General features: G+C 33.3%; 6 protein-coding genes across 24 annotated transcripts; 3 read left to right on the forward strand and 3 right to left on the reverse strand.

The window, feature by feature from the left end:
- The first annotated feature begins 23,010 nt into the window (after window positions 1-23,010).
- LOC103503720 (uncharacterized) lies at window positions 23,011-26,530 on the forward strand. 14 transcript variants are annotated; one of them, XM_017048179.2, is made up of 6 exons: window positions 23,013-23,304; window positions 23,405-23,455; window positions 23,528-23,588; window positions 23,696-23,863; window positions 25,825-25,989; window positions 26,058-26,246. In XM_017048179.2, the coding sequence occupies exons 1-6, from the start codon at window positions 23,240-23,242 to the stop codon at window positions 26,100-26,102; spliced, it is 555 nt and encodes a 184-aa protein (XP_016903668.1). In that variant the 5' UTR covers window positions 23,013-23,239; the 3' UTR covers window positions 26,103-26,246. The 14 variants fall into 14 exon arrangements, with proteins under 14 accessions (XP_050946300.1, XP_016903668.1, XP_008466271.1 ...); XM_008468049.2 differs by having other exon boundaries at window positions 23,024-23,304; window positions 23,702-23,863; window positions 26,083-26,530; XM_051090340.1 differs by having other exon boundaries at window positions 23,025-23,304; window positions 23,696-23,812; window positions 26,058-26,530.
- Window positions 26,531-28,173: 1,643 nt separating this feature from the next.
- On the reverse strand, window positions 28,174-35,857 carry LOC103503756 (proline--tRNA ligase, cytoplasmic). Of its 6 annotated transcripts, none has more exons than XM_008468128.3 (13): window positions 35,696-35,857; window positions 34,993-35,056; window positions 34,804-34,889; window positions 33,926-34,018; window positions 33,735-33,851; window positions 32,948-33,135; window positions 32,724-32,790; window positions 30,213-30,335; window positions 29,958-30,110; window positions 29,578-29,862; window positions 29,221-29,439; window positions 28,605-28,698; window positions 28,174-28,471 (listed from the first exon to the last, which is right to left on the reverse strand). In XM_008468128.3, exons 2-13 carry the CDS (start codon window positions 35,036-35,038, stop codon window positions 28,407-28,409), a joined length of 1,536 nt encoding a protein of 511 aa, XP_008466350.1. In that variant the 5' UTR covers window positions 35,039-35,056; window positions 35,696-35,857; the 3' UTR covers window positions 28,174-28,406. The 6 variants fall into 6 exon arrangements, 4 of the variants coding, with proteins under 4 accessions (XP_008466350.1, XP_008466310.1, XP_008466343.1 ...); XM_008468088.3 differs by lacking the exon at window positions 35,696-35,857 and adding an exon at window positions 35,584-35,663; XR_540881.3 differs by having other exon boundaries at window positions 28,416-28,471; window positions 28,605-28,723.
- LOC103503749 (ATP synthase small subunit 6, mitochondrial-like) lies at window positions 31,328-31,504 on the forward strand. The gene has a single exon (XM_051089696.1). It carries the CDS (start codon window positions 31,328-31,330, stop codon window positions 31,502-31,504), a length of 177 nt encoding a protein of 58 aa, XP_050945653.1.
- A 1,653-nt stretch (window positions 35,858-37,510) lies between the features above and the next one.
- Window positions 37,511-43,831, forward strand: LOC103503791 (uncharacterized). Its single transcript, XM_008468140.3, has 7 exons — window positions 37,511-37,802; window positions 37,896-37,970; window positions 39,710-39,767; window positions 40,716-40,771; window positions 40,862-40,924; window positions 42,798-42,869; window positions 43,364-43,831. Exons 1-7 carry the CDS (start codon window positions 37,746-37,748, stop codon window positions 43,622-43,624), a joined length of 642 nt encoding a protein of 213 aa, XP_008466362.1. The 5' UTR covers window positions 37,511-37,745; the 3' UTR covers window positions 43,625-43,831.
- Window positions 43,832-48,203: 4,372 nt separating this feature from the next.
- On the reverse strand, window positions 48,204-50,297 carry LOC103503817 (pectinesterase-like). Its single transcript, XM_008468181.2, has 3 exons — window positions 49,662-50,297; window positions 49,010-49,382; window positions 48,204-48,898 (listed from the first exon to the last, which is right to left on the reverse strand). Exons 1-3 carry the CDS (start codon window positions 50,295-50,297, stop codon window positions 48,204-48,206), a joined length of 1,704 nt encoding a protein of 567 aa, XP_008466403.1.
- A 7,892-nt stretch (window positions 50,298-58,189) lies between these two features.
- On the reverse strand, window positions 58,190-60,453 carry LOC107990290 (pectinesterase-like). Its single transcript, XM_008468152.3, has 3 exons — window positions 59,629-60,453; window positions 59,180-59,552; window positions 58,190-59,079 (listed from the first exon to the last, which is right to left on the reverse strand). Exons 1-3 carry the CDS (start codon window positions 60,262-60,264, stop codon window positions 58,385-58,387), a joined length of 1,704 nt encoding a protein of 567 aa, XP_008466374.2. The 5' UTR covers window positions 60,265-60,453; the 3' UTR covers window positions 58,190-58,384.
- Window positions 60,454-64,139: the final 3,686 nt, after the last annotated feature.

Consider the following 64,139-nt stretch of genomic DNA (forward strand, 5'->3'; position numbering starts at 1 on the left):
ATAATAGATTTGGTATAAAGTTTGTAATAGTTTAATTTAATATATATATATATAAGTGGGGGATTGGATAATGGCACTATAAATATATATAATAATAAACAATAATATATATACACATCAATCTAGAAAATCCAAAGTAAACAGAGACAAACCCAATTACCACTTTTTACATACATAATCTGGAGAGCTGCAGGCCTCCAAAGAAAGGACACACACTAACTTTCAAAACAGAACAAAGGAAAATGATAGGAAACAAAAACATTTTCGATTTGAATTGACTTTTTAGGTATCTATAAATATATTTTATAAATTTTTAAATTCTTATTTAAATATTTAGAAAATCAATTAAAATGTATCGTTAGTCTTTCAATCTTAATTTATAAGGATTGAAGCGTTGTATGTTGACATTTTTTTTAGTATAATAAATAAGAGAATAAAAATTTAAATTAGGCATCAACCCATTTGTAAGAGTGAGGTTAATAATTACCCTAAATTTGAATAATAAGAGAAGTAAATGAGTCAATGGTTACTATTGTGGCGGTGGATGATAGTGGTGGAATTAGGTAAAGTCAACCGTCCAATTCAAATTATACTGAAATATAATTTGGAGTTTATCTTTTAAAGTTTTATAATGTACACTTTAATCTTGAGATTTGAAATTTTATTTTAAATGGTTATCGAATTAAATTGAATTATTTTTGAATATCTACTAACGATCGATTTAATTTATGAACCGTTTAGAACCATTTTTCATATCTCATAGACTAAAGTGTATTTTTCGAAACTAAGTAAATAGACATTAACCCTAAATCTCATAAATCAAAAAGTATATATGAAATTAGGAGTCACGACCCTAGTTCAATTAATATATAAATGTCTTTATATTCACCAGAGTTCGTTAACTCAAATTATCGGTAGGGCAAAAAAAAATTGATTAACGGGCTTCTATTTCACTTTGTCTATTTTCAACTACACGTTGCATTCATATGCTTTAATGCTATGGTATAGTGTTTAAAAAAAATGTTGACTCCAATTAAATACAAATTTAAACATTCATTTAGGAAATATGAGTCCAATTTTAAATTTTTGGAAGTTTATTATTTGATGGAGAGCTTAATCACCCCATCTCTGGTCTCCATTTTTCATTAATAGGTAAGTTATAATTATAAATTAAAAGAAAATAAAGTAAAAAATGATTATGTTAAACCTCATATCTCATTAATTTATTTGGTCCGTACCATAAGTTTTGTCACAGTTTAACTCGAGCTCGATTAATTCAAATTTAAAGTTCGATCGATTCAATTCCATCAAACTCATATAAATGTTGGATTGCCTTCTAAACATGTGTTAACTTGTTTAAGTCATAAAAAGAACCTTGTTTGAGTTTTAAATTAAATGAGGCATGGACCAAAACATGTTTATATAGAGAGAGTATTTGCAACAATTGGCCAAAATAAATATTTTCTAAAATAGCAAATGTTATAAAAATGTTATCAAACTTATTTTCAAAAAAATTTAATTAAACTTATTCATAAACTATGATTGGTAATTATTTTTTAGTTAAGCCTATAGGCACTACTTTCACCTCCAATCTTTTTCTTTTGTTATCTACTTGTTCACACGAGATTTCAAAAGAAATGTTATTCATAGAATTGAACTTTGTATTGATTTATGCATTATGGATATAATCTCTGATATTTACTCTTTTGATGCTTTCTCTTGAATACAATTTAAACTTAAAATTTCGTGGTCTTCGATCTTCAGGAAGCTGTAGTTGCAAGTCGATTCGAACTTCAATCTTCTGGAATTCTGGAAAAGTTTTAATCTTCCAAGTCTTCTATCTTTCAAAAGGATAATCTCGAGGTTGATAATAACTTGCACGTCTTGAGAGCATTTAGAAGTTTGAGTCTTCAATTCTTCAGAGCTTCCGTTCTTCCTTCAATCTAAAGATCCCAAAATGAATGGCAAAGGTCTCTATTTATAGAGAAATTTCGTGGCTTTTAGGTAAGCTTTGGCCCATTTGCTTGTTGGGCTTGGACCCATATGTCGATTGGGTTTGGACTTGGGCCTTTTGCCTGTTGTGCTTGGGCTTAGGCCTATTTCCTGACAACTTGGCTTGAGCATATTTACCTGGTGGGATCAGGCCCACTTGTTTGACGGGCTCGGGCCCATTATTTATTTGGTCCAATTTTTATACTTAGGACCTAATTGGATTGGGTATGAGAAATCTTAATTTTCCAAACCCAATCGAATTATAATTATCGCAATGTTTACTGTGATGACATGGCAGAATTTAATTAGCCGAATTTTTTTGCTCAACAATGGCCCCTTTTCGAGATTCATACACGTGCATGAGTGGATGAATCTCGAAAACGATAATCTGAGACCAAAATACAAGTAATTTGTTTTTTTATTTTGGCTCCCATTAAAAATGCCAAATTAATCACCATGCATTTGAACACAGTGATTAAAATGCTATATGAAGTTTGGTTTTTTTTTATTTCCAATATTTTTTTAAAAAATGTAATTGGGAGATTGAGGCTTAAATTTGATGAAATTGGAATATTACCGATTCATGAATGTAAGTTATTATTATTTTGTTTGAAGCTATATGTTTAAAAAAAATATGCTCTTATTATTAAAAAAAATAAAATAAAATAATTATAATGATTAGTTATTATTTTTATTATATATTTTAATAATCCCTCTCAACAATTGAAACAAAGAAAAACTTACGCTCGTTGACGATTCTGAATCTACCCATCACCAATTTGGGCACCACCACTTGGAAACCTTCCTATTCTTTGATTGAGATGATTTGTGGGAACCAAATTGGATTGAGGGAATTTCTTTTTTTAGTTAAAGAGAAAAAAATTGAGAGAATACAATGATTCTCTTTTTTCTGCAAAAAATCACACAACGCCTTGATTCTTTTTTTTCTGCAAAAAATCACACAACGCCTTCTGTATTTTTGTTACGCAAAGAATTCCCTCTTTTAGAAAGTTAGAGAGAATAAATGGGAACCTATAGTTTCAATTAAATATGATTTAAATGAATATCTCTCGCATAACCTATAGTTTTAATTTAATTAATTTAATTAAATCAAATTTAATTAAATGAAATTAAACTAAACTATAAATTAATTCTCCAATTAATTAATTTCTAAATTAAATATCTTATATTTAATTTAATCCAAAATTTGAATCATATTCAAGTATAAATTTCTCTCATAACCTATAGTTTTAATATGTATCACATACACATTAAATTTTAACTTATAGTTTTAATATGAATCTAATTCACATTAAACTAATATTTGAACTCATTCAAATATTTTATTCTATCGTAATTTAATTTTGAATCATATCCAAAATTAAATTTATATAATAAAGTCTAATTAAAATATAAACTTTATATTATAATGTATCAATATACATTAAATTAATTCTCAAAGTAAATTTGAACATTTCAAATTACAACCAATATAAATAAATCTCATTACTCTTTATGAGCTAGAAAGGGGACCCAATGGACCTACAAATCAGAAGCTACAACGATGTGAGATTAATTAGCTAAACTCATTAACCACATTAATCAATATTCGTTAACTATGTGTACACTCCACTAAAGACTCACAGCTGAACTCTTCTCACAGTAGATGTATTTCTGTGTCCAAGGATATAGACCAATACCAGTAAGTTAGTCATTCACAAGTGTTCGTAACACCAGCTGGGTCAAATTACCATTTTACCCCTGGGTTACTTCTAGTCCTTAAATACTAGTGCTCCTCTAATGAACAACCTGTTTATGGTCCAACCACTAAACAGAAACCCCTCTCGTGCCATAGAGAGGGTAGGGCCCTTTGTTCAAGTCCCGGAGACACCATTTAAGAGAACACTTATCTACTTACCCTAAAGGTGAAAATGAGTGAATTTCATCTTGTGTGATTATGTTTCCAGCTCCCCGCTCGGTCTTGTCCCCAAAATGATAAGCATATTGAGTCGACAATTTGACCACTCTCACCCATACAAATCAAAGGACAACCCCTCGCAAACAGGAGTTCATAATACATTCAGGATTAAAACTAAGTCACCTAGGTCATCCTAATGAAATAGAAATTCAACTAGTTAACGGAGTTACATCTAGTTATTACTATTTTGTGGTACAGTCTTATGCAAACTCATTGCATAGGATACCCTCACTCACATGTCGCATACATGGACGCATTTGATCAATGTGTTTGTATCAAATACAAAGTGAGTCATATCCATAATGTTAATAGGATAAGGTACCCAACTTTAACCCTATACTATAGACTCTTTAAGCTGATCTTCAACATTAATCCCCGTATGTCTCTACATACTGTTCAAGACTCATCAAACAGCTTAGGATGTTAGCTTATTGGATTTAGGTTATCAAGACAAAAATATTGAAGACTGATTCAAATTAAGTGATTATTTAAATTAATGTTTTTTAATTTATTCTCTATTAACAGGTTAAGTTAGTGGGTAAAGGTTAAGTTAGTGAGTAAGTGTTAAAGTTAGTGGGTAAGTGGTGTAAGAACGTGTTTTTTATTTTTAGTAAGTGTCAATTTTTGTAAGCCTTTAATAAGGCATTTTAATTGATTATTCAGATATGAAAAAAAGGAGTTTTTCTGGCCAGGCCTGTTGAATTTTTTGCTTCTGTATCCATAAGGTGTCTAAAATTTCTCCAACAATTTTGGTATCAGATCCAAGTTTGAGAAAGTGAGTTGAGTGTAAAACACAGTGAGAACAGATGGGCAGCAATGGCAATGCTATGGGTATAACACAACTACTCATTCCAATCTTCAAAGCAGAAGGCTACGAGTTTTGGAGTATTCGTATGAAGACACTTCTCAGATCTCAAGACTTATTGGACTTAGTAGAACAAGGCTATGCAGATCCTGACAACGAAGGCAAATTGCGGGAGAACGGGAAGAAAGACTCAAAGGCGTTGGTGATTATTCAACAAGCAGTCCATGACAGTGTTTTTTCGCAGATTGCTGCAGCAACAACGTCAAAACAAGCGTGGCTGATTTTGCAAAAGGCATTTCAAGGAGATTCAAGAGTACTTGTGGTTAAATTGCAATCACTTAGACGAGACTTTGAGACCTTGATGATGAAAATGGAGAATCAATTGCTGATTTTTTGTCACGGGCAACGATAATTATTAGTCAGGTGCAAATATACGGCCAGAGATTACGGATCAGACTATAGTGGAGAAAGTATTAAGAAGCTTGACTCCAAAGTTTGATCATGTTGTGGCTGCAATAAAAGAATCAAAGGATCTGTTCACTTTGACATTTATTGAATTAATGGGATCTCTTCAAGCACATGAGTCGAGAATCAATATATCGATGTAAAAAAACGAAGAAAAAGCGTTTCAGGTAAATGATGTAGTTCCAAAGTATAATGACAGTGATCGTGTGATGACTCGAGGCCGAGGAAGAGGAGGATATCGTGGTCGAGGTTGTGGTACCGGAAAAGAATGTAACCAAAATGAAGAACAAAGGCAGTTCGGAGTGCAATCAAGCAACAAAGCTAATATTCAATGTTACCATTGCAAGAAGTTTGGTCATGTAAAGGTAGACTGTTGGTACAAAAATAAGAGAGCCAATTTCGCAGCACAAAATGAAGCATCTGAGAATAATGGAAAGGGTAAAAATAAGATTTTTATGACAAACATACCCAGTGATTAAAAGACAGCGGAGGTGTGGTTCATTGATAGCGGTTGTCCGAATCACATGATAGATTTGAAGCTTGTATTCAAGGAGCTTAACGAAGGAGAAAAGTTGGAGGTGGAGCTTGGAAACGACAAGGAGCTACAAGTAGAAGGCAAAGGAACAGTGGGAATTGAAACTCACCATGGAAATAGAATTCTCACAAATGTTTATGTGCCTGATATTGGATATAATTTGCTGAATGTTGGATAACTAATGAAGAGTGGGCATTCTACCTTGTTTGATGATAGTGCGTGCTTGATAAAAAATAAGCAAACATGACGAGTTTTGGCGAAAGTAAAGATGACCCAAAGCAAAATGTTTCCACTGGAAATTTCAAATGTGAAAAATTTTGCTCTTACTGCTAGAGCAACTAAAACAACAAAGAACAACTCGGAGTTATGACATTTAAGGTATGGACATCTTAATATTAAAAGGCATTTTTTGCTAAATCAAAGAGATATGGTTATTGGGTTACTGAAAATCAGTGCTATTAATATTTGTGAAGGATGTGTGTATGGAAAACAAACTCGAAAATCTTTTCCTATTGGGAAAGCTTGGAGAGCCTCGAAGTGTCTCGAGCTGATTCATGGTGATCTGTGCGGGCCAATGCAAACAAAGTCTCTTGGTGGGAGCCTTTATTTTTTTTATTTTTATAGATGATTATAGCCGTATGAGTTGGATATATTTTCTAGAAAGAAAATCAGAAACATTTGAGAAGTTGAAGCATTTCAAGGCAAAGGTAGAAAAGCAGAGTGGCATGTTCATCAAATCTATTCGCAGTGATAGAGGTGGAGAATCTTTGTCCAACAATTTCAACCATTTCTGCTAGGAACATGACATCCATAGGGAGTTGACAACACCTTATACTCCAGAGCAAAATGGGGCAGCCGAGAGAAAGAATCGAACTGTGGTGGAGATGGCAAGAAGCATGTTGCAAATGAAAGACCTTTAGAATGATTTTTGGGCTGAAGCAGTATTGACTTCCATCTACCTACTGAACATCTCACCAACAAAGGCTGTCATGAATAAAACTCCATTTGAAGCTTGGTATGGCAAAAAACCCAAAGTAAGTCATTTAAGAGTTTTTGGTTGTATTTCTTATGCTTTGGTACCTTCTCAAGTTCGTCAAAAACTTGATAAAAAAAATCTGAAAAATGCATTTTTGTTGGTTATTGTACTCAATTCAAAGCATATAGATTGCATAACCCTCTTAATGGCAAAATTCTCATAAGAAGAGATATAGTGTTTGATGAGAGTGCTAGTTGGGATTGGAAAAATAATGAAGAATATGTTTCTCTGGTGGATGGTGAATTGACAAATGATGGAGAACAAACTGTGGTTGAATCCTCAATGGAAACACTTACCTCAACACCTCCGTCGAGTACTCCATCAACACCACAAAGTTACCATTCTTCATCAAGTAATGATGAAACATCAGATGAACTACCCTCTCAGAGGTTTCGGTCCATGGAAGATATCTATAATTCTTCTCAATTTTCTCTTATGGTTTCTGACCCAGTGTGTTATGATGAAGTAGCAAGCAAAGAAGAATGGCAGCAAGCAATGAAGGAAGAAATGACAGCTATTGAGAAAAATGGAACATGAAAAATGGTAAATTTACTGGAAGGAAAAAATGCAATTGACTTGAAGTGGGTGTATAAGACGAAATTTGCTACAGATGGGAGCTTAGAGAAGCACAAAGCTCGTCTTGTGGCAAAAGAATATGCACAGCAACATGGTATTGATTTCAAGAAAATTTTGTCTTCTATAGCTCGTTTCGAAACTGTGAGGATTGTTCTAGCATTGGCAGCACAACAACAATGACCAGTCTATCAATTTGATGTCAAATCGGCCTTTCTTAATGGAGAACTGCAAGAAGAAGTCTATGTTGAACAATCCTAAGGTTTTGTTAAAAAGGACAGCGAAGAAAATGTGTATAAGTTAACAAAGGCATTGTATGGGTTGAAACAAGCTCCTCGGGTGTGGTATAGTAAAATCGAAGGATATTTTCAGCAAAATGGATTCAAAAGGATTGCAAATGAGCCTACCTTGTATGTGAAAAAGGGAGGAAAAAATGATTTCATCATTGTTTGTCTTTATGCTGATGATATCATTTATACTAGTTCATCTAAATCTCTTGTTGCTGAGTTCAAATCACATATGAAGAATAAATTTGAGATGACAGATTTAGGTTTGCTGCATTTCTTTCTTGGTTTAAAAGTTTGTCAAACTGATGGTGGGATATTTATCTCACAAAAGAAGTACGCCAAGGATCTTCTAAAAAAATTTGGTATGATCAATTGCAAGCCAACAACTACACCAATGAATGTGAATGAGAAGCTGCAACAAAATGATGTTGCAGAGATGGCCGATGCGCAGCAGTTTAGAAGCCTTGTTGGAGGCTGATTTATCTAACTCATACCCGTCCCAATATTTTATATTCTATTTGTGTGATTTTTAGGTTTATGCAATGTCCTTCAAGGGATCATTTCAGAGCAGCAAAGCAGGTTATGCGATACATTGTTAGAACTATAGAATATGGAATTTAGTATTCTAAAGTTTATGATTTAAAATTATGCGGGTTCACAGACAGTGATTGGGCGAGCTCCTTGGATGATAGACGAAGTGTTTCAGCAATGTTTTCACTTTAGGGTCAGGAGTTATTACTTGGAGCTCGAAGAAACAAGCAATTGTTGCTTTATCATCTTCGGAAGTAGAATATGTTGCAGCAACTTCAGCAACATGCCAAGCAATTTGGTTGTGAAGAATGCTAACAGAACTCCAACATGAGCAAGAGGGAGCAACTGTGATATTCTGCGACAACAAAGCAACGATCTCAATGACGAAAAATCCGACATTTCATAGCCGGACAAAGCACATTGATATTCGCTTCCATTTTATTCGTGATTTGGTTGCAAAGGAAGAAGTTTCTCTGTCATATTGCAGCACAGAAAAGCTTTATCGAAGGAGAAGTTCTGTTACTTTAGAGCTATGATGGGTATTAGCAAATTTGAATCAAGAGGGACTATTGAAGATTGATTCAAATTACGTGATTATTTAAATTAATATTTTTTAATTTATTCTCTGTTAACATGTTAAGTTAGTGGGTAAGTGGTGTAAGAACGTGTTTTTTATTTTTAGTAAGTGTCAGTTTTTGTAAGCCGGTAATAAGGCATTTTAATTGATTATTCATATATGAAAAAAAGAAAGGAGTTTTCTGGCCAGGCCTGCTGAATTTTTTGCTTCTGTATCCATAAGGTGTCTAAAATTTCTCCAACAAAAACTAATAATATAATCAATAACACTTATTGAAATTATAATAATAAAACATTTTATTAATGACGGTCAATTGATTATATTTACTATCTACGAGTTTTAGAACATAAAACCCAATAATGACGTCCTGGTGCTTCTTTGGCTTCTGGGCTTTGTTCAACTTTATCATGACACCCTACTACTTTGTCGATGTCTGGGGTTTGTTCATGATAGACGATACAACTCTATCACAATGTCCTACTTCTGCTTCTGGAGGTTTGTTCATGATAGACGATGCAACTCTATCATGATGCCCTACTGCTTCGTTGATGCCTAGGGTTTGTTCATGATAGACGATGAAACTCTATATGATGCCCTACTACTTATTTGACTTCTGGAATTTGTTGATGATAGATGATGTAACTCTATATGATGCCCTACTGCTTCTTCGGCTTCTGGAGTTTGTTCATGATAGACGATGCAACTATATCATGACGCTCTACTGCTTTGTTGACGTATGGATTTATTTATGATACACGATGCTATCATGACGCCCTACTTCGTCTACTTTGCTTTCACATATTTTTTGTTCCAAGAGCATGTCATCAACACTAACTTCCTTTCTGGTGATCTTCTTTTATAGAACGATGGTTTACTTCACAGAACGATTCTTGTCCAGAGTCCGACACCTCGTAGTACTTTCTAATAGAAATCAACCAAGAGAACATGGACTTAGTCTCCTTGTGGAGAAGCCATGGGCTGGCTATTTTGTAGATCATTGGCCACGCTTAGACAACAACTCGATTCTTCCCAGATTATCTATGGAGATTAAGGGTGTAAACGGGTTGAGTTGGATTGGGTTAGGAGACATTCTCAACCCAACTCATATTCTCCTTTATCCGGACCAGAAAGTCAAACTATAATCAAACTATGTTCATTTCTTTGATAGGCTTTCTTCTTTCATTGCGTTTTCCCGTCTTTTTTCTTGCATTTTCTTAGTTTTTCTCATCTTTCTATTTAACGAAAATAGATAAAAAAAAAATCAGGCATTTGACTTGAAAAGTTGCTTCTTCCCATACCCAAAACCTAGCAAATTCTGAATTTTAGCTAAGAAAAAGAAGAAATTGAATATGTCAAAATCAGTCCCATAAAATCAGTGGAATCAAAAATGGTTGGGTTGCCAACCCAATTAAGTTTCCAACCCAACCCGTAAAATATGGGTTAGGTTGAGTTGGGTTGTCAGGTTGTATTTTTTTTTTCTAAATTTTAATGTTTGTAAATGGAAATCATCAACCGTAAATTGAATATGTTTTGCATTAAGTTAAGAAAAAAAAACTCTCGAAACTCAAGATTGTTTAACTTTTTTAAATAAATAAATAATAATAAAATATAATATATACATATATATATATATATATTAATATTTATATTTATTATGTTAATTCGGGTTGGGTTGGGTTGACCCGAATTTTTCAACCCTCTAATCCACAACCCAACCCAACCCACATTTTAAACTAACCCAACCCAATCCATATAATATGGGTTGAATAGTCCGAGTTGTCGGGTTGCTCAGATTATTCTTACACCCCTAGTGGAGATACCTTTGTCTGAGGGAAAAAACGCATGGGTCTTAAAGTCTTCTATCCTTAACGAAGCTCCTAATTCTGACAGAGCTCTCACTCTCGAACAACATTTAATTGAAGGTCAAACATGTTGAGGCGCTGTGACCAAGGTCTCTGGAGAGTTCTGCTTTACTGACTGCTATTGGAAGTGGCTAGAGCTTGTAGTTGGTTGAAATGCGCAACTTTTTTACAGTGCTCGTTTATATGGCGCTAACAGCTTCTTTGTATACTTATGATCGTAATAGTGATGTTGTTCGAGCATTTTGTGAAGGTTGGTGTCCTTCGACTAATACTCTTCATACTATGGCGGGCGAGTTATCCATTTCTTTGTGGGACCTATGGTCCTTTGGGGGTTTTTCCATTAGGGGAGATTTCTACGAGGAAAGGATCCCTTGCTTTAAAGAATTAACCTCCTCACGAGATAAGACGAAGTGCCTTCCAACGACCTGTCAATATCTTTTCCAAGCGTAATTCAATAGTTTGTATGCAAGGAATGATCGTGCGATGTCTTTCAAGAATGACTCCCAAGTGACTATTAGCTCTTGGATTTCGTTCTGGTACTTTGGGTCTAGAAGCTATGATAAGACAACCACACGGAAGCAAAAGAAGGTATCGCGCTCCAAATCTACTCAAAACTCTGATGGTTCGAAATCTACTCAAAATGTACTCAACCACACGAACGATAGGTCTTCTTACTGCAAGCACTAAATCACCAACTTGAAATGATCGGGGTTTTACATGTTTGTCAAAAGCCTTAGACATTCGTGCTTGATAACATTCTAGTGTTTGTTGAGCTTTTAGTCTCTTTTCGTCATGTGCTTCTAACTCTTGAAGGCGTAATTTAACATTGTCTTCAGTAATTAGCTTTTCTTGGATTGTCATTCTTAAGGATGGAATTTCTCTTTCTAGTGGGAGTACTGCTTTAATGTCGTAAACCAAAGAATAAGGTGTAACACCTATAGGAGTACGATGGGTAGTTCTGTAGGCCCACAATGCTTCCCCAATCTTTTCTTGCCAATCTCTTTTTGTCTTGGAGACCATCTGTTTTAGAAGATTGCACAAAGTTTTGTTGAATGCTTCTGACAATCCATTTGTTGCGACGTTGTACATAGAAGACTTATACTGTTTGAAGTTAAACTTCTCACATAGCTTGTCCATCAAGGTGTTAGCAAATTGTCTTCCATTATCAGTCACGATATGATGAGGAATACCATATCTATAAATGACGTGTGTCCAAACAAAATTTACAATGTTTTCCTTCTTTGCTTCTCTCAATGGTACGGCTTCGGCCCATTTAGAAAAATAATCAGTTCCTGCAAGGATGTAAGAATGACCAGTCGATGACTTAGGCGTGATAGGTCCAACTAGGTTGAGTCCCCAAGCTTCAAAAAGCCATCAAGCTATTGTTGGATGAAGTGGCTCTTGTGGTTGATGTATAAAATTTACATGGAATTGATAAGCTTCACAATACTTCGCAAAATGCATCGAGTTGTGGATCATTGTAGACCAATAGTAACCCATTCTTTTCAACTAATGTTGGAGCTTTAGACTAGATTGGTGAGCACCACAGATACCAGAATGTGCTTCTTCTAAGGCCTTTGTCGATTTCTTTTTTCCTAGGCATCGCAGAAGAAGACCTTCATATGAGCGTCGATAAAGTGTGTTATTGTCATAAATAAATCGCGTAGCTCTTCTTAGTATCTTAACTCGATGTTGAAGATCAGTGGAAAGTTTGCCATCCTCCAAATAGTCTATAATGGGCCGATACCAGTCTTCTTCATCAATTGCATAGACAGATATCACATCGGCTTCTTTGTATTGACTTCCAACCAATGGCACGATCCACTTTTGGCAAAGGAAAATGTTTATTGGTACATCTTCTAAGACTGTTAAAGCAGTGGCCAAGTTTGCAAGCACTAGAGCTTTCTTATTTTCAGATCTTGGTATATGCTCCAATATTATGCCATCGAATCTGTAAATCAATCTTCTAGCATAAATGAAGTAGGGCTTCAAGTCTTGATATCTTACCTCGTACTAACAGGAGAGTTGATTTATGATTAACTTCGAATCGTTAAATATTTCTATGTACTTTATCCCAAATTCTGAAGTTATTTGCAAGTCAATGATAAAGGCTTAGTACTTAGCAACATTATTTGAACACAATTCACCGAGTGTGAAGCTATATGGCAACATATGTTTCTCAGAAGAGATGAAGACAATATCGACACCAGCTCCACTTCTTTGTGCCACACCATCAAAGAACATGATCCAAGGCTCCATGCTTTCAACAAACAGTACTTCCTCATCAAGTAAGTGTTGGAATTTGTGACCTAAAACTCGTACTTTGTTATTTGATTCAATAAATTTTATTATTGAATGTTATAATCTTAAAACCAATAAGTAAAGATCCCGAGACTATTTTATTGAGTTTGTCAAATACACTTGAACATTATGTAGAGACATAAACTTGGATTAAGTTCAAGTTAATAGCCCAAATAGTCTATAGTGTACGAATAAGGTTAGGCGCCTTATTCTGGATAAACACACTATGGATGCGGCGCGCTCCGTAGTTAGTACAAACGATGTAATCCTGAATTGTTCATGTCTCTACATGGGAGTGGGGGCATCCTACGTAAATGGTTTGCATAAGACTGGAACAACGAAATAGTCACTTTTTGTTATAACATCGTAAACTATAAACTGACTATTTCAATTATGATGACGTAGGTAACTCGATCTTAATCCTGAAATAACTATGAACTTCTGTTCATTCGGTAGTATCCTTAGATCTGCATAGGTGAGGGCAGCTCATCATCGCTGGCCCAATAAGTCTCCCATTTGAGGGATAAGACCGAGTGAATAGCTAGGGACATAGGGTGCAAGACGGAATTTACTCCTACCCATTTCTGAGATAGTAGATAGGTTGTTCTCTTAAGGACTGAATCCAAGTCTTGAACAAGGGGCCCCACCTTCTCATTAGCCCGAGAAGGATTCAGGTTTATAGGTTGGACCTTAAACCAATTATTCAATAGTGGATCAGTGGTCTTAAGGAACAAGATGTAATCTCGAGGGTAAAACAGTATTTTGACCCAGCCAAGATTACGAACAACCTATGAACGATCAATTTACTCATCATGGTTATATCAAGTGGACAGAAATATATCTATAGTGATGGGAGTGCAACTAAGAGTCTTTAGTAGAATGACTCTTTAATCAACAAATGTTAATTAAGCTTGGTCTAAAAGAGTTTAGCCAGTTAATCTCGAATCGTTGGAGCCCATGATCTATAGGTCCATTAGGTTTCCTTACTAGCTCATATGGATTCAACTAAGAACAAAATGTTGAAGTAACTTGAATTTTTCAAATTAAGAAAAGAAATAGAAACCAACAAATATATAAAATATAAGTCGGTAGTAATAAACTTTAAGCTTTATGTTTAAATTTGATTTAAATAAATATGAATATAGATTCATATTTAAAAGCTTGAAAAGTTTTGATACGGTCAAAGTTGTAAAAGTCAACTTATTGACTTTTAACGTTAAGAAACAAAACTTTGATCGGATTTATATTCAAATATGATTTGAATTTTAAGAAAATGAACGCGGATTCATACTCGGGAGGTTAGAATTAGTCAAAACGGGAAAAATAGTAAAAAGTCAAAAAGTTGACTTTTGACTATGAAAAGTCAAAGTTTGACTTTAACTTAATTGGTCAAATAACCAAAATGTCCTTTTGACTAATTACTTTATTAATTAATAATTAATGGGAAATGTGACAAATTATTGTGAATTTGAAGCCACTAATTCCATTAAGAATTAATGGATTAATTAGGTGTTGAAAATGTATGAAATAAATTGCATGCAATTTGCATGTAAATTTCATATAAAACATTTCTCATTACAGAATGAGAGAGGATGATGTTTTTCTAAAAAACTACCTAAACGATACACTACCTCCTTCCTTCTTTTAAAGTTTTACTTCACAAATTGAGCCCCACAACTCCGTTCTTGGTCCTGAGCATAGTAGGTCAACTCAGTGGTTGTCCTTGCTCGTGAATTCAGGCAAAAAAGAAGTTTTGGATCGAAGAAGAAGTTCAAAACTATAAAAGATAAGTTCACCTTTTACCTCTCATGCTCTTCGCTTAGATCCATCGCATAGCATATGCATTTAATTTCTAAATCGTTTAGATGCATATAGAGTAAAGCATGATTCTAAATCATCCGCTGCAGCATGTCTCTTAATGTCCATCCGTAAGTTATCCCATAATTTCCAATTTGATGGAACTGGATGATCAGCCAGGAAATCTGCTAATGTTTGATCCTTTACTGCTTTTTGGGGGATATATATAATATCATATTGTTGGAGTATAATGACCCATTTACCGAGGCATCCCGAGATGACTAGCCTTGATAAGATGTATTTGACAAGGTCAGCTTTTGCCAACAAATGTATGGTGAAGGCTTGCATATAATTTCTCAGTTTATCTATTGCAAAGAAGAGAACAAGACACATTTTCTCAATTGGAGAATAATTGAACTCAGCTCCCGTCAGAGTTCTACTTAGATAGTAGAGTGCACATTTCTTACCATTATCACTTTCTTGTGCAAGTAATGCCCCAAGCGGAGTCTCTTGAACTGTGATATACAATATCAATGGTTTTTCAGCTGCTAGCGCACTCAAGATCGAAGGGTTGAGCAGATACTTCTTTATGTTATCAAATGCATTTTGGCATGACTGCATCCTTCCTCATCAATCTCTGGAATGGTGAACCTTTTGATATATCTAAACGATTTAGAAACCTTTTGATGTAAGCCAAACGACCTTGCAATCGTCTCAACTCGTGCAGGTTCTTCGACCTTGGCATCTTTTAGATAGCATCAATTTTAGAGTGATCAACTTCAATTCCATGGTGTCTCATTATAAATCCCAAAAACTTTCCTGAAGTTACGCCAAATGCACACTTGATAGGATTTATTCTTAGTTGATATTTCCTGAAGCGATCAAGTACAAGCTCAGGTATTCAAGGTGATCACATATCTTCTTGGACTTCACTACAAGATCATCAACATAACATTCAACGTGTTTATGTAGCATATCATAAAAGATCCTTTGCATAGTGCGTTGGTATGTGGCACCTGCATTTTTCAATCCGAAAGGCATTACCTTATAACAGTATATACCTTTTAGAGTTTGGAATGTTGTTTTCTCATCATCTACAACCATTTGAATCTGATTATATCCTGACGACTCATCCATGAAAGATAAAGCTTCATATCATGCGGTTGCATCTATCATGATTTTCATGATAGGCAAAGAAAAATCATCTTTTAGGCATGCGTTATTTAAGTCCCGAAAATCGACACAAACACGTAATTAGTCATTCTTCTTCCTTACTTGAACAATATTAGCTATCCACGTTGGGTACTCGACTTCACGAATAAATTCAGCCTCAATGATCTTATTTATCTCTTCCTCGATTTGAGAAATGAGTTTGGGTCGAAATCGTCGTTGGGCTTGCTTGACTGGTCGATGCTCTGGTTTAATTGCTAAGCGATGTGCAGCTACTTTTGGATCGAGTTCAGGCATTTCCTTATATGTCCATGAAAATACATCTTTATATGCTTTGAGTAAGTTCACATACTCATTTTCATCATCCTCAAAAAGTTGGACGCTTATGAAGGTTAGACGAGGCTCTTTTATCGTACCAAAATTGAATTCTTTTAATTTATCAATCGTTGATTAACCCCAGTCCTCAAGTGATAATGGAGCAGCTTCGGCCTCTTCTTTAAATGTATCATGGTCAGATGTCTCTTCTATTGTAACATGGCAGCAATCTACCAAATCTACTTCATCTTTTGCTTTAATATCTTTAGGTCGAGTAAAAACAATGTCATGTCGCTTTACTTTCAATGAACCCTCTGTATTTATTGAGACGAACATCTTTCTTTTCATTCTTGACGGAGCTGTACTGCAAATTTTCTCGTCCCCTATACTAAGCCAAGTTTTCTTGGGATGGATATGGAAGGTTTCTTTTGGCTTCTTGTTACCGACACGCTTAACCTTTTAAAAGCAGATTTTCTTGTGACCGAAGTTGGGCTTGTAGATTGTACTTTCTTTACAGTTGTGTTTAGCCTTTGAAAGACAGAAAGTCAAGTGGAGCCGAAAGTTGGACCTTGATTTTTGTCATCCGCTGTTGATGTACTCACCCTCTGGAAGACTGAAGGGCGTGTAGCAGAAAAAGTAATGCGATAAAAAATGGAACTTCTTTGACTTCTGTCTTTTTCGTCTTCCTCAAAATCTTTGCTTTCTTCAACAGTAATGTGGCAGGTATTATCAACTTTTACTTTTCCTTTACCAGCTACTCGAACGGATTCGGAAGATCGATATCCAACTCCAACTCTGAAATTAGATATAGAATATCCTTGTTTCTGAAGCTTCTTTTATATAGGAGAAAGCTTAGGCCTTTCATCCAATATTTTCACACTTTTAATCTCAGTACGAGTTGTAAAGTCATAGTCCGCCTTTGCCATCAACTTATATGCCTTTGGGTCAATTCCCTCCACTGCCTCTAAGTCCTTTTTCTCAAGTCTTTTTGCTTATCCTTTTTCTATCTTGATAAGTGGCGTGGTGAAATTTTCCTTTAATATCTTGATGCTTTCGACCGTCAGGCTTTTCGAACATTCTACAAATGGTGATTCTCCCTTCTTACGTTGGGATAGAGGAATATAGTGTAAAACAGGGAGATTTGAGATTTCCTTTTGTGGGATTGCTATCTTTTCACTCTCTAGCAACCCCGTCTTAGTTTAGATCATTGGTTCATCATTTTGTTGACCATTGGGTGCATCCCCTTTATTTGATTTCTTTGTTGTGATTGTTTCTTGCTCATGCTTATAAGTGTCTTTAGCCACTGGAACTTCAGTTAATATAACTTCACTCACGTCATCACTTTTTGTGTAAAATTTTGCATCAGCAAAGTAAGACTCAGCCTTTGAAAATGGCTTAGTGTCAGCATCAACCTTCCTAATTCCCTGTTTATAAAATTTAAAACATTGATGGAGCGTGGAGGTTATTATTCCATTTTCATGTATCCATGGACGCCCTAATAACATTTTATAAGTAGTCCTCGAATCGATCACATGAAATATTGTGCTTGCCTGCAAATCTCCTATGGCGATCTCCAAACGAACAGTGCCTATTGCCCATCGTGCTCCTTGATTAAAGCCTTGAATCACCAGTTTACTATTTGATAACTCTTCCACTGAGATACCTAATTGATTCATTGTTAACTTTGGCAGAATGTTGACGACATAACCATTATCAATGAGAATTTGATTGAGTTTTTGCTCCCGAACGTAACCTGACACATATAAAGGTTTGTTATGAAGCTTTGACCCAAGTAGCAAATCTTCATCACTGAATGATATTGATATACAAAAGGAATCACATGCCTCCGTTGGTGATGTAGCAATAGTCAAGACATCATCATTTTTTAATATCTCGATAATTGTATCATTGACTTCGCACGATAATGTCAACAGGTCATTTATGCCTAAAGAAAGCAAATCCTTTGGCTTAGGTGTCACCTCAATCGAATTTAAGGTGGAAGCGTCGTCCTCAGTCGTACTGATAGTATGTCACGAGATGATTTCCATTGGAAAGTTTTTAAGAAAGAAGTCCTTTAGAGTTATTGGTTGTCGTAGTCAAGGAAGCTCCTCACTTTCTTCAATAAGCGGTAGAAGCTTTCTCGCATTCTTTCTTTTCTTTCTTTTTTGAGATTTACCCTTCCTCTTGTGCTCCCGGTACAAGCAGGATTCTTTTTTGGAAAAATTTTGTTTGCGCTTCTTTTGATGCGTTACCAAAGTCTATCCCTCATTAACATCATCTATTTGTTTTTCTTCTTCCTTGGAGAAAAAAGTATGGAAGTCATTATTTTGTAAGGACTACGGTGTAAAATATATAACAACAGGCTCCAACGATCCAAATTTTAGACTCCCTATAGCAGGTAATCGACTATCTAGCTGTATGATTACTGCGTCATGATTTATTTGAGCCACATCATCAAGATATCTAGCTCAATCTTTTTGTCCAGAGATAACTTTAGAATCAACTTGTTCAATACAAAACATTTTTCAACGGGATGGCTGACGATCTGATGATATTTGCAGTAATTTGGATCATTTACTCTTTCCATTTCTACAAGTCATTTACATTCAAGAAGTTAAATGAGTTGCTTTTCCAGTAGTTGGTCTAACATGTCAAGTAAGTTAGAGTTTGGAAAAGGATAAACTTTTTTTTGTTTCTCTTTCAATGTCGAGCATCTTTTTTTGCCTTCATCTTGGCATTTTTCCACTTTCTTTTCCTTGGAGACGCTGACGACTATAGCTTCCTTGGTAGCACCGTTCGATACCTTATGGGTGCTGTTCACTTCTTTCTTTTCTTTTCTAATTTTCGAGACTAGTAGATCATTGTTTCCTTTATTAGTAATACTTAGATTCATATCATGATCTTTGGTTGCTAACTCTTCAAATGTGCGGGGTTTTAATCCCTGCAAGATGTACAGGAGTCTCCAATGCATTCCTTGGGTGCACATTTCAACTGTTGATAGTTCAGTTAATCAATCTTTGCAGTCAAGGCTTAATGCTCTCCAGCGATTAATATAGTCAATGACTAGCTCACCCTTTCGATGTTTAGTGGCAGTTGACTCTATCATGCTAACAATACGTCGAGTGCTATAGAAACAATTAAGAAAGTCTCTCTCAAGCTGCTCCCAACTAGCAATGGATTCAGGCTCCAAGTTGGTGTACCAATTGAAAGAGTTTCCTTTGAGAGTTCTGACGAACTGCTTGACTAACAAATCTCCTTATGTACCAGCAGTTTCACATGTTTCGATGAAATGAGCAATATGTTGTTTTAGGTTGCCCTTTCCATCAAAATATTGAAACATGGGTGGTTCGTATCCATGTGGCATCCTCATATTGTCAATCCTTTTCGTATATGGCTTAGAATATAAAGAGAAGGTTTGAGCAGGTCCACCGTATTGAGTTTTGATGGAGTTTGCAATCATCTCTTGCAGCTACTAAACAGACAATGATGCGATTGAGGTCGATTTTTGTGGTTGACTTTCTTGCATAATTTCCTTCCCTTTGTCAACATTCTTGATAGTGTGTGTGTGACTTGATTCAACAGTGTCACAATTCTCGATGTGATTCTTCAGCGATGCAATCTCGAAATCTCTTTCTTCAACCGCCTTCATAAGCATATTAACCTTTTTTTCGAGCTTTGTCATTCTGTCTTCACTTGTATCCACGTCAGTCACCATAACTGACATTATATTTTAATGAGGCATCTCCTTGTTTAAGCGCTCAAATGACGAGTTATGTTCGTCAATCGCAAGATTTTCTTTGACTACAATTCCACCTTTTGGTGACTTGGAGATTTGTTCCCAAATATTTTTTACGACTTCAAAAGGTGGCGTATCTTCAGATGATTGAATCTCTCTTAAGCAGTTGCGAGTATTTGGCCATTTGCCGATGTCGCTAAGAGCTTTGGAAGTGTTGCCTTGAGATGTCATTTCTTTGGATGTTCTTCAAAAAGAGAAAGAGATGAAAGGTAGAGACGGTCTCACCAGGCTGCTAAACTATTCACACGAGGTTTCAAGAGAAATGCTATTCGTGGAATTGAACTTTGTATTGATTTATGTATTGTGGATACAATCTCTAATATTTACTCCTTTGATGCTTTCTCTCGAATACAATTTAAACTTAGAACTTTGTAGTCTTCAATCTTCAGGAAACTGTAGTTGCAAGTCGATACAGTTCTTCCTTAAATCCAAAGATCCCAAAATGAATGGCACAGATCTCTATTTATAGAGAAGTTTCATGGGTTTTAGGTGGGTTTGGGCCCATTTGGTTGTTGGGCTTGGACTTTGACCCATCTGCCTGTTCGGCTTGGGCCTATTTCCTGATGGCTTGGGCTTGGGCCCATTTGCTTGGTGGGCTCGGGCCCACTTGTTTGACGAGCTTAGGCCCATTATTTATTTGGCCCAATTTTTATACTTAGGGCCTAAATGGATTGGGTATGAGAAATCTTAATTACCCAAACCCAATCGAATTATAATTATCACAATGTTTACTGTAATGACGTGGTAGAATTTAATTAACCGAAATTTCTTGCTTAACACTACTTTTTATCAATAGTTTAAAAATCTAGCCAAATTTTGAAAACTAAAAAAGTAGCTTTTAAAATCTTGTGTTTTTTTTTCTTTGAATTTGACAAAGAATTTAACCATTGTACTTAAGAATGGTGCAAGTTATTATATGGAATAGGGAGGAAATAGACTTAATTTTCAAAACCCAAAAGCAAAAAAACAAAATGGTTACCAAAAAGAGTCTTAAATTCTATGTAATTCCAATTTATCATAGTTTATCGGTCTATATCACTTGATGATAGACTAATATTCAAATGTGATATCTACCTACTACTTGAATTTAGAGATCGATCTCCATTTAACTTGTAGAGAATTGAGAGGAACTGGGGAGATTTTTTTCGTTGACTAAATATATATCGTATATATACATTATAGGGACCAAAATGAACCAAAATATAAGAAAAATTCATATTCTATCCATGATAGACACTTATACACCATTAGTGTCAATATTATTGATAGATATTGATAGAAGTGTATCAAATATTATCAATAACTATCATTATCTATCATTGATGCAATTTGAAATTTTGTTATATTTTGTAAATATTTTTAGTAATTTTGTCATTTACAATTATTTTCTTACACTATTTATTACACTATTTATAAAAAAATTATAAAAAAAACACACTCTTAAATCATATTGACCATAGAGACAGTTTATGAAGCTTTTTACCAACCACGTGAACTAAATTCTAATTATAAATTATAAGACTTGAGATCCAACTAACGTACCATAAAGGTCAAAATTTAAAATTATTTTCCATATCATATAATATACAAACTAATAATTATTATACAAGGTTTTATTTTCTGAAAAATTATTTTAAATGACAAAATTTTCAAAAACATTTACAAATACATGATTTTTTTTTTAAAATAATGTTATTTAAATAAATATTGTCAAAAATAGGATTGGTGGAAAAGTAATGTCAAAAATAGGATGGCAGTTGACGAAGTCATGTACCCAGTACACGACTCCAGGTACATGACTTCGCCTAGTTGTCTGTCTAGTGTGGCAACATTGACTACCAAACCATCCAACATACACAAAGTCCTAAATTGGGAACAATTTAACACAAAATTTGTCCTATTTTTTTAAAATAATTTAAACTCTAATCTCATTTCTGTTTTTTATTTCATAACTATCCTATTTTTATCATTAATTTGAAAAAAGATATCATTTTTTAAATTACTCTCAAATATAGCAAAATATCCCAATTTATTAGATAGACTATTATTTGTATTTATCATGATACAGATAAACATAAATAGTGTCTATCTTGGTTTATCGTGACCTATTGTAAATAGACAGTGATATTTTGTTAAATTTTGTAAATATTTTAATTTATTTTACTATATTTGAAAATAACTTTTTTTAAAATATAAACATTCTTAGAAGTGTTTATTGCATGTCTAACAAAATAAGTTTAAAAAATTAAGTTCATAGTACATACTTATTTACTTTTGCAAAAATGGCAAAAGAAAACAAGTTCAACTCTCGTGATACACCTGAATATACATTTGATTCACCTGACATTCTAAAATCCCCAATATATACTTAAAACACCACTGGTACATACTTGATTCACTTGATATCCTTCTAATAGACACTTATATATTTGATATACACTAGATATTGATACATGTGATACAAACTTGATACACATTTATTATACTTGATATACACTTGGTAAACTTGATATATCAAATATTTATATTTATAATAAAACATTTGAATTTTTGTAAAAGGATCGAAAAAAGAAAAGTATACATTTATTGTAAAATTATAAAAACACATACTATTATTATAACATAAATGAAAATATCTACTCCTCAAATACAAATTATTATAACATAGAACTATAATAACTCACACTAAAAAAAACCACTTCAAAAGTTTCATTTTTTTCCCTATAGTTGATCAAGATCGTCTTATTTACAAAATGTCATGTCATTTTATTTACCAAAATATCATTGGTCATATTTATTTCATTACTCTCGACTTACAAACCTTTAATATTTTATATTTTTATTATTTAGGTATATAAATATGTATGTTACATATATTTCGTGTATATCGAATATATGAAGTGTAAAATTTATGTTGCACTTATTTTTTAAAACATGGGACAAACTTACATATTACTAAATTTAAACTTTTTTTTCTTTTTTTAGAAACACCAAATAAAATACAACAGTGCTTTCGTTTAATCCTTTGTTTGTAGATTCTCTACATATTTTGAATTCTACAGTTGCAATAATACTTCACCAAAATTTCAAACAAAGCCTCGGGTTGGCAGTGCTACTTCGTCATCGTCCCGGTTTCACTATGGTTACTTCCAATCGGAGAACGCCGCCGTTATTTCTTTCCAGACTTTGAAACTACACTTTCCACCCAAGTTTTCACTAATGGGAAAGAACCCTAAATCTTCTGCTCATCCTGTTGCAACCCTTCAATCCAAACCTTACGAAGAGTAAGCAGGATTTCCTTTCCTTTCTTTTCTATTCCATTTTCTTACCTTTATGTTTTTCCCTAATTTGTATTGGAATACGTTTTTCCGAATTTGATTAAAGCAGTTCCTACGAAGGTGAACGTCTCGATGAGTTGCTACTGTCGATTCAGAGGTAAACGGTATTTAATTTGTCTAATAATGCACTTCAACAAACCCACCACTTACCCATCTCCTGTTGTTACAGAGAGATAAAGACAGCTAGAGGTTTGAATGCGGAATCCTTGCCGGAAAAATTTTGGCTTAAGGTTTCGTATTTTCAACGTCTTTAGTTTCTCTTTTCCATGTCATGTCGATAATGTACTTTTGTTATTAGTTATAAGCTACTTATGTTGAGTGATGGGATTTGTTTTAGAAACAGTTTGCAATTGGAGTTAATGAGGTTACTAGAGCTCTTGAACGGATGACACCATGTGGGGATTCTGCTCGCTTAATGAACCCTAATTATAAGGCGTGTAAAGTCAAGCTTCAGGTAGTCTACTCGGTTATTTATGTTGGGCAATGCTATCTTGGGTTTAGACTCGTAAGTGTTACTTTACTGGCTTTTTTAGTTTTGTGTCAATCTCATGTGTGTGTTTGTTTTATTATGATATATTAATTAAATTTACCTTCACCTACTGACTTAAGCTTTTGTGTCAATTGGTGATGTAAGATTGATCTAAACAGGTTGGTTCAAGAAGTCTTGTGTTCAAAACTTGTGTTGTTTCCTTCCCAATTAACATTATGTTAGATACCTAGATTAGTACCATGGGTTTATCTTGTGTAAGGGTAATTAGATTAGTCTAGGGTTAGGGGTTTAAGGGTAATTAGTTACTTAGGGAGTTACTAGTAATTATTGTGCAAGTATGGTTACTAGTAGTTATTATGTAAGTGTGGTTACTAGGGTGGTTACATCTTGTTATAAATGGAGGGAGGGTAAGTGAGAGAGGGAGATTATTCTGCGGAGTGATTTAGGGTTTAGGTGATAGTACTCAAGAGAGAGGTTCCAAGTACCTAATACTTGGGTTTATCTTGTATTTTTTTATAGTCCATTATAATAAATTAAGATCTTGTTCTTGTTAGCAAGTGTTCTAACACATTCGTTTTCACTTGTTGAGCCTTCTTCATATTTCAAGCCCACAAGTGAGAGAGAATGGAGTGTCATGGTATATAATAAAATTCATCGTCACCCATCAATTTAAACTTTTAAGTCAATCAGTAATTTAAGACACGAGAAGAGACAACAAGTTTAAAACACGAGCTACATTTGGTGTTTCCATGAGCTTTGGTTGTGATAAGCTGATTTCCTAAAACTTCCTAAGTCTCTTATTATTTTCTTTGTCGTCAAATTTTATCAACGAAATCCGTAGTGTAGTTACACAATTACATGCCTTCTTGGGGATTATGCTATTTGATTGGTAGAAGGCCATTAGTTGTACTTGGCCACAGTAGAAAACTTATACAAGAATGAGAATGGCCCATTGTTCATGTATCCTACAGAGTGTTGTTTGTTGGTTCATGCATCCTTCAGACATTTGGTCCTCAGTGAGATTCCATGCTTTTCTTTAGGCAAAGTTCTTTTGTAATTATTCCCTTGGTAATATTTTGCTAATTTGGAAGCCTTTCTTGTAGTAGGCTTGCTTTTGGTTGGCTTGTTTTTTCTTCATTTCTTGTATACCCTTGTATTCTTTCCTTCTTTCTCTATGAAAGTTGTCTTTTCATCGAAAAGTTGTATCCTACAGAGTGTTGTTTGTTTGTGAAGTATCTTGTCTCAATGCTGGGTACTAGTGTTAAAGCAAATTTAGTGGCCATTAGGTAGTGTTTCTTATGTAGCCAGAACTGGGATGAGGCTTTGAACTTCTATTTGTAAGTACTCTTTTCTCCCTGGTAAGCTTAGTTTCTCACTAATACATTCCATAGGTTTACCAATCTTAGATAGAACTGCTCCTACACCTTTAGCAGAACCATCCATCTGGACTTCATTGATTTCCACTAAAGATCCTAAGAACAACTGTTTTGTAAGATCATGCACTTTGAGATATTAAAGTAAAGCTCGTCTAAGTAGACAATTAGAATTTACCAAAGTATGGTCATAATACATGTATCATGAGGCACATAAAAGTACTTGGAGTATTGATCGAGCTAAAACGTATATGCACAACTTGCCTTATCTGCAAAGACTCGTCTGGGTCTTAAAGGCTATTTTTCATTTTCTCTTGGTTTGATTGTCGTGACTGCTTAATCAGCCTACAAGTTTTGAAAGTGGTTTCGTTTTGTTCACGGATTAGATATTTTATGGCAAACTTTTACCTCTATTTTCAATATGTATTCTTTATATCATTCTAGTTCAACAGTGAATGTCATTGTGAATTCCTCAGGACAGGTATCCTTTTTATGCTTGATGTATACCTCTAGTGCAATTAAACCCAACTTATCGTGCTTTGTCTTCTGTCTTTTCTGTATGCAGCGTTTAATTAATTCGACATTTCACCTTTTATTATGTAGGCTATACTGTTAACAGCCAATTGCAACCCTCGATGGCTTACAAACCATGTGCCTTGCTTGGCCATGTCTAGGAAGGTACCATTGATACTCGTGAAAGATAAAGAAGGATCATTAAGGTTAGGTGAACTCGTTAACCTTAAAACAGCAATTGCAATTGGAATAAAGGTGAGTAAGAAATATTAGATCTTTTATGTGTTGTGTTTTGTTCTAACTTTTTCCTTTTTCTAAAAAAGCTGCATGTTTCCAAACGAACTGCAGTCGAATGGGAGCCCTGTTAATCAACTTATTGATGAAATTCTTCAAAGAACAAAATAAAGACACGTTTCATGAGTACAACCAAGTTGTCCGGTGTTCACTGTACAGTAAAAATGATGTGAAATTGAAGCAGGTTCTTATCTTCTTCCCTCTAGCAGTCTGAAATGTCTAGCTTGCTAATCACATGAAATGGGTTCGAGTTGATTCATTCTAGATAATGACCACCACTTTAGTTGGAAAGATAGCTCGTAGATTTGGGGAATGTTGATCTTTTGAAAAAGGTTGTTTGTGGCTGGAGTTCGGAAAATTCGTAGTAACATGTGTCTTGTACATTCGATTGGAGGTTATGGAGATGAAAGATTACTTGTGTTTGGTATGCCTTACATTGTTTGTGTTAGACATGAATTTATATTCCTATTAATTCCTATTAAATCCATCCATTTAAAATCAACCCAGCATTATCTAAATAAACTTATTTTCGAAATTTTATTGTTGTTACAAGAAAATTGTAACGTATACTTCTCTTCTATAGAAAAATAGATTAGATTCTCTGTAAGTAGTGAAAAATAGAGGTGCAATAGAATGAAAAACTACGTATTAATCTTGAAAGTTGTCATCACCCATTTTGATTTATTTGATTCTAGCAACTTCTAACATTTAGGTCGAAATTAGATATTTTAGTTTCTAAGATTAGATTTTGTCAATAATTATTTGGTTTTTTTTGTTATTAAGTATGGCTTTATGAAGGCTATTGCTACTAGGAATTTTGTATGTCGCACGGTTTACTCTTTTTTTTTTCTCGGAATTTTGTATGTCACACAGTTTACTTTTTTTTTTTTTTCTCTATAGCTATTTTTAATAATAGTAAAATAAACCAAAATATTTATAAAATATATCAAAATATCATAATTTATCATATCTATTTGTATCGTGATTGACAAGGATAGTAGTTTATTTTGGTCGATTGTGACCTGTAGCAAATAAATATTGTTATTTGATTATATTTGTAAATATTTCAAAAGTTGTCATTTAAAATAATTTTCCTTCTCTTATCCCCAAGGATTACGCTAAAATAATTATATATATATATATATATATATATATATATATATATATATATATATATATATATATATATAATTTTTAAAGACTATTTTCAAATACAACAATAAACTTTTATAGCAAAATATTATAAGCGATAGAGTACTATTTGTATTATCTATAGATAATCGTCTATTTTAGCTTATCACATATAGATGATATTTATTAAATTTATAAATATTTTTATAGATTTTGTCATTTAAAGTAACTTTTCTCTTTAATTCACACAACTCAAATAGTTATTTTACCGGGTTAAAACTTTTTTCATCTGTCTTTATTACTTAATATATCCTCAAACTTTTAGTTTTGGAGGAATATATTTCTTAATTTTAAATTTTATATCCATTATTTTGACCCATTAAACATTGAAGTTCAAGAACTTAAAAGATATTTATAAAAGCTTAAATGTCTACTTATATAAAAAAATAAAAGTTTTTATGTACTAAACTTGTAATTTAAACTCAGAAAATTTTGTATTAAGAATTTTCAAACAGAATACTTGAGAAAAATTCAACAATTTTCTATGCCACGATTCCATTTAAGAACAAGCCCTTTAATTATACTCCCGTAAAAATCAATTTTCATTTAAATACATTAAAGACGGAAAGTGCAATTTAATTAAAACAATCTAATTAATCATAAATTGCTTTAGGTTGAAATATTCAAACGACAAATTCAAAGTCCATTTAAACATGCCAACCTTCTTAAAGAATTCAAGCAGAGGTGATTATCAGTTGGAGCTAACTTTCCAATCAAAGCGTCACAATCGACTAGGATCAATTTAGTTCACGTTTAGTCTATCAGCTTACCATTGAACTATTCCATTTTCCGTATCTGATTGGCATACTACATAAAAGAAGAAACGTGATTCTAGGCTCCCAAAAAAAGAAAATTCCCTAACTGACATGATGTTACTATATTCAAGTTACGAAGTATATAATTTAGAAACTGTCAAGAATTGGCCTAGTTTAACAGAACTGAAAACCAAGATTGAAAGGAAAAAAACCCATAAATTTTCAACAAAAAAAAATCAAGTATGCAAAGAGAAAAAACATTTCAAGTTAAACTTGCTTTGCTTAGTGAATGCTTTTCTTCATCTAATACAAGTGACTATCAGAAATTATGATGAACACTGAATTGAATGCCCCTGAACTCGAGAACTCTTGCTGATTTCCGACATCGTGTAATTAGACGAAGCGTAGGAGAAAAATATGAGCTGATTAGCTTTAGTAGCTTCGGCCCCAATAGCTCCATTTCTTTGCAGGCTTCCCAGAAGCAAAACATTTGGTACCTGAGCACAAACATCATAGTAAATTCAAGGAACCAAAAGAGTTGCTACCAAGTTTCCCACGATCCCACAAGTTGGTATAAACTCATATTAACATGCAAAATGAATACAGAGATTTGGACATGAATTTAGAAACCTTCGGGAAGAGGAGGCTGCTCGAACGGGGAACATAAGGTTTTGGCTGCTCCCATCTCACCTTTAGTCCTTGTTTTCACATCCTTTTCGACCTCCTGGAGTAACAATGACACCATCGTCCTTTAGAAATACACCAGGAAATGATAGAGGATGGAATACAACAAACAATTAAATATTTCAGATTTCAGAAAACTTATTTCCATTTACCACATAGCTAAAACAGACTTCAGAAGAAACTAAATACTTAAAAATGCATCGACTCAACCAAGTGATCAATGCAGTTCAAAATTTTATTGTACCCCATCAATTCTATAGAAATCATCCTAATGAAACATTATCTCCGCTGCAGCAGCTAAGATTGCAACAAAATCTCCCTTTCTACCTACAAAAACAAGCTTTACAAACCAGGACTCTATAGTTGATTCATCAAATAGATTTCAGCATATGAAAGCGTATTTGACTAGTGGAAAAGCATAGCAACCAGGATCCCTTCAACTAACAAATAAAATTTTGGTGGCCTCATGAAAAGTCGGAACCAAAAAGTAGGCAGTCCTTAATATGTAATAAACAACACAAGTGGAATTCCGAAACAGCGACAATAAAAACTGAAGCTGTACCTCTTCATTACACCATGGAGCTAATATCATTTTCTTCTGACCGAGGGCTTCAGTAAACTCCTCCCATGTATTAACAACCTGAATGCATGCATCTCGTTTTTCTTTTGCCGCATCAAAAAGGCTTTGTTGAATACTTTCTAGCAATTCTTTCACTTGTTCAACCAACAAAGCCCTAGGTATGTCCTTCTTTGCAGAATTATCACGGCGAACTGCACGTACCTAGAAAAAGAAAGTACACAATTATATATTAGCACTATGCATCAACACAATCCAAATCAGACATTAACAATTATTAGCAAGGAGAAAACAGTATTTCACTAGAGACAGAACAGAAAATTAATAGACAAAATATCTAACCTGATTGTTCGCTAAGTCCTTAGGCCCTATTTCAATCCTGAGTGGAACACCTTTCATTTCCCAGTGGGAGTACTTCCATCCAGGAGAATAGTTCTCCCTAATATCTACCTCTGCACGAATTCCTGCTTTGGACAATGCATCTGAAGTGGCAGAACAAGCATCAAAAATTCCTCGAGTGTCTGCATCTTTGTAGGGAACAGGAACTATAATGACTTGCACTGATGCAACTTTGGGAGGCATCACCAATCCCTTGTCATCACCGTGAACCATAACCATCACACCAATCTACAAACAGTTCGGAAGGCTAGATTAACAAGATGAAGAAATTCACTCTAACAAGTTACCAAAGGCTAAGACAAATGCAAGTATCAAAATATTACCGTTCTGGTACTATAGGCCCACGAATTTTGCCAGACCATAGCTTTCTCCCCCTTTTCATTTTCAAAGTTGATTTCAAACATTTTTGCAAAATTTTGACCCAAACAATGTGAAGTCGCACCTTGAATACCACGACCAGTGTTTGGGATAAATGCCTGCATATCACAAACGGAACAATGGTTTTATACAACTTAAATAAGTGATGGATATCAATTTGCGATGCTGAAGATGGGTCATAGCATTCAGTCAACTTATACCTCAACGCTTGTGGTGTAAAGACCACCAGCAAACTTCTCCATCTCACTCTTCTTGCCTTTGATAACAGGAATTGCCAGGTATTCTTCATATATGCGCCTATACAGTTCCAATATCTCAAGAACCTGAAATAAAAATGACCTTTAGATAATGATCACAGACACAAAAGAACTGCAAAATTTCAGACTTAGATTGAAGGGTATTTTGGTAATCTCCCTTGGCTTAGTTAAGAATTTGATGGAGATTTAACCTTCCCTCTCCCCTTTATATTCTTCCAATTGTTTATATAACTTTGTTTTCAACCAAAAAAGAAAAAGAAAGAGAAAACAGAAGCATAACAGCTTTACCCACTGGTTCATCTATGAAAAAATGAACATGGTTCATGATGCAAAAATAATTAATTAGACCTAACACATGGCAAAAATACAGAGCACGTGACTTAAATAAAAAGATAAAAAAATTTAATAAAACCCTCTTAAGGATTCATTAAGGGCCCGTTTGGTAACGATCCCATTTCCCGTTTCCTGTTTCTGTTTCTAATTTTTTAAGAAACAAATGTGTTTGGTAACGTTGTTAGATTCTCGTTCTCAAAATGATTAGAAACATTCCCAAAAAAATTCAGGAATTTGTGGGAACAAAAAGAAAAGAGTTTCTCCCGTTCCCGTTTCTCTTAGTTCTCAGATTTCATGGTTTCTCTTTCTTTTCTCCTCTTTGCCTTCTCTCTTCTCCTCCGATGTTTTTCTTCGTTCTTCGGCTAGGGCTCCATTTCTCTGTTCGCCTTCTTCAATCTCTTACCCATTCCATCTCTTCGTTCGCCTTCTTCATTCTCTGACCACGGTGGCTCTTCCTACTCCATCAGATTCAATTCCTCACGAAAGCAGATCTACAAGTGCAAGAGAAAAAATAGAAAAAGATGGGATGGGTAACGCAAACGCGGGATGGGTAACTCAATCCCTTGTGGCAGAAGAGAGATTTCAAAAGAGAGATTATGGAGAAAAGGATTTCGGTGAATTGCTGCAATGCAAGAAAAAAAAAAGAAAAAGATGGGTTTTTTTAAAAGAAATCCCCTTTTTTCCACTTGCGAAAGAGACAAACAAAAACAAATGGTTGAAGGAAGATGAGGAAATTTGATACATGGTCGTCGGTGTTTTTCAGGCCAGAATGGAAGAGGAACTGGCCGTTCCTTTTCGGTGTCGCCATAACCAGCCCCTTGATTACCAAGATGACTATCGGATTTTCTGAGGAAGAGGTGAAGAATTCTCCCTTTGTAAAGAGGCACAGTCGAAGTCGATGAATCCTTTAATGGGGGGATTAGTGGCATTGGAAAATTTTAGATGTTTTTCATTTGTGCATTGAGTTGCTTTTCATTTGTTGAAATATGTTTATGGGTGATTTTGAAAGTGATAACAGTCTTAGATTATTGACCTTTCTGGTGAAGTAAACTAGGATCATGTGGGTGTATTCGTCTGTTAAGAATTGTAAGAAAGATGTGCACGTTTTAAAGTATATACCAATAGCATGTTGCACAATTCACAATTATATGTTTAATGTAGAACACTATTAAGAAAACAAGAAACAGTTATCAAACACGTTTTCTGTTTCTGTTTCTTTTTTTCAAGAAACAAGAAACAGTTATCAAACACGTTTTCTGTTTCTGTTTCTTTTTTTCAAGAAACAAGAAACAGTTATCAAACACATTTTTACTTATTGTCCTAAAAAAAAGAAACAGGGAACAAGAAACGGAAAAGGGAAAACGGAGAACGGGAACGTTACCAAATGGGCTCTAACAATCTCCAAACTTTAAAAAGAAAAGAAATCCAGTTTTGACTCTTAAAAATATAGCCAATCATATATAAAATCCAAAATTTATGCGGCAAATGAAATCTAGATTACACCATCATGCTTTAAACAGAACAAAACGCACAACTCATCCTTGAGTTCAAAGCCTGCACTTCGGGATGATCACGTGAAGACTCAATGCTGCCCCTATAGACCACTCATTCTTTTTGCTTCCAATTAAAGTGAGTTTTGCATGTTTGAATCTCAAATTTGCTCGTGATAGTAAATTTTATTTTTTATAATTATAGCATTGATTTTGTGGTTAGTGATGACTGGTAAGTCGGTGATCCACTGACCCTACATCTCAAAAGTTCTAAAAGATCCACGTTGCACGCCTTACAATTACCTTATCTTTAGGACTCCATAGTACTTCCTTGTGACATCAAACAAACAACTAAACAAGTTTATTATATTCTAAAGATTTTATTATTATTAAAATAGAACTTGCAGCTGAACAGGATGCTGAAATCTACAAACGTCTTAAATTTTGCACAAAAGTCAACCCAGTAGAGTGACTATATAACAAAGATAGATTCAATTTCAATGCAATAGTCCCCAGGATAGCGACTCATTTCCATCAATGGTAACTGAGAAAACAAGTTGGTTTTAAAACCTAAAGCGAACCATAAAAAAGACATTTTTCTACATTATAATTCAAAATTAGAGTTTGATACCTCTGTATCTGCTTCATCCTTAGTAGCAAAAGCAGTATGCCCTTCCTGCCATAGGAACTCACGACTCCTGCAGTTTATTAAAATTAAGTCTCTCTCTCCAAACAATTTAAAATAAAGTTAAGATAAGAAAAAGAAGATTATACTGTTAACAGGTCCAACTTAGTCCATCAACATAGTGAAAAGAAAAGAAACAAAAAGATAAGCACAAGCAAGAGTAAAATTGCCTAATAAATGGTGTGGGATGGCTGAACTCCCATCTCACGACATTGCACCACTGGTTAAGTTTCAAAGGCAGGTCACGGTGACCCCTGATCCACTTAGAATAGTATGGATACATAACAGTCTCACTTGTAGGGCGAATTGCAATGGGCACTTCCAAGTCAGACTCCCCAGATTTTGTCACCCAAGCAACCTACAAATCAATGCCAAGTACCAAACCATGAACATTAAACCACAATTGCACTTTTCAGCTTAAAAATTAAAAATGAATCGACAGTACATGGGGAAACTGATTAGAAAAAAAAACATAAATTCCAAGAAAGGTTACTTACTATTGACTAAATTCCAACTGAACTGCTATAAAAAGGGGAAGGGGATGGGTGTCTACAGTCTTATTGAGAATACTTTTTAATAAGAAGCAACAAATATCATTGCTTGAGCCAAAACTAGCTGATAAGTAACAGGTAGAGGCTAGAGAAACTAGCTGGGTACACCGAACCAATACATTGAGAGATACTCATCATAATCAAAATATCAGGAAGATTGAAATGATATTCATAAGCCGATGAGTCCATGACCATGGCAACCATACCATCACTTAACTGGAATACACCCAACAAACATTAACCATTTCAAACTTCATCATTAAACACCCATTTCTCATATATTTAAAGAAGTAATAATAAACAAAATTTCAAACAAACAAACAAAGATAATAAGCATTTCCAATTCAGATGAAGAGGTTTCTCTATTGGAGCATATATAAATAATATATGAATAATAAAACATCACCTCAGGAGCAAAACCTTCTATATGATCTTTCTCTCTCTGTAAGACGCCAGGAGATACAAAAAGTGGAAAGTAGCAGTTCTTGATTTTCATTTTCTTAATTTCTGCATCAAAAAATTCCTGCATGATAGCAAATTAAATCTTTGAACCTAAAGAGACAAGAAGAGACTGTAAAATTGACGATGGATGCTTACTTGCATAGTCTCCCAGACAGACATTGCCCACGGCCTCAGTATATAGCAGCCAGAAATATCATAATACTCAATCATTTCTCCACTGACAACCACCTAGACAAACTAGAAAAAGAATTATTCAAGTCACCGGAAAGAGTCTGTTCATAATATTACTACGAAGCTTCCTCCAAAAAGATATTTCATAAATCAATGACATTTTACAAAAATAAATAAATAAATAAATAAAACAAAAAACAAAACAAAAACTAAAAGCGACACAGAAGTTCAAGCTTGTGTTTTTTAAAGCTCTAAGGCCATCGCAATAGTCTTCTGGGACTTAAGCACAAAGCGCAAAAAAGAAAGCGTGAGCCTTTTATTGTGAGGAACATTATATACAAAAAGCACTACATTGAATAGAGAAAGCATAGTTGAGGTGAAAATATAAAGAAAAGACCCCTAACCACAAGAAATTTTGCATTTTAAGCTTAGCAAAATTTGATTTTTTTAGTTAATAGATAAAGAAAATCCCTATTATTACTATTTTTTAAATTAATGAAAAAACCCCAAGACATAGGGCTTTGAGCTTTGGGGCTTCACAAAAGGCGCATCTTATTTTGTGAGCCTCGCTTTTTCAAGGCGAGGCACCAGACCTAGACCTTGAGCCTAGGGGTGTGCCCAAGAGGGCTTTCTAGAAACACTGAACCTAGTCAAGTTAAAGTGTGATGAAAGGGGAAAAAACTCAAATCATACGGATGATACATGTAATTTGACAACCTTGGAGTGAAACTACACAGTCTACCTTCCCTACAAGGTCTGCCAAACAACGTTGTCGCACTCAAATAACTTTACGGAACAGAAAAGGTCATTTTGCAATTGATAGAAACAAAAATTAAGCACACCTCAGAATACCACTCTCCAAAATTATCGTCCTTCTTATTAGTGAGACCCAAACCAGTCTCTTTCTTCACCTCCTTCTTTTTCCCACCTACAAAAACCAGTAAACAGCAGAGAAGTGGTTAACACTTTCCAAAGTAGGGAGTAGGAAACAATTGCACAAACAACTACAGTACTAAAGAAACAATATTTACCAGCTTTAGGATTAGTAGCAGAGCTACCTGGCTTTGGACCGGCCATGTTTTCTGTTTTTAACTTCTGCATGAGAATCATCGTAGAAAATTCAATTTTAGACAGAGAAATGCAACTTTTTTTCAATGATTAAGTAGCCATTGAGGGAAGTTCTAACAATATATCATGTAAGAACGAGCAAAACACAAGAAGGAATCGAGTTAAACCCAATAAAGTTTGAATTGGGTCGAGCCCTGGTGCCAAATTCCACAAATGCCACAACATAAAAAAGGAAACGCACATCATTAACTCAAACAAACCCACCCCAGCAAGAAAAAAGTAACCAAAAGAAAAAAAGAACAAACAAAATAACAGGGCATCGGTCAATTACTAGATGTGAATAACTAAGGATTTTCCATGAAAATGGTGAAAAAGGCAATACCGTATTCAGATTTGACACCGTTCCCAGCTACACGTGAGAAAAATGAAGGGAAAAAATAGAAAATTAAAGCAAAAAACAGACACCCAAAATGACATTGTGATGGTTGAGATTAAGAAAACTAAAACAAAGATAACAAGGAGCATTGAAGAATTAACCAAGATGCTGAACATACTTCAAACCCAGGGAACGAAAGCGTGGGTGGGTGTGAGAGATGAAAAGAAAAGATGAAAGGTGTGCAATTGAAATGAGAAAAGAGGTAGAAGAAACTGTAAAAATGGATGGACCTCTGGGATTTGGAGGAACAAGGAAGTAGCCCCGGCCGGCGATGAACAAGTGCGTGGAGAGGAGGCGCGCAGAGTGATGAAATACAATGAGAGAAGTACGAGGGTTAAGAGCAGGACAAGAATAGTCGGATTAATCTTTCAAAAAAGTTACTTTACAAATCAAAGAATAAAACATTGCATTTTGACTTTTTGGACATTGGACGGTGAGCGCAAATAGCCATCTATCCGAATTATCCAACAAAACGTTGGATTTTATTTCAATATATTATTTTAAGTTAATTCAATACGAGCTATCAGGATAAACTAATAGATTAACTCGCTAAATCCTTTTAGATCGAGCTAATCAGTATTCGTTAAATAACAGATCATTTCACTCAAGTGTCGTAGTTGCACTCACGTTACTGTAGATATATTTGTGTCCATTTGATATAAACTAAGTTAATGTTTCACGGTTGTTCGTAACCTCGACTAGGTCAAAATACCATTTTATCCTTGAGATTACATATGATTCATTTAAGACCCACTAATCCACCATTGAACAATTAGTTTAAAGTTCAACATTTAAACTGAATTCCTCTTGGACCGATGAGAGATTTAGATGTTCAAGACTTGGATTCAGTCTTAAAGGAACAAACTATCTACAATCGTTCTACACTCTATCTCTCTAGCCATCCACCCCGTCTTACCCTTGAAATAGGAAGCTTATTGAACCAACGACGTTTAGCTGCTCTCACCTATGTAGATCTAAGGATAATATCGTTTAAACAGAAGTTCATAGTTAGCTTAGAATTAAGATTAAATTACTTAGGCAATCATAAATGAAATAGTTAATTTATATAGTCTACGGTGTTATAACTTAAAAGTGATTATTTCATGGTTTCAGTCTCATGTAAACTCTTTACATAGAATGTCCTCACTCTCATGTCTCTACATGAACAATTCAGAATCAATCGTTTGTACTAACTATAAAGCGGAGCGCATCCATAGTGTTTTCAGAATAAGGCGTCCAATCTTATTCATGCACTATAGATTGTTTTGACTATAAACTCGAACTTGATCCACATTTATGCCTCTACATAAATTCAAATCTATATTAGATAGCCTTGAGACCTTAATTATTTAGATTCAAGATTACAATATTATAATTTCACTAATAAGTCCTCAATAAACACTTTATTAAATATAATAGAATTTTAACTACAAACTACGAGTTTTATGACATAAATTCCAACTGTGTTAGATCCATATGTAGTTTATTATACATAAATTGTGATATTTTGCTATATTTACAAATATTTGTAGCAATTTCTCATTCAATTTTTCTATTTAATCACTTGTCAAAATCATACACATGGTGCCATATCTTTAATTATTAGCTCTAAATCAAATTTCAACAAAAAGAAAAATTATAAATGAGGATGGTACGTGGTTTTAAGCAAGTTGAAATATTTACTATTGATGATATTATTCACACAAGTGACGTTTTTTATTATAACAACCAATTGAATGGAGATGGAGTCTTGCACTCTAAGATTAAGTTTATGTTTTTCTTATTACACAAATTTGTATACAATATACAAAATAATTGAAACGTTAGATTCCCATTATATAAGTGTGAAACAAATAAAATTTAGTAACGAAGTAAAATAAACTAAAATATAAAAAAATACAACGATACATGATAGATCTAATATCCGTTTATTAAGAAAGAGATAAGACTATTATATTATATTTATAAATATTTTTAATGATTTTTTTAAGGTCAAGAATTTCTTTTTCCATATGTTCTTAATATAATTTGTGACAAAAAGGAAAAGAAAGAGAACTAAGAAAAAAAAGGACGAAGACGTTTAAAGGGATGCTGAACATAAAATTACATGAACAGGTCTGGGGGGTTCTTCTTCATCAGAGCTTCAGAAACATTGTAAGGGAGAAAGTCGAAAGAGGCAAGAAGAGAGCTTGCAGGGAGTGACTTTGTAATGTGGTAAACCCTTTTTGGCCTTTTCTTTTCGGTGAAATTTTGAAGTGTTGGAACTGGAGAGCAATCGGAATGGAGGATGAATCTTCGCGAGCAATTAGGCTTATGAATTTCGTCTCTGAGGAGCAGGTTTTTCCTCGTTCCCCTCCTTTCCTTTTATTAATTCATACAGTATTTTGGATTCTCCTTTTCAAATCAATGCAAATATATTGATTTTTGCAGCTGGATGAAGCCAAGAAAACAAGGGGCGAACGGGTTGAGGATGGCACTGCTCAAAGAGACAGACCCCTCTTCGAGGTTCTTCAACGACTATTCGCTTTTACACCCAAACAGAAATTCTTTTAGTAGAACGAAAAAGGACATGTTTGTTTTCGTAGATGGGGTAGTGAACATTTAGTTTCTTTGGAAGAATCCCTTCATCTTCAATGTAAACTCAAGTTATTTCATATATATATATCCTTATGTACAGTAAGTTATTTAGAAGCATATGATTTGACCTATTGCAGCTAGCTATGGTGGGAAATTTTACCGATGAACATGTCAGTTGGCTGTCATTCCAAACATTTGAGAACCCCACTGTCTCTAGAGGCCTTTCTCATTTACAGCTCCGATGCCATATGAAAATTAGGTTTTTGGCTTGGCAGGCTTGGAGTGTCCCTTTGACATTTGAGTTTTAGCATTTCATTGTTACTTAATGCCGATAATCGAGTAATTAAGAGATGCAACATTAAGTTGTTGAGATAGAATTATGGATCAATGAAAGTTTGTGGAGTTGTTTAACTAAGAAAAGTTCATTTACATAATTGGATTCCAATTATTTCAGTCTATGTATATTAACGATGAAATTGAGTCTTATGTCATTATTCTTTGTCATTGATATATTTACCACTTGGTAATCACTTTCTCTTTTATGATGTAAACGTTTAAGTGAAGTTTGAACCAATGATATCAAATAATTCACTTTCCTTGAATTATTTATAACTTGAAAATAAGGAGTTGTCTACTACAATCTATCAATGTTACCTACAACGTTATGACAAGGCACACAACAAATGCAAGTAATAATGTAGAAAATTGAGCACATAAGATTGTTAACCCAGTTCGATGAAAATACACCTATGTCGGAAGGACAACGTTTCAGAAAAGATAACTTCACTAATATCAATGATAAAAAATTAAAACGTAGTACTTTTCTCTAAAGCTAACTCTGTTACAGCGACCTTCGAACAACACTCACTTAGCTGACTACCTAGTCTCCCCTGAAGATCAAGACTCCCTCTCTTAGCAACTTAGGCTCTCCCTAAGCAGTAGAACTGGTGAAGAATGTCTTAGGTTCCCTCTTAGCAGTAGAATTAGTGAAGAATGTTGTGGGCTCCCCTAAGACAAAGGCTCCCTCCCTCCTAGACTCGAGCTCCCCTCAATTCATGAGAGTCCCTCTCACTTGAATTCTATCTTTCCTGTCAAGAACAAATTTCCCTTTGTTCAAATAGCTTAGGTTCCCCGAGCTTTGAGAAACTCTACTGAGGTGAATTAAGAACCACGAGCTGTAAGAAAAATGGAGCAAGTCTCCAAGAAGTGTAGCACTCTCACAATCATAAGTTAAATGCGACCAAACACCAGTATAATGAATTGCAGTATTGCCTATTCTTCTTCAATGAAAATGGTCAACCCAGTTGAAGGACTGAGTGTTCCTTAAATATGTACAGCGGAATCATGAAGAAGCTGCCCTACTTTCCAAAACGGTTGCTCACTGAAATAGGAAGAAAAAGGCACCGATGCAAAGACACATTTGATAACATCTTATCATGTTAACCAAATATTGCCAACTTCACAGAATCTGACATAACTATATTTTTATATTAGTATTTCAGTTGTTTCTGGAAGCCTAAATCTTTGTACAGCCTATTTTGTAATCATCCATTCTTCTCAATGAATGTAGTAATGTTTGCATGTATGTACTCTGTGTATGAGCATTCGAATGCATAGAGTAAGCAATTTATTTGTTGTTAATTACACTTCTCTTTCTATTTTCACAGATTTTAAAGGATAATAAAGACAAGCGTGATGCTGAGTTTAATGAACGGTTCAAGCACAGTGAGTGCTGAAGTGTAATATCAATCTTGTCTTGATATTACTCATTTAATTGTTATTATTATTTTTCTAATGAGAAAACTGGACTTCCGTTGAGAAAAGAATGAAAAGTACATGCCCATGCAGAAAATGATAAGCTCACGAAAAAGGAGCCAGTTACAGGAAGGGGCTCCGGTCTAGTAAAATGAGACCTAGTGAGTAATTACTGGAAGGCCTACACAATGGACCAAACATCCCTGCTGGATCTTACCCTCCCTTGAAGATTCTATTATTTCTCTAGTCCCACAAACACAACAATATAGGACAAAACCCAACATGCCACAAAAACACAATTTGTCTCACAAAACAATATAGCACACACCTGACACCGCAACATGCCACAAAAACAACAATTTTTCACGAACAAGTGGATGGAGGAGAAGCTCTCCGATTGTCACTTGAGCAAAATTGCAACTTTTGATGATATGATCTTGATCAATGTCCTCAGTCGCCTTCTTGCAAAGAATTCAATAATGAGGCCCAACCACTTATACCTCCCAAAAATAATTATCCCTCCCCCCGCCCACCACATTATAAATAAACTTGCGAAAGAAAAGGAAACATTGCCAAGATATCTTTTGAGTTTTTGGAAGTGTCTTTTAACCCCTCCATCTGTTCGATCAAAGGGATGAGGTCCATAGACTTCATACTTACAGTTACAAATAATAACCTTGTGCTATAAAGTGTGAACTTCATGATAGAATCGCAAGAGTCGTTTAGTCAACTGGGCTGTACTTCTAGAACTCACATTACTAATGCTTCACAGAAACCTACCTCTCAATGCACTAGATTTGGCCCATTTTCCTTATCAACCCCCTCCCATAAGAAATTGCTCATCAACTTCTCAAGAGCCTTACATCCATGCCATTATGCAATGATTAAATTCATGCTTATTCAGCTCTTTTACTTCAGGACCACCGAAGGCTCTGGACGAGGATGAGACAGAATTTCTGGATAAATTGGAAACAGTGAGTTTATTTGTTTTACACCCATTACCCATTACCCATTAGCATCTTATTTTCTTTTTCTTTTAAATTCTATTGTCAATTGACATGCAGTCAAAGAGAGAATATGAAAGGCAAATGGCCGATGCAGAGGAACAAGAACTTCGCAGTTTCCAAGTAACTATCCTGCTTTTCCAAATCAAGTGAAACTCTCTCTGTTACTTGTGTTTCTTTTTCAAATTATTGATATATTTAATGCTGGGTTCAAATTTATGACAGCACTCTGAAGAATTGTATGCTAATCAACTGTAATTTCATCTGTTTGCACCTCAGTATGTGATAATTGAGTGTGCTATTGCTACATTGTCTCCTTAATAGTTATGGCAATCAATTAATATAATGCACTATACTAACCAGCCGGAAAAATATGCTCCTATGTGTGCTTTGTGCACAGCTGGAGAGGAGGCATCTTTACAAGTGCACTTCTCCTAAATTCCTAATTGAGCGCTGCAAATTTCAAAAATAAATTTGGGTTAAAATTAATAAAAGAGGGAGAAAGATCAGCTTAGACAAGACAGATATATATAATGTTTATCCCTTCCCGCCCATCCTCTTCACCCGAAAACTCTTCTTCTTACCATTGGGGAATAGGTATGGAAAAACATGGAAATGAGATTGAAGACAGATTTTATGGCTACAAGTCTATTGACAAGGAATATGGAAAGTGAACCTATATAGTCTTTAATGCTATCAGTTCTAATTTTAAGTCTGTTGCATGGCTTCTTCTTCTTCCTTATTTTATTTTATTTTTATTGAAACTATTGAAAGTAGAGACGAAGAACAAATACAAGTTTTACGTGGAAACCCTAGTTTAGGGAGAAAAACCACGGTGCAAATATTTCTTATTATTTTCTTATTAAAACTAATGATACAAGGAAGCATTAATTTATAGGCAATAGAAGCCTAATTAAAATAATGAAAGATAATTAGGACAACATAATAGACTCAATATACAACAAGCCTACTAATTCTAACAGAAAAAAAAAACAATTTTCATTAAGATAAAATGAAATAGTACAAAGGCAGAAGACCACCAAAACACCCTAACCTATAAGAACGGGTTCCAGCCGAGTAAAATCTTTCCAATGGAATAATTACAAAAGGACTTCAAAATCAAAATCCAAAGGGACACATAAAATCTAACCAAAGACCAAATCTCACTATGATCCCTTTTCCTACCACGAAATTATCCAAGTCTGTTGCATGTCTTGAATCATTGTTCTCGAGAGATCCACGCACTACTTGAATTTTGTTTGTTTGTAATAGTTAACTTTTTATCCTTTAGATATTATGTGCTTATTTTCTTTATTGTTTGCCGACTGAAGCTCCACTTTCTTTTGTGCATTACGCGGAAGTGTTGAGTCAACTCACTTCTCATGTTTCCAAGAACATCTCATTATTGTAGCAATTTATTAAATATTTGTATAGTATTGTCCAACAGGTGAACTATTATCTCTCTCTATGGTCTAAATATGTTACCACAGGAGATCATCCTTGTGTGATCTTGGGTATATTAGTTATCTCCAGCAGTAGTTTAGCTCTAAGATCAACAAGTACTGAATAAATGATGGCAGTTCTTTGGTGAGTTTTTGGTCATCAAGGAGGTTCATATCAAGTGAATCATTTTCCTATTCATTCCAAGTGCTTCCTTCCAATAAAAGCTGCAGGTGTGGCCCTGGGCGTAGTTCACACGTTCTTGTTAGTGTTGTGTATGGAAAATTCCCGCGGCCCTTTATACTTGGAATATTGTTGATGATAGGCCTGGCCTGTCTTTTCCCAACAACTTTTTTATATCCCGTGAAGTCTGCGTAAAAGTGAGCAAGAACAACAAGTTATAATTAACTGTTACACTTGTAATTCTGTTTTAGGTTGCCTGTTGCTTTCTGCTTAGTAATATTACTTCTTGTCCACGTTGTATGTGAGTAGTGTACTAGACGCAAGTGCCCACTCTAAATTTCTTCTCAAGCACTATTTCTTGGTGTTCTTTCAGGCAGCAGTAGCAGCACAATCTATTTTGTTGAATGAAGTGAGGGAAATAACCCCTCCTGCTCCAGCAGCTCAGGTTGGTTTAGTTCAAATTCTAAGCTCATCCAGTTAATTTTGGTGTTGGTAGCCACGTCATGAATAATCAATCAGTTATGGTACTAATGTATTACTATTGGTTTAGGGTTCGTTTGAATTGACATTCTAAGTGCTTAATAACACTTTTTTTACACTTAAAAGCACTTATTTAAACACTTAAAATATTAATCTAAACACGTCTTTAGACTGCCTCAAATAGAAAGAATAGAGTCAGTCATAAATTCTAAATATCAGCTAAAAAGTACTCATGGATGTTGCAGACTCTTACATTGTTGGGTATTTTATTTGAAATATGAAATTTGCTAAATATTGGTGGCTAGCCTGTAGACGTGAATTCTATCTAATGTTTTTGTACACAAGGGTGTGAGTAAATTCATCGGACTGGTCGGTTCTTTTCGTTCAAGATGTGATCAAGCTGCTGTAAATGAAGGTTCTGTTAAATAACCACCTAATGTAATCCTGAATTATATGCAGGAAAAAGCATCAGTTAGGAGAGAAACTCCGGTCAGTCGACCCCCAAGTATGATTATCAGAGTAAAGCCACAGGCAAAGAAAGCGAGGATTGAACCTAGAAGCCCAAAAATCGCTGGTAGCATAACTGAAATCCCTGTTGCAAAAGCAGAGGAGCCTTCAAAATCAGTGAAAACACTTGATACCAATAGTGATAGGCCGCTTGAAGCTGCTGCTATAACAGGGCTAGTTTCATATAGTGATGAAAGTGAAGATGAAGATTAGAGGATTGAGTTGGCTATTAGAATCTCCGAAACAATCACCTTATTGAATTTAATTATTTGACTTGAGGTTCTGAAATGATCAATCTTTTTCTGTAGCTTGTCAATTTTTAATATGTATTTACATCTTCTAATCCTTCATTGTATAAATGTTTTAGGCAATCCTCAAGGTTGAAATTTTTATGAAATATTGACTCTGGATTTCCATCTATTGTATTTAAAGAGTTTCATGCATGGCTATACTTAATTCATATTCTTGGATTTCTTTTCTTCTTGGTTGAGAAGCACCCTATTTAGTATAGGCCAGAGGGCCGGTCCTTCCTAACTTAATCCTTTATATATATATATATATATATATATATAATATATATATATATATGTATATATATTAATTAATTTCTAATAATTAATATACATATTAATTTCTAATAACTAATTTATAATGTATATATATATTAATTAATTTCTAATAATGGTAAGTAGTTTAGTTGGTTATTTTGTTTGTCGGTTCCTTCTAACCTAGGTCCAAATCTTAAGTAATTTATTTTCCAAATTTTTCTTTTTCCTCAAATTGCAATCTTTCGATTTTCATTTAAGAAATCATAATTATACACTCTTTCACACCTAAATTAAAGTTATTGGCCTATTCAACTTCATTCATTTTATTATTTTATTATTTTTATAAAATTTCAACTTAATTTTTTTTAGCTTTTTAACTTTTTCAACTTCTAGCTTTTTAAAATTTTCAACTTTTTTTTTTTTTTTTTTTTTTATTATTTTGTTTACCTGCATTGGTTTTGATATTTAAAATCATTATTATATTTTGTTTCAGCTTTTAAAATTTCTTCTTCGACTTCTTCTTCACTTCTTCCTCAATTTTATCTCCAAACCTATGAAGTAAGCTTTGTAATTTATTTTCTTATCTTTTCAAGTTTGTTATTTTATTTATATGTATTTTGGTTTTCATATTTTAAGTCATTCTTATTTTTTGTATTAATTCATGTGTTTTATACCTATGTTATTAATTCTTGAAATAATTTATGGATTTTAATAAACTTGTTAGATTTTTTAAGTTATGATATTGTTGTTATATGTCAATATTTTCTTGATTTATTCTCGTTACAATGTTATGTTATTGTAGATTTAATTTGAAATCTAAATGGAGAAATATTTTTTTAAAAAATCGATGGGACCATCATCTCCTTTGAAGAAAAGTAATAATACTTATGAGAGGTACATCAAGTAAAATTAGAAGATTTATCGGCAGATCCTGATCTAAGAATTAGAATTCTTGATTACAATTGTAATATTCGAGATGAAGTTCGTAGAGCATATCTACAGAAAGGACCTTGAAATCATACTTTTCCGTTTAAGAAATTTGGGTCACAATCGAGAAAGTTTAATCCAATTTGGTTTATCGAATATCAAGATGCTGCCTATTGTTTATGTTGTTATTTATTCAAACTAGAAGTTGGAGAACAATCAGGACGTGCCCATTTTGCTGGTGAAGGATTTTCAAATTGGAAGAAAAAAGAGAAAATTGCAAACTCAAGTTGGAAGACCAAATAATGCACATAACCAAGCTTGGGACAAATGTGAAGCTCTTTTAAATTAGAATCAACAAATTGCAACATTTTTTAACAAGATATCATCAAGAAGAATTGACTATCAGATTCGATTAGGTGCAACAATTGATTGTGTTTGACTTTGTTACAACAAGGTCTTCCATTTTGTGGGCACGATGAAACTGAATATTAAAAAAATCAAGGTAATTTTCTTGAACTCATACAATGGTTATGCAACTATAATAAAAATATTGAAGTCGTTTATTTGAGAAATACTCCTGAGAACTTGAAATTGATTGCACCAGACATTCAAAAAGATATTGTGAATTGTATTGCAGTAGAAATTGTCAATGCAATCATACAAGATATTGATGATAAGTTGTTTTCAATTTTGATTGATGAGTCGAAGGATATATTTTCAAAGGAGCAAATGTGAGATATGTAAACAAAAGGTGTGTGATTGAACGATTTGTTGGTATTGTACATGTTATCAATACAAGTTCTTTATCACTTAAAGAAGCTATTGATGGATTCTTTTGCTATACATGGATTAAGCATGGTGAGTTTGTGAGGACAAGGTTATGAGAGCAAGCAATATATGAGGAGAATTTTTCAACTATACGGAGCTTGTTATTCTTTAAGACTAGCTTCAAAATTACATCATTGATGTGCGTTCAGATAATATGTTTGTTGGATTAGCAAGTATTGGTGATCTTTCTAAAAAAAATGGTGATAACAGCTAACGATAAAGTTTACCCATTAATCTTTCGGTTGCTTATCTTACCATTAATCTTACGAGTTATAATGGCTACCATAAAGAGGATTTTCTTCTATGACCATTATATAGACTCAATTGCGTAATCGAATAGAAGATCAATGGATGAATGATTGTTTTGTAATATATATTGAGAGAGATTTATTTGATATTACAGATAATGAGTTATTATATATGTATCAATTTTAAAATATGAAATCTCGTAGAGGACAATTGTGATGTACGAAAGTCAAATAAATTTATTAATTTTTAGAACCATTCACTTATAAATTATTTTGACAAAACTATAAAGTCTCTATAAATTTTATGGATTTGTCATTGGCTGAGAGCTTGGAATGTTATTGGCTTTTGCTTTAATTGTCTTTATCCTTCAAAAAGTTAATTATTATTCTTATGATATTTGTGAATGTTTGGATCTTCTTATTCGCACAACGACTAACAATATTTGGATAAAAAATTTAGGAAATTGAAAATAGGGCAAATTTGAGGGGTTAAAAGTTAAGTTTTTCTTTTCTCAAATTTTCAATTTAAGTCTATGCTCTTCCAATAAATTTTTAATTTAATTTCTAATACTAGTTTATTATCGGTTTCTTAAAACATTTTTACTATAAATTTTGAAAACATATTCACATAACTTTTTGGGTTTCTAAAAAGTAATAAAAAATACAAACCATCTATACTTTATAGAAAAAATCACTAAAAGACAATTTTGCTATATAGTGTAAATAGTTTGTGTATTTTTATAATTTCTCTATTTTTTGAACAAAAATTATTATTATTTAACTAATTACGGTAAAAATTAACTCTGAGAAATTGAATTTAAGATTTATTAAAAATGTAGAGAATAAAATTAAATATACTTCAAAATATGTGGAACAAACATATATTTTAACTATTTTCAAAATAAAGACTCTTTGAGATAAATAGACATGAAACTTTAAATTTAATTATGCTTAAGTGAATAAAGGAACTAATTGTTCTTTGTAATGTAACACACATTTATGACTTTCATCCTCTTTTCTCATCTTTTTTTATTTTTCCAACCTCTCTCTCTCAAGCTCTTTTTTCGTCACACAACTTCAACTTTCTCTCAATTCATTTCTGAAACATGAATTGTTTTGTTTTAGTGATAAGTGACAGTTGTTTCCATAGTTGTGAATAAAGTTCTAAACTATAGTAACATGAAAAAAAATCAATCAACACATCAATATTTCTTAACCCAATTCAATAAATACACATCTATGTCCCAGTTTGATGAATAGGTATCTATATCCCAGTTTGATGAATACGCATCTATGTCCCAATTTGATGAATACGCATCTACATCTGGAACAGTTTGTCCGAAATAGAAGATTGCATTAGTCACAAATACAACAAGTGTTGATTACATAGTTATGAATGAAGGAACAACACTTCTACACAATTAGTACAGTTCTAAAACTGTTTCAACAAAACTTGATCATGATCTATCATAATAATCATAACTACTTAGAGAGTGGGACGAAACTCCCCCTTAATTGAGCACCAATGAATGATGTATTCAACTTCAATTCCAGTTCAAGAATTAGTTTCTTCTATCAAAAATGTTCGAAGAAGACCCCTAAGGAACTTACCTTAATTTGATCCTTTCAAGCATGTAAAAACCCAAAATCAGTAGGGACTTCCTTAACAAGTTACCAATATAAAATATAAAAGGGAAGATGTTAACCGGTCTTAGCCACTTACCTGGATCCACTCTTTAATTAATATAAAATAAAATAGGTGAGATCAAATTGTTAACAAATTTGTTTGGTCTTCTACTATCATTGAGTTAGATTAAGTTTTTCTTTTCCTTTGTGCAATGCAGTTTTTTCCTTGCAAAGGTTTTTCTATGGTCAACAAAACACCTGACTTTTAATATTGATAGATATGTGATTTTTTATCCTCATATTTTGAAATTTGTAGGATATTAAATTTAAGATAGGTGGTTACTTTTCTGGAGACAAATTAATATATTAGAAATAAAAACGATTTTTTAGTTCAAGTTTTTGAGGCAAACAAATTCATTCACATCTTTGTAACGCGAAAGAAAAACAAAATCAAAACGAAAAAACATATAAAATAAAAATAGAATATATAATGATGAATATCAGACCATAATACATGATGATGATGATGATGATGATAGAGCTTCAAATCATTGCTCCAAAATCAAATCAAAGAGATCATTAAATTCACATTATTCATCAACAAACACAAAATTTTCAGTTCTTCAATCCCAAGTAGTAAATCCCACCAGTTCTTGGAAGCCACGTTCTTCCAAGAAGAAATGCACCAGCAGTATATTGCAAAGCTTCATTTCTTCCGATCACTTTAACGCCCTTCCATCTCACTCTCCTGTTGGTGTTAGCACCAGGTCCTCTGTTCCCATACTCCAAATACAAACAAGTCTCCAATGCAAAATTTCCAGACCAAGGCATGTATCCTGCTGGCTGAATGAAGTCACCCAATGTAGACTCCATGATCACAGTTCTTGCATATTGCTTCCATGGTCGCCCCAAGAATGTTGGAATCTTGAACCTCTCAGCGAATAGCTTCTGTTCTGGGACAATTCTGCAGTTGTGGATCACTAGACCAGTGATTTCTTTTTGCTCGGCGCGACCTTGGGCTGTGACGGTGTTTTGTTGGTTGTCCATTGGGCGACGAACGATGATTAAGGAGTTTTGGATGATGGTGGATGAATCACCGAAGATGAAGTCTACGGTACCTGATATGACACAGTTTCGGTAGAATTGACGGTGAGTTTGTACGTAGAGAGTGTCTTGATGACCGTCCATTCTGCAGTTGAAGAAGGCGGATCTATCGGATTGGACTCGTAAGGCTACCGCTTGGTGGCCTTGAGGACCAGCTGTGTTGGTGAATCCCATGGATTTGCAAAGGAATCCTTCCCCTATGGCAGCTGCAAGAGGTAAATTTCGAAATGTAAATGAGTTAGTTTGTATATCTTATGATAGTTTGAAAATTTAGGACGAAATATTGTTGTGAAAAATTTGAGTAGGGAGTGATTTACCGAAAGAGGCAGTGTTTTGTGTGGTGAAACCGTCGCGGTTACTCTTGCGACCGGTGACAATGGTTTTTCTTGGACCATCTCCATACATGAAAACATTTTTCATGTCTTTAGTTACAGTGATGTATTCATCATAGATCCCTGCTTTCACGTAGATTACATATCTTCCTCTTAGAGCCTTTGGGTATGCAGCTAATGCAGCAGCAATGGTCTTGTATTGCCCACTACCATCCTTAGCCACCACTGCGTTCGGTGTTGGTCGAACGCCTCCTTGTTTTGATGCAAGCAACTTCCTATCTGCCCCCGTCAACCATGTCGGGAACCCGTCGCTATCTACTTCTGTTGTTCCAAGAAGCCTACGACCACTTGGTTGAACCTGCTAATAAAAAACAAACCACACTTATTAAATATGTCATATCCCATTAGTTTAAACTTTCTACGAGGTTGTTTGAGGTAAGGAGTGGATTAATTGTAAACTCATGGTTTCTATGATGTAAGAAGTTAATAAGGTATAACATTGATGTTTATTTTAATAATAGGACCGCAAATTACTTGGGCCAAACAAATAGCGGAGTTTATGACTCGACTTCCTTTCACTTCCAACTGGATGGCGTTAAAAAGAGCTTTCTAATAAATGATGATTTAGCATATTTACCTTCAATTGCAAGCCGTAGTTGTCAAGGATATTGGAAACTGCAGTGAGAATAGCAAGAGCATTGCTGGTAAGCTTGCCAGCAACATCAAGACCATCTTGCATCCTCTGTTTAAGCTGAGGATCAAATTCTCCAAGTCCATCAAGACAAGATTGTTGATAAGAAACAACAGCACTAAGCCAATTCTTAATATCAGCAATACGATCTGCGTCGGTATGCAAATCAGACTCTCCAACGGTGGAATACGATGCTTGCAACTCATCAATGGCGAATTGTAACAAATCGTTGCAATCTTCAACACTCATTTTGATGGAGGCATTGTTACCAGCCTCCACTATGAGGCTATCAGACAAGTTGTAGCCTTTTGTAATTTCCTTGATAGTGGCAAGAATTGCTGCTTTAGCATAGTCTTTGGGGTCATTTGAAGAGGTATTCTGAGCAACATGGTTAAGTGTATTTTTGCATTCTTCTTGATAATCTGTAGTAGAACAAATGGCTGAGATTGCCTTCATCTTTGGTGATACTTCCTCCTTTCCACCATTAGAACCATTCCTTTTGTTTATGGTGGCGACAACGGCTAGAGCTATACCAACAACGAGAATAAGGGATAATGCCGACACGATTACCTTCCCGACCATTTTAAAATGTATATGTGTATTTGAGTTTTTATTGTGATATTGAATGGAGGAGTTGATTAGAATTTGGTTTTCATGAGAATCATTATATAGTGGTGAATTTTGCTAGAAATAAGAGTGTTGTTCTTCCAGCAACAGTTCATCCAAAACCACTAATCTTTATTGTTTTATTTTCTATTCTTTTTGGGAAGAGCTAACCATCATCTTGTTAAATTTTCTCAACCGTGACCACCCAAATTTAGGTACCATGGGATAATAATTCCGTGTTTTGTTTTTTAAAATCAATTATTTCTCATAATTTTCTTAGATGGCTTTCATCTTATTTAAATTCTTAGCCAAGTTTTAGAAAAAAAAAATAAGTTTTTAAAAGCTACACTTTTTAGTTTTCAAATTTTGATTTTGATTTTAAAAATTTTGATCAAATTTAGATAACAAAAATAAGAAAGTCTAAGGATGAAAGAGGTGCTTATATAGACTTATTATTTAAAAAGGCAAAATGGTGTTATTAAACTCGTCTTAAATTATATTGTCAAATTTTGAAAGTAGTTATTAAATAAAAAATTATAAATATAACAATCAAACCCAAATGCATTAGTAGATATAACATGATTTTTTTTTGCAAGTATAATAAAACAACTCGTATCTCTAATAGAAGTATATCAACGATACAATATCACTAATAGAGTCTTTACCTATAGGTTTTAGGATCATTTTTTAATATAGTAAAATAAATTAAAATATCTACAACATATAAATTTTTTTGGATTCTATCAATTATAGATATCCATAGAATCTGAAACTTTACTATATTTTGTAAATATTTTATCAAATTTGTCATTTTGTACGATTCCGCTTTTTAAAATATGTATATTAATTTTTTTAATATTTCAAATTTCAACTCCCAAGATGGACACTTTTATTTTTTATTTTTTATTTTTTATTTTTTTCCTATTATATTTGCTTCTTTATTTTTTTAATTTTTTAAATTAATTTTCCTATTGACAAAATAATTTTGGTATATTTATAGTTTATTTAAATTTTGAATTTTAAAATATCTAATATTGAGATTTATATTTTATTTTAATTTTCAATAAGTATAGTTGAATTAGAAATTTTGAACCAATCACAAATTGTCACGTTATTTATTAAATTAATGACGAAAAAAATACAAATAATTGAATTTGAGATTAATTAAAAAGTTGACATGTGCTACAAATTGAAATTGAATGCATAAATTGGTCAATTATGATAATGACACATCTTTTTTTGATCAAATTAATTATTTTAGTTCAATTAAGTATTATTTATTTGGGCTAAGGTTCATGGGTCTGATACATGGACCAACAAAGGCCAAACCCATAAAGCCCACCATAGGACTTTTATGGTGGGGAGATAAAATTTTTATTCCAAAAAGTTCGGAGAGAATTTTTTCAATAACCATAAGACTTCCCTAAAGCAGCCAACGTTCCTTTAAAGATAAAGTTTTTCTTTCAAGAATTCACTTCAAGAACATTACGTGCTCCAGTTCCTCAAATCAACTATAACGTCAAGAACATCACGTGATTCGCATCCGCAAATCAACTACAACATCAAGAGCATCATGTGTTCCGCTTCCTCAAATCAAGTATAGACATTCGACCGATAAAGAATAAAAAAATCAAATAGTAGAGGACGAACCACATTGCATCATAATTAACATCAACACACAAGTTCAACTCTACGAATTAAATTTCTCTGAAAATCTTGTATGAACATGTATATTTTTTTTTATATTTCAAAATTTGAGTATAAAATTTTGCAATATGCGTGATTATATATTATTTTAATCCTAATATTTTTAATATATGATTTGAAATCAAGTATAATTTTTTTTAGAAAAAATTGAGTAAAATTTTATAATATATATTTACGTAATTATATAATTAACTAAGTTGGATTCGATTTAACATTACGTGTTGCCGTCGACGTTCCTTTAAAGATACAAGCTTTTTTCAAGACTTTAACTTCAAGAACATCACGTGCTCCATTTCCTCAAATTAACTACAACGTCAAAAACATCACGTGTTTCGTTTCCTCAAATCAAGTGTAGACATTCGACCGATAGAGAATCAGAGAATCAAATAGTATAGGACGAACCACATCACATCATAATTAACATCAACACAAGTTCAACTCCATTAATTAAATTTCTCTGGAAATCTCGTATGAACATTAATATTGTTTTTTTTAATATTTCAAAATTTGAATATAAAAATTTTGCAATATGCGTGATTATATATTTATTTTAATTCTAATATTTTTAGTATATGATTTGAAATTAAATCAAGTATAATTTTTATTAGAGAAAATCGAGTAAAATTTTACGATATATATTTACATAATTATATAACTAATTAAGTTGGATTCGACTTAACATCATTTAAGAAAAACTAGTATTAAACACAAGCTATGCACGTAAAATACAATTTTATTAGTATCATTTTAAAGTAAAAAACGTAAATACATTCTAAAAGAATTTTTTAATTAGATTATCCTTTTGTTTTATAAAGATATCGAATAAATGCTATATATTAACCTTTTAACAATTTAATTTTTAATTATTTGTTTATAAAAATAAGGGGCAATTGCAAAAATAGCAAAAAAAATTTATGATAATAGGACCCATGTCACTACATTTTCTAAATTGCAAAAATAATAAACTTAAAAGCGGATAAACCTCTAATAGATCTCTAATAGACCTCAAATAATCCTCTAATAACCGTGTGATAACTGTCTGATATCATTAATTACTTGTCATATTTGTCATATTCGCAATATGCAAAAAAAAAAGGTGTTATGGACCGTTTTTTTCTAAGATTTTTTGTGTTATCTAATGCAATTTCCTTAAGAATAAAGTGTTTTCAATTATACAAGTGTTATATATATAGCATTTATTTATATTATACATATAATATATATATATATATATATATATATATATGGAAATAATGCATAGCTAGAAAAATATGATAAACATAAAACATTCTTATTTACACCTATAAGAAACATAAAAAAATATAATAGAAATTTGAATAGTCGAAAGTGAAAATATAATAATATAGAAAGCTAAGTATGTTTAATAATAATATAATAATAGGAGCACAAAAAAGAAAAGAAAAGGCAAAGATTATGTCTCTAAAAAATCAAAATTTACATGTGACTTAACACTTTAATCTTCATTCGTGTTCATCTAATGATTTTAGTAATTGAGTTGTGCTTCAAAGTTGATATTTTCTATGAATTTTGGTGGAAAAAAAAAGAACTTTCCCAATTTTTTTGCCTGCATATAGTTGTTTACTTCTTCGATTCTTCACTCGCCAACTAATATGTTTGATAGCAGATTTTTTGTTTTTAATTATTGAGTTGATAGATACATATATTGAATAATTAAGCTATGCTTCGATCCCACCTTTTGTTTTTTCTTTCTAACCCTTCCATATTTCTAAAATCGAACTACCAACAATATTGTTGAACATCAACTTGCCATGACTTATTGTTCTGAGTACGAGAGAGAACTTGTATGTATATATAGAGTAAGAAATACAAATGTAGTTAAGGAAGAAATAAATGATAGAGAAACTAAATGGTATAAGAATAAATGACGAGGAAACTAAATGGTCTAAATTTTCTTTTTCTTCAACCTAAAACTATTCCACATTACCAAAATACTTAAATCATTTTACTTCTTTCTTGACATAAAATTTCACCTTTTATCAAAAAAAAAAAAAAAAAAAAAACTTACAACTTCTTCATCGCAAATAAATAATGACACATTGCAACATTTAATATAAAAATTAATTTCTTTCTCCTCAATGTAAAATTCCTTCTTTTTCTAAAAAAAAATCTTTAAACTTCTCCGCATAATAAACCAAACTTACTAATTATTTAAAAACTGAAATTAATTGATAGACAAAGAGATAAAAAATCACATCAATATTTAATACTCAATTATTTAAATATAAAAATTACAATTAATTGAATACAAACTTACATAAAAAATCAAAAGGAGAATTGGAAAACAAAATTTAATGCAAGGGTAAAAGGGAGAGAAAAAATTTATCCACTTATAGGCTTTTTATATTTAGTACGATGATTTGAGTTAGAGATGACATTGTCAATTCAAATTGGGCAACATATAAAGGATATGATACAACTTTGTCATCATAATTTAGTACTTGTCATCGAGACTTTCTCGTATTAGATGTTCAACTTTTGATAATATCTTTTTTTTTTAATCTCTTTTTATATTTAAGAAAAATAGAACAAAATGGAAACATATTTACACTCACAACAATACCCTACAATCAATCGACCACACAAGCGCAAAAAACTTGATACATGATCGTTTAGATATTAGTACACGATCGTTCAGATCTTGGTAAAAACGATAATGTACCAAATCTAAATAATTTTGTACCAAATCTAAATGATCTTGCAGATACAGGATTTTGTACTAATTTTAAATGATTTTCGTGATCTTATACCAAAATTGTTTAAATATTGGTACACAATTGTTTAGATCTATTACTTAACTTTAGTATCACTTGATCAGCGTGTTGCTTTGAAATATTTAGAATCAAATCATTAGAGATTCTTGGTCAACGTGTTGCCTGGAATTAATATTTTCTGCATGTGGTCATTGTCGTCTAACAAACATGCCTCTAAGTGTTGACAACATTAAGACTCCAATGTCTATTGAATGGTATCTTCTACACTTAATTAGAAAACATTTGATCATACATTGATCCTAGCTCCGTAAAATTATGTTGCACATCTAAATCAAAATGATTTTGTATGAAGAAAAAAAATAATATAATAAATATTCGTACAATATAGTTGAAAAAATAAACAATAAAAGTCTTACCATGCAATAATAATAAAAGGGTGTGGATATATCTTCTCGCAATTGGGTCATATTAGGTTAAATAGCCATATGATATACAGGTGACCCAATCTACTATACCTTCTCCTTCTACAATGATCATGACGTGCATGCCACAACAATATATAGCCGGCATGAAGTCACCAATCATGAACATGCTTACTCTTAAGTAATTTTGGTGCAGTTGAGGGTTTGTATAACATAACTATAACATCATAATAATCTGAATTGTCTTAAAACTCATTTTGATTAATGTCACTCTATGATATGAAAGTATACGAGAGGACTCACCATGGACTAAACGTGTCTTGATAACTATGACAATAATAGACAATAGTATTATAATATGTACTGACACCTAAAGGAACTAAAATTTCAAATGAATAATTATAGATCCCAAAAAATATGTGATATTTATTTTTATATAAAAGATATATGCTCTTACCTAATTGTGCATAGTCATTCAAAGATATCTAGTAAACTATTAACATATTTGTTGAATGTTCAAATGCAGTTAAAATATCCCAGCCTCATTTACACATACATATAATATAATTAAAAAAATTTATTATGTAAAATTAAAATGAATATAATTAAAAAAATTTATTACGTAAATTCAAATGAAATAAAGACGTAAAGAAAATAATACCACACTAAGTGAACGTCTAGGAAAATGATTCTAATTAACAATCACGAGGCTTATGGGCTTTTTGGTGATTTTGTTCTACCTTCTCCTATTTTGGATCCCATCACAACATCGATATTCAAACTAAGATTACTAAAATTAGTCCTGTTGTTGTAGTGCCTCATGTTTCTTCAAATACTGAAATAGTTGATTAACATCCTACTATTCAAGATGTGATAGTCTGAAAAAACAATGTGAGATAATCAATTAAACTTTCAGTTAATACTAAAGCTAATAACATTTGTAATAGCTAAAGGGACAGCAGAAGAGAATAACCCAAGAAACTTTGATAACCCAGTTCGACCAATGTTGCTTAGTAATTTTATTAAGATTCACTTTAGTCAATATACGTTGATACAACATCTGTACTCTGTTCAACTATATGACTATATAACATGTGTCTCGGCTTCAGACTTCAGGCTCTCCTGAATGCATGAGTAACTCTCCTCAATGATGTCTGACTTCAGGCTCCCTTGAATGCATGAGTGAACGTCTTCGACAATATCTTTATATACTTCTAAAGATTACTGTGATCACGCAAACCACTGTCTCGTCCTTTTCATTACTCATCAACAATATCAACTTAGATCAACATGTTGATCTTATAAATCATACTGCCTTTTCGTTCCTACAGCTTCTGCAAATAGTTCTTCGTTGACCTTCAGCCGTGAATAATCTTTTTAATATTTGTCCGCTATCGAACCCTGTATTCGAAAGTCCTATTTATACATATAAGATATGTATAAATCTGATTTCTTCAAAGATAATTAACAATATTTCTAAAATAAAGGAAAATCTTTTATCTTTTAATTATTTATCTTTTAAAAGAAATAATCTCATAATATCTTTTACATAAAATCTTTTTATCCCTTAGTTATCTTTATCTTTTAAAAGAATAATCTCGTAATATTTTTAGACAAAATCTTCACCATAGTCAAGAGATTGTTGGAAAAACGTTACGGATCATCAAGAGATTGCTGCTACGAAAACGCACCCTCTACTTGGAGCATTGTTCCTCTTCCTCATGGCCATAATGTTCTTGGTTGCAAATGGATACATAAGGTTAAATATAAAAAGCTGAGATGGAACTGTTGATCAGTATTAAGACCCGTTTAGTTGCTAAGCTATAACTAACAAGAGGGAATTATTTTATAGACACCTTTCCATCAGTTGCTAAAATTGCAACTGTTGAACTTCTATTTTAATTAGCATCTTCTTTTGGTTGATCTCTGGATATGAATAATGGATTTCCTCAATGATGATTAGTTTGGTGACAACTGTCCTCGTGTGTGTAAACTTCATAAATCACTTTATGGCTTTAAACAAGCTTCGTAACGGTGGTTTTTTAAGTTCATTCTTGTTTTAACAGCAGCTTACTTTTTGTTCATTCAAAAGCTGTGTTGCCTTTCATGTGTATATGTTAATAATATTTTAGTCACTTAGTCATCTCAAGATAGTATTTGCTCAACTAAAACTCTTCTTCTGCCCAATTTCAAGTTGAAAGACCTTGGTCGTGCAAAATACTTCCTTGGACTTGAGCTTTCTCAATCATCCACTTGTATGTATATACATATCTCAGCATAAACATTGTCTACCAATTCTTGATGATTGTGGTTTCCTTGCTGCTAAACCTGCTCATTCTCCTATGGTCTCCAGTCTCAAATTTACTGCATCTTCGAGCAATCTTTGTCTAATGATGATGCATTTATTATAGACGTCTAATTGACCGGTTGTTATACTGTAAATGTCAAGGCCTGTCACCTTTGTTTTTCTGTACACAAATTAAGTCATTACATTAATTGGCCATACTCTGATCAGATGTACGTTGCACACATTACTTACTTATACCTTAAAGGTACTATAGGGCAAGGAATTTTACTTCAAAATCTACCAATTCTTTTAAGTTGAAGGTAGGGGATCGATCGTGTTTGGACACAAGACTTATAAGACTGGATTGTGCAGATCTTTTTGGTGACTTTATTTCATGGAAAACAAAGAAGCAATCAACCTTTTTCTCGATCTTCAACTGAAGCCGAATACCGTAATCTATGGTTTCTAGCTAACTTTCATGGATTTATCAAACATGACTTATTTATTGTTTTTCCTATTCTAGCTATTGTTTTCTGTGAGAATGAGGTTGCTATTATGATTGCATACAATCGAACTTTTCATGAACATACTAAGCAAATTGAGATCAATTGTCATTTTATAAAATTGCAACACCATGCATGTTTGGTTTCTTACGACATTAATCACAAAATGAAGAATAAGTCTTACTTTTTGTAACGATTAAAAAATGGTAAAAAGAATGTTATATACGTTGCTAAACCTCCTCATTACATAATGCACACCTTTCTGAAAGTTGTAACCATTTTAAGGCCATTGGAGTTGCTTCTCAAATCTAAGGCAATAAATTGATGTAGAATGGGGAATGAACAAATAAATTATATTACATTCGTCATCAAACAAACACAATTCTTTCTTCTAGCTTTTCAATCCCAATAGATAGGGGCCACCAGTGGTTGGAAGCCAAGCTCTTCCTTGAAGAAAAGGTCCAGCAGTGAACTGCATGGCTTCATTTCTTCCAATCACTTTAACACCCTTCCATCTCACTCTCCTATTGGTGACAGCACCAGGTCCTCTGTTTCCATACTCCAAATACAAACAAGTCTCCAGTGCAAAATTTCCAGACCAGGGCATGTATCCAACTGGCTGAATGAAGTCACCCAATGTAGACTCCATGATCACAGTTCTTGCATATTGCTTCCATGGTCGCCCCAAGAATGTTGGAATCTTGAACCTCTCAGCGAATAGCTTCTGTTCTGGGACGATTCTGCAGTTGTGGATCACCAAGCCTGAGACTTCCTTGGGATCTGCGCGACCGTTGGCTGTGACGGTGTTCTGTTGGTTGTCCATGGGGCGACGAACGATGATCAAGGAGTTTTGGATGATGGTGGTTGAATCGCCAAAGATGAAATCGACAGTGCCGGATATGACACAGTTACGGTAGAATTGACGTTGAGTTTGTACGTAGAGAGTGTCTTGGTAGCCATCCATTCTACAATTAAAGAAGGCAGATCTGTCGGATTGGACTCTAAGAGCTACTGCTTGGTGGCCTTCAGGACCGGCTGTGTTTTGGAATCCCATCGATTTGCAAAGGAATCCTTCTCCAATGGCAACTACAAGTATAAATATACGTGTAAGTTGAAAGAAAAATAGTGAGTGCATTCCATCAAATTGTCCGATCATATTTGGCTTGTGGTAAGTTCATTCACTTACTGAAAGTGGCAGTGTCTTGGGTGGTGAAGCCACCACGGTTGCTCTTGTTACCGGTGACAATGGTTTTCTTTGGGCCATCTCCATACATGAAAATGTTTTTCATGTCTTTAGTGATATGGACATATTCATTGTAGATCCCTGCTTTCACGTAGATTACATATCTTCCTCTTAAGGCCTTTGGATATGCAGCCAATGCAGCAGAAATGGTTTTGAACTGTCCGCTACCGTCCTTAGCCACCACTGCGTTTGGTTTCACTTTAGCGCCTCCTCCTCTTGATGCGAGCAACTTCCTGTCTGCCCCAGTCAACCATGTCGGGTATCCATCTTTCCCTACCTCTGTTGTTCCAAGAAGCCTGCGACCGCTTGGTTGAGCCTGCCAACAAAATTGTAATATATTTAATGGAAGTAGGGTAGAGGAGATTAATTAGTAAGTGATCTAGCAGAATTACCTTCAATTGCAAGCCAAAGCTTGCAAGAATATCAGAAACAGCATCAACAATAGCAAGAGCATTACTAGTAAGTTTGCCAGCATCAGAAAGACCATCTTGCATCTTCTGTTTAAGCTGAGGATCAAATTCTTCAAGTCCATCAAGACAAGATTGTTGATAAGAAATAACAGAGGTTAGCCAATTCTTGATATCTGCGACACGATCGGCATTGGTATGCAAATCAGGTTCACCAACAGTAGAGTAAGATGCTTGCAACTGATCAATAGCAAATTGCAACAAGTCCCTGCAATCCTCAACACCCATTTTAATGCTACGATTGTTAGCAGCCTCAATCATGAATCCATCGGTCAAATTATACCCCTTCTTAACCTCTTCAATAGTGGAAAGAATTGCTGCTCTAACATACTCTTTTGGGTCATCTGATGAGGCATTATGAGCAGCATTGCTAAGTGTATTTTGACATTCCTGTTGATAATTAGCATTAGCACAAATGGTCGAAACTGCCTTCATTTTTGGGGATAAATCCTCTGTTGCAGCATCAGAACTCTTGTTGCTGTGAACTATTGCAACAACAGCAAGTGCTACACCAACAACAAGAATAAGCGATATCCCAGGCAAGATCACCTTATTGACCATTCTTTTTAATTTTTTCTTCTTCTTTGGTTTCCACCTTTATGGTAATATGAAAAGGTTTCTTGGTCGTTCAAATGACCAAAACCCAAATGAAAGAATTAGCTTTCCCACCACAAAGATGGGAAAAAAAAGAAGGAAAAAAAAAAAAAAAGAGTGGGTCTTGTCTAATGATTATTGAATAGAGGAAAAGGAGGTGAGGAATTTGTTTTCATGGGGGGAGATTATATAGTTGGTTGAGTTTGTCTAAAATTAAATGTTTCTTCTTTTAGGAATTGAGGTACAAAGTTAATTAAGGGATTTGTTGTTTATATTTAGTATTTTTTGACTAAGTTATTGGATGTGGAGATTTTGAATTGGGAGAGAGTCAAATGTCAACAATAATAGCCATTCTAACCTAGCCATTATGTTGTTAACCTTTGAAAAAGTAATTAAATGTGAAGAGTTATATATAGTTTGTCTATCTCTATGATCTAAAAACATTTTACTTATAACAATATTTAGTACAAGTTTGAAATACATTTTATTGTTTTTCTTTTCTCTTACCTTTCAATGCAAGTTTAAGTTATGTTTACCCTCTCTTATGACAGTCCAATATAAGTTTATTACATTTTCAAAATCTCTTTCATATGTATTTAAATGGTACAAAATATTCAACAGTGCTCTTTCGACCAACTTTGAAAATGCTGACATCCGCAAAAATATGAGGTCTTAATTCTATAGAAATATTTATAAAATGTTGATTTGATGGAAGTTGTTGAAAAATTATAAAAAAAAAACAAATGGATATTTGTAAATAAATCTTTCATGGTTTTTAAACAAGTTATCATGTTTATTGTTTAAAAGGCAAAATGTAGTTTTGGTATTTGAAGTTCGAAGTTCGAAGTTCATGTTCACTAGCTTGGTTACAGAAGTCTCAAAATGGACACTTTGGTATTAAAGAAATGCTTACCAAACCATTATGTGCTAACGTGGACTTTAGGTGTATTTGATGACGTGTAAATTACATTAGATTAGTTGAAAAATAAATTAAAATTTAACTTAAACATCCTCCTCAGTTCTCTCTTTTATGACCCTTTTTACTAAACATCCTCTCTCTAGTTCTCCTTCTTTCAAAAGAGAAAAAAAGGAGAAGAAACTATTGATAAATTTTTTTGAAGATGCCATTGTTACAAAATATTAATCCAAATGAGTGTTTGGAGAGGAGAGGTGATAAGAAAATAAGTTGCATGGTGCAATCCTAGGCGATGTGGCTAGCCGATTAGATCTACTCATCTCCACGTACAAACTGCCATCCTAGGTGAGATGACTAAGAGTTTTTGCTATAATCTTCACACATTTGCCACCATCCTAGGCGAGATGACTGAGAATATGAGATCTAATAATGATATTAATTAAATTCGTTTCTTTAATACAAAATCATTATGATCACCATTTCGCGTAATAAAAGAATTAAACGTTTTAATTCCGTTTTTTATATTTAATTTGTAACGGTTTCAAATTAATTACTAAACATTTTGATTCTCATAATGAAGTTCCAACGCCCTCATTCTCCTCCACTATATAAAGACCTTTCATTTTTCATTATGATTGATGAGAAAAACTAGAAAAGCTTTCTTTAAAAACTTTCTTTGAGAGATTTCAAGCAAAAAGTGTCTACTTGAGTGTTGAGATTTTGATTAGTTTCAATACAAAACTAATTGAAGAGCATAGTTGTTTTATCTTGAGGACGACGAGACATTTGAAATCTGTTTGCATACATGAGCAGAGTCGTGAAACTTCTTAAAGAAAGCGAGATCCGCGTCTCAACCATTTTCTAACTTGAATGAGAGGTGATGATCATTTGGCGATTTGATCGGTTGATGTTTTGATCGGCGAGTTGATCAATTGACGTTTTGATTGGTATGAGAGGTGACGATCATTTGGCTATTTAACCATTACGCAAGCTGACTAGAGAAGACATTCTGATCAGACGCGAGATACAAGACAAGGAAGCACGTACTCTGTCTAGGCATCGAGGTGATTTGCAACAACATAAACTCGATCTAGAGATGAGATGACCTAAGAGCTTTGAGTGTTGGTGACCATAGAAACCCAATGAAAAAAAGTAACCAATGAGATATGAAGAAGGATTGAGACCATCTTAATTAATGGAGTACAAAAACTCCATTCTATTTCTTTTATAACAATATTAAAATGAAAAAATGGGATCGAAGAAGAAAAGTAGAAAAGTTTGCATTTATTATTTGAAATTTTTTTAGTAGTTATACGTGAAGGAATGTGTTTGTATGGAGTGATGCAATTTTGTAAAGGGGCGTGTTTGATAAAGTGAAGTGTAAAAGAATTCAAAAGGGATGATATTGTACGTTAACTGTGGTAGAAAAATAGAAACACTGAATGATGGAAAAATATGAATTTTTAAAAGATTTAAGGGCAAAATGGAAAAATAAAAAGTTTCCCCTTATCATCTAGATATAGATATAGACTACCACATAATTAGATAAGAAAATGAATAGACTTGGTTAAATCAAATGTCATGGACTAAAAATGTAGTAGCAAAACAATGGAATTACACTAAAATGAAAAGGAAAAAAAGCAAAATAAATAAAATAAGAAATCTAAAAAAACACTAGATTGAGCATTTGAATCAATGAACCCAACAAACTAAGGTTCCTTCTAGAGTAGATACGATTGTTTCACAAAGAGAAATCACACCCTACATCACATTCTCATGAGTGGGGTTAGCCTAAAAAAACTATATTTTTAGAGACATTTTCGTTCTTTGTAGAGATCATAGACGATTTGGAGAGTTTTCTTCAAATCTCGCATTCTCTTTTTTTCTTCTCAATGATTCTAAAGCCTTATACGTAGTTAATATGGTTAGGTAATGACTGAAGTTTTGATGTTCCATATGAAACTCTAATTGATTTTGGAGTCAAAGAATGATAGAGAATGGCTTGGACGAGACGAAAATTAAACAAAACTCGAACTTCTGCAAAAATTTTGTTTTTATAGGTTAGGATACGGTGTGATTTGAGGTTGTCTAGGTGGGTTAGCAACAATATGGACGAGGCGGGGCGGGGGGATTCTCCATCTCCATCCCCATCTTGTTCTCTGTTTTTGGGAGTTGGGGTGGAGTCGAGGAATCATGTGGGGAAGAAATCTTCAAATTTTTGTCATTTTTATTTTTTAAAGTTAATTATGATTTAGTATTTAGTTAAATTTGTAAATATTTTTAGGTAAGGAGTTAATTTATTATTATAATATTTATTTAAATAAATAAATAAAAAAAAAGTACTGTTTTACTTTGAAATGAAATTTAAAGCATTCGTTTTGCGTCTAAATTTATTGTTTTTATAAAAAAGATATTCATTTAAATTGCATCTAATTATTTTTAATAATGATACAGTCGAGCTCAAAGTTGTTTTACTAACCTTTCGTTTGGATTTTAGAAATTGGAAGTTGATTTTAAATCTTATGATTTGAATTTTGATAAATGATTTTAAATTATTTATTTCATTTGAAATAGGAATGCATTTAAAATTTCATATGTTTGGATTATAATTTAAAAGAAAAAGGAAAGTTAAAAATTTTCTCATCTAAAATTTTATCTGATATGTCAATTGAGAACTAGAAAATGATGACTAAATCAATTATATAATTTATTTTGATATCCTACAAAATCTGATCCTCTTTTTATCAAGAAATTTTTTAAATAAAAATACAATTTTAAATCATTTGATAACAAACAACATGAATTGAATTTTCTCCAAAATCATGAGGTTCCAAATAGAGAGCACAAGTAAATATACATATAATTAATTTTTTCCATTAAAATATATCTACATACATACATACACACATACGTATTCACATACACA

The sequence above is a fragment of the Cucumis melo genome, chromosome 9, assembly GCF_025177605.1.
Source record: "Cucumis melo cultivar AY chromosome 9, USDA_Cmelo_AY_1.0, whole genome shotgun sequence".
Classification (NCBI taxonomy): domain Eukaryota; kingdom Viridiplantae; phylum Streptophyta; class Magnoliopsida; order Cucurbitales; family Cucurbitaceae; genus Cucumis; species Cucumis melo.

Coding starts and splice junctions, on each gene's coding strand:
- LOC103503720 (XM_008468032.2), top strand. CDS start 23,240: ATGGGAAAGAACCCTAAATCTTCTGCTCATCCTGTTGCAACCCTTCAA. Junction 23,456..23,527: donor TTGCTACTGTCGATTCAGAG/GTAAACGGTATT, acceptor CTGTTGTTACAG/AGAGATAAAGACAGCTAGAG. Junction 23,589..23,695: donor CGGAAAAATTTTGGCTTAAG/GTTTCGTATTTT, acceptor GATTTGTTTTAG/AAACAGTTTGCAATTGGAGT.
- LOC103503749 (XM_051089696.1), top strand. CDS start 31,328: ATGAGGAAATTTGATACATGGTCGTCGGTGTTTTTCAGGCCAGAATGG.
- LOC103503756 (XM_008468128.3), bottom strand. CDS start 35,038: ATGGCCGGTCCAAAGCCAGGTAGCTCTGCTACTAATCCTAAAGCTG. Junction 34,890..34,992: donor TGCTACTAATCCTAAAGCTG/GTAAATATTGTT, acceptor TGGTTTTTGTAG/GTGGGAAAAAGAAGGAGGTG. Junction 30,111..30,212: donor TTTACACCACAAGCGTTGAG/GTATAAGTTGAC, acceptor TGTGATATGCAG/GCATTTATCCCAAACACTGG.
- LOC103503791 (XM_008468140.3), top strand. CDS start 37,746: ATGGAGGATGAATCTTCGCGAGCAATTAGGCTTATGAATTTCGTCTCT. Junction 39,768..40,715: donor TAATGAACGGTTCAAGCACA/GTGAGTGCTGAA, acceptor CTTTTACTTCAG/GACCACCGAAGGCTCTGGAC. Junction 42,870..43,363: donor CTCCTGCTCCAGCAGCTCAG/GTTGGTTTAGTT, acceptor AATTATATGCAG/GAAAAAGCATCAGTTAGGAG.
- LOC103503817 (XM_008468181.2), bottom strand. CDS start 50,297: ATGGTCGGGAAGGTAATCGTGTCGGCATTATCCCTTATTCTCGTTGTT. Junction 49,383..49,661: donor ACTACGGCTTGCAATTGAAG/GTAAATATGCTA, acceptor TTTTATTAGCAG/GTTCAACCAAGTGGTCGTAG. Junction 48,899..49,009: donor ACAAAACACTGCCTCTTTCG/GTAAATCACTCC, acceptor TACCTCTTGCAG/CTGCCATAGGGGAAGGATTC.
- LOC107990290 (XM_008468152.3), bottom strand. CDS start 60,264: ATGGTCAATAAGGTGATCTTGCCTGGGATATCGCTTATTCTTGTTGTT. Junction 59,553..59,628: donor GCTTTGGCTTGCAATTGAAG/GTAATTCTGCTA, acceptor TTTTGTTGGCAG/GCTCAACCAAGCGGTCGCAG. Junction 59,080..59,179: donor CCAAGACACTGCCACTTTCA/GTAAGTGAATGA, acceptor TTATACTTGTAG/TTGCCATTGGAGAAGGATTC.